Source organism: Salvelinus namaycush, chromosome 20, assembly GCF_016432855.1.
Source record: "Salvelinus namaycush isolate Seneca chromosome 20, SaNama_1.0, whole genome shotgun sequence".
In the NCBI taxonomy this organism is placed as follows: Eukaryota; Metazoa; Chordata; class Actinopteri; order Salmoniformes; family Salmonidae; genus Salvelinus; species Salvelinus namaycush.
Genome location: NC_052326.1, coordinates 3078594 through 3150682, shown reverse-complemented (window position 1 = coordinate 3150682; position 72089 = coordinate 3078594). Strand labels below are relative to the sequence as shown.

At 41.7% G+C, this 72089-nt stretch overlaps 1 protein-coding gene across 1 annotated transcript; it reads right to left on the bottom strand.

Annotated features, from left to right (window-relative positions):
• Positions 1-12374: 12374 nt before the first annotated feature.
• Positions 12375-67584, bottom strand: LOC120064966 (serine/threonine-protein kinase 4-like). The gene is made up of 11 exons (XM_039015577.1): positions 67297-67584; positions 58052-58132; positions 38808-38936; positions 38497-38611; positions 38003-38167; positions 36898-37065; positions 36568-36705; positions 35710-35838; positions 30642-30840; positions 21245-21396; positions 12375-14098 (listed from the first exon to the last, which is right to left on the bottom strand). Exons 1-11 carry the CDS (start codon positions 67338-67340, stop codon positions 13940-13942), a joined length of 1479 nt encoding a protein of 492 aa, XP_038871505.1. The 5' UTR covers positions 67341-67584; the 3' UTR covers positions 12375-13939.
• Between the last annotated feature and the right edge of the window lie 4505 nt (positions 67585-72089).

Below are 72089 nucleotides of genomic sequence, written 5' to 3'. Positions count from 1 at the left end.
GACAAACATTGGCAGTAGATTGGCCTTACTGGAACTCAGTGCTCAATGACTTTCAATGTGGCATCGTCATAGGATGCCACTTTTCCATCAAGTCAGTTCGTCAAATTTCTACCCTGCTAGAGCTGCCCTGGTCAACTGTCAGTGCTGTTATTGTGAAGTTGAAATGTCTAGGAGCAACAACGGCTCAGCCGCAAAGTGGTAGGCCACACAAGCACACACAACAGGAAATCCGAGTGCTGAAACGCGTAAAAATCGTCTGTCATCGGTTGCAACACTCTCTACAGAGTTCCAAACTGACTCTGGAAGCAACGTTAGCACAAGAACTGTTCGTCGGGAGCTTCAGCCGCACACAAGCCTAAGATCACCATGCGCAATGCCAAGCGTTGGCTGGAGTGGTGTAAAGCTCGTCGCCATTGGACTCTGGAGGAGATGGCCGACAGAGATGGCCGCCTCGCTTCGCGTTCCTAGGAAACTATGCAGTATTTTGTTTTTTTATGTGTTATTTCTTACATTGGTACCCCAGGTAATCTTAGGTTTTATTACATACAGTCAGGAGGAACTACTGAATATAAGAGCAATGTCAACTCACCATCATTACGACCAGGAATATGACTTTCCCGAAGCGGATCCTGTGTTTTGCCTTCCACCCAGGACAATGGATCTGATCCCAGCCGACGAACCTAAACAACGGGGTCGTAAAAGGGGCAGGCTCCGGGGACAGGCACATCGCACACCACTCCCTAGCATACTACTCGCCAATGTCCAGTCTCTTGACAACAAGGTTTATGAAATCTGAGCAAGGGTTGCCTTCCAGAGAGACATCAGAGACTGTAAAGTTCTTTGCTTCACGGAAACATGGCTCACTCGAGAGACGCTATCGGAGTCGGTGCAGCCAGCTGGTTTCTTCACACATCGCGCCGACAGAAACAAGCATCTTTCTGGTAAGAAGAGGGGCGGGGGGGTATGCCTTATGATTAACGAGACGTGGTGTGATCATAACAACATACAGGAACTCAAGTCCTTCTGTTCACCTGACTTAGAATTCCTCACAATCAAATGTCGACCGCATTATCTACCAAGGGAATTCTCTTCGATTATAATCACAGCCGTATATATTCCCCCCCAAGCAGACACATCGATGGCCCTGAACGAACTTTATTTGACTCTATGTAAACTGGAAACCACATATCCTGAGGCTGCATTCATTGTAGCTGGGGATTTTAACAAGGCTAATCTGAAAACAAGACTCCCTCAATTCTATCAGCATATCGATTGCGCAACCAGGGCTGGTAAAACCCTGGATCATTGTTATTCTAACTTCCGCGACGCATATAAGGCCCTTCCCCGCCCTCCTTTCGGGAAAAGCTGACCACGACTCAATTTGGTTGCTTCCAGCATACAGACAGAAAGTAAAACAAGAAGCTCCCGTGCTCAGGTCTGTTCAACGCTGGTCCGACCAATCTGATTCCACGCTTCAAGACTGCTTCGATCATGTGGATTGGGATATGTTCCGCATTGCGTCCAACAACAACATTGACGAATACGCTGATTCGGTGAGCGAGTTCATTAGAAAGTGCATCGGCGATGTCGTACCCACAGCAACTATTAAAACATTCCCAAACCAGAAACCGTGGATTGATGGCAGCATTCGCGCAAAACTGAAAGCGCGAACCACTGCTTTTAACCAGGGCAAGGTGACCGGAAACATGACCGAATACAAAAAATGTAGATATTCCCTCCGCAAGGCAATCAAACAAGCTATCAGTATAGAGACAAAGTACAGATGCAATTCAACGGCTCAGACACAAGAGGTATGTGGCAGGGTCTACAGTCAATCACGGATTACAAAAAGAAAACCAGCCCCGTCGCGGACCAGGATGTTTTGCTCCGAGACAGACTAAATAACTTCTTTGCTCGCTTTGAGGACAATACAGTGCCACTGACACGGCCCGCTACCAAAACCTGCGGACTCTCCTTCACTGCAGCCGACGTGAGTAAAACATTTAAACGTGTTAACCCTCGCAAGGCTGCAGGCCCAGACGGCATCCCCAGCCGCGTCCTCAGAGCATGCGCAGACCAGCTGGCTGGTGTGTTTACGGACATATTCAATCAATCATTATCCCAGTCTGCTGTTCCCACATGCTTCAAGAGGGCCACCATTGTTCCTGTTCCCAAGAAAGCTAAGGTAACTGAGCTAAACGACTACCGCCCCGTAGCACTCACTTCCGTCATCATGAAGTGCTTTGAGAGACTAGTCAAGGACCATATCACCTCCACCCTACCTGACATCCTAGACCCACTCCAATTTGCTTACTGCCCCAATAGGTCCACAGACGACGCAATTGCAATCGCAACCACACTGCACACTGCCCTAACCCATCTGGACAAGAGGAATACCTATGTGAGAATGCTGTTCATCGACTACAGCTCAGCATTTAACACCATAGTACCCTCCAAACTCGTCATCAAGCTGAGGTGAGGGCCCTCGGAGTGTGGTGTCAGGAAAATAACCTCACACTCAACGTCAACAAAACAAAGGAGATGATTGTGGACTTCAGGAAACAGCAGAGGGAGCACCCCCCTATCCACATCGACGGGACAGTAGTGGAGAGGGTAGTAAGTTTTAAGTTCCTCGGCGTACACATCACGGACAAACTGAATTGGTCCACCCACACAGACAGCGTTGTGAAGAAGGCGCAGCAGCGCCTCTTCACCCTCAGGAGGCTGAAGAAATTTGGCTTGTCACCAAAAGCACTCACAAACTTCTACAGATGCACAATCGAGAGCATCCTGTCGGGCTGTATCACCGCCTGGTACGGCAACTGCTCCGCCCACAACCGTAAGGCCCTCCAGAGGATAGTGAGGTCTGCACAACGCATCACTGGGGGCAAACTACCTGCCCTCCAGGACACATACACCACCCGATGTCACAGGAAGGCCATAAAGATCATTAAGGACAACAACCACCCGAGCCACTGCCTGTTCACCCCGCTATCATCCAGAAGGCGAGGTCAGTACAGGTGCATCAAAGCAGGGACCAAGGGACTGAAAAATAGCTTCTATCTCAAGGCCATCAGACTGTTAAACAGCCACCACTAACATCGAGTGGCTGCTGCCAACATACTGACTCAACTCCAGCTCACTTTAATAATGGAAATTGATGGAAATTGATCAGAAATGTTTAACTAGCCACTTTAAACAATGCTACTTAATATAATGTATATGTATATACTGTACTCTATATCATCTACTGCATCTTGCCATCTTTATGTAATACATGTATCCCTAGCCACTTTAAACTATGCACTTTTATGTTTACATACCCTACATTACTCATCTCATATGTATATACTGTACTCCATACCATCTACTGCATCTTGTCTATGCCGCTCTGTACCATCACTCATTCATATATCTTTATGTACATATTCTTTATCCCTTTACACTTGTAGATTACCCGTTGGTTATTACTGCATTGCCGGAACTAGAAGCACAAGCATTTCGCTACACTCGCATTAACATCTGCTAACCACGTGTATGTGACAAATCATATTTGATTTGATTTGATTTGAAACACGTTCTTAGAAGTGATGAATCACACTTCACGAATCTGGGTCTGGCGGATTGTGAGAGCGAAATTACAAGATTATGTTATAATACTGTTATTGCATCAAATGGTTGTTTTATGGAATAGAATAGGGTTCTTCGTACACTCTCATCTGTGCGTAGTCTTCTGAGTTGGGCCTCTGGAGCTTAATGCTGACAGTGGATTTATGATGACTTTGGTGATAAAACCTAAAGACTGCATTCCATAGCATGAGTTAATGTTTGTTTACTGGGAGGTACCAGGGTGGAGTTGGCTCAGGTATGGATAATTATGAGAGGAACCTTTTTTGGGGCCAGACCCTGGTTTCCACACAATGAGAACAGTCTTTACAGCAGATTGTGTCTGCTGTTGTCACGCCCTGACCTTAGAGAGATGTTTTATTTCTCTAGTTGGTTAGGTCAGGGTGTGATTTGGGGTGGGCATTCTATGTTGTTTGTTTCTATGTTTTGGCCGAGTATGGTGCTCAATCAGGGACAGCTGTCTCTCGTTGTCTCTGATTGGGAATCATACTTAGGCAGCCTTTTTTCCTTTTGGTAGTTGTGGGTAGTTGTCTTCGTTTGTGCAGGTATAGCCTTACGGAGCTTCACGTTCGTTTTTGTTGTATTGTTTTGCTGGCGACATTCAGAAAATAAAGAAAAAATGAACGCTCACCACGCTGCACCTTGGTCCGGTCATTTTCAAGACGACGATTGTGACAGCTGTGAATTATTAATTTCTTTCATACAAATCCTAACCTTGTGACCCATTACACACATCTGTTGTTTGTCATGAACATTCAGGAGGATGTACTTTGCTATACAATTCTGTGGCTCAAATCCGCTCGTTGGGCTCTCAACGAATCATCTAAGGATGGTTCATCACCAGCTTCATTATTGCAATAATTAATCAATGTTATTAATACATTTTGAATAAAGTAATATTGGGGATTGACCTTGTCTCTCCTCATTATTGATTAGAATCTCAAAGACAGGATGCCAGGAGAACGCTACCTGCCCAAATGCATAGTGCCGATTGTAAAGTTTGGTGAAAGGGAAATAATTGTCTGGGGCTATTTTTCATGGTTTGGGCAAGACCCCTTTATTCCATCTTAAAGCTACAGCATACAATGACATTCTGTCAATGGTGTGCGTACTGGGAGCGGAGTCAGGTGCAGGCGATCAGAGAGTTGTGAACAGGCACACACTTTATTTAGGCAGGAGAAACCAACAGACGGACGCCACTGCGTCGAAAACATCCAGCCAATATGCCAAAGTGCAAAACGCGCAAACAGTCAGAATAATATGTACAAGCAAATAAACATACCTTGTGAAATAAAACACGTAATAAAACGCACACCAGGAATTGCGCATCAAACATGACACGTAACACAAAACAATCTCACACAAAGACATGAGGGGGAACAGAGGAATAAATACATGTAGTGTGATTGGGGAATGAAAACCAGGTGTGCAGGGAACAAGACAAAACAAATGGATAAATGAAAAATGGAGCGGCGATGGCTAGAAAGCCGGTGACGTCGACCGCCGAACAAGGAGAGGAGCCGACTTCGGTGGAAGTCGTGACACATTCTAGATGATTCTGTGCTTCCAACTTTGTGGCAACAGTTTGGGGAAAACCCTTTCCTGTTTCAGCATGACAATGCCCATGTGCATAAAACGAGGTCCATACAGAAATGGTTTTTCGAGATCGGTGTGGAAGAACTTGACTGGCCTGCACAGAGCCCTTACCTCAACCCCATCTTACACTTTTGGGATGAATAGCAGCAAAGGGGGGACCAACTCCATATTAAAACCTCTTGACACTAGGGGGGCGCCATTTCGACTTTGTAAAAATTCGTTCCCAAATTAAACTGGCTCGTACTCAATTCTTGCTCGTACAATATGCATATTATTATTACTATTGGATAGAAAACACTCTCTAGTTTCTAAAACCGTTGGAATTATTTCTCTGAGTGAAACAGAACTCATTCTGCAGCACTTTTCCTGACCAGGAAGTGGAATGTCAGAAATATATGCTCTGTTCAACTTCCTGCCTATACATGGTCATGATACGTAAGAGTCTACGTACACTTCATACGCCTTCCTCTGGGTGTCAAGAGGCTGTGAGAGAAGAAATGTTGTGTTTATCTTCATCTGAATTGGAATACAAGCTCTTTGTATGACGTGACCGTCATTTCCGGTACTCTGAAGCGCACGACTTGGACAGTGGGATTGCCTTCTGTTTTGCTGCCGTTATGGACGACAACTATCTCCGGCTCGGATTTTATTTGATACATGTGACCATATCATCGTAACGTATGTTTTTTCAATATAGTTTAATCAGATTATTGAAATTTTTTCGGGAGTTTTGCCGTGTTCCGTTCTCTGACTTTGTTGACGTTGGAGTGATCCGTGCCACTTGGCAAGTGCCCATGCTAAATGAAGAGGGATATTTGCCGTTCCAGATCAAAACAACGACTATTCTGGACAAAGGACACCTTGTTCAACATTCTGACAGAAGATCACCAAAAGTAAGAAACATTTTATGATGCTATTTCTAATATCTGTCGTGCATGTGAACTGGTCGTGGGCGCCCAAGTGTTTCTGGCTATTGTGGCTACGCTAATATAGCGCTACATTTTGTTTTCGCTGTAAAACATTTAATAAATCGGAAATATTGTCTGGAATCACAAGATGCCTGTCTTTCAATTGCTGTACACTATGTATTTTTCAGAAATGTTTTATGATGAGTAATTAGGTATTTGACGTTGGTGTCTGTAAATATTATGGCTGCTTTCGGTGCAATTTCTGATTGTAGCTGAAATGTAAACTATGATTTATACCTGAAATATGCACATTTTTCGAACAAAACATATGCTATACAATAAATATGTTATCAGACTGTCATCTGATGAAGTTGTTTCTTGGTTAGTGGCTATTTATATCTTTATTTGGTCGAATTTGTGATAGCTACTGATGGAGTAAAAACTGATGGAGTAAGAATAGTGGTGTCTTTTGCTAACGTGGTTAGCTAATAGATTTACATATTGTGTCTTCCCTGTAAAACATTTTAAAAATCGGACATGTTGGCTTGATTCACAAGATGTGTACCTTTCATCTGGTGTCTTGGACTTGTTAATGTGTGAAAGTTAAATATTTAAAAAAAATATATTTTGAATTTCGCGCCCTGCACTTGAGCTGGATGTTGTCATAAGTGTACCGGTGTCGGGCTGCAGCCATAAGAAGTTAATAAGGCTGATGGAACGGATCAGAATTTTGAACATAAAATATTGATAAACTGTGATTTGTTCACATCTTAAGCGCAGCAATGTGCACACGCCTGTAGGCTTATATGCAAATATTCTAAAATGTAATTTGCAGGAAAACATCATGCTAAAATGCGCACCGCACTTGGGAGCGGTTTCATGGACAGAAGGAAGGGAGATCTAAAGATGCAACAACTGTCATGGGTTGGCTTTGGCTGCGAGACAATGAAAAAAAGTTGATTTGAAAACCAACAAAATAGAAGAGCCCATATGAGGAAGTCTTTATAAAATAATTACCTCCACGTTTCTATAGTGGAATTTTGGCTATAGGTACTTTGAAGCAAGGTAAGACATGCCTCATAATATGAAGTAAAATGTCCAGGTTTCAAATAATTAAGGAACAGGAAAAATATAGTGATGCTAATGATAGGCCTAACCATCTTCTGGTAGATGGAAAACCTTACCCAAACACCTTCTCAATTAAATGTTAACTAGCTAAAAAACTATTCTACCCTTACATGATTATTTGCATCAATCCAGTGGCCATTTGTTTTGCAAACATATCATGTGCGCCACAGAAACACTGCTAACCAAACAACAGTCCTAGGTCTCTGTGCAGTTGAATTAAAGGGTAACCACACTCAAACATCCAAAAGTGGTCTCCTGATATGTTTTTTTGTGTGCAAATGAGCTCAAGCTTACTGACAATGTCAAATGTGATATAGCGAAGCAAACGGACGATACAAACAACTGGATTCGTTATCCCTTTTGTGCCCTGCCTCCAGTTCACTTACCGATATCTGAACAAGAGAGCCTCATCGAATTGCAACAATCGGTTCTGTGACAATTGAATTTAATCAGAAGCCACTGCAAAAATTTCAGGATAAAGCTACGCACAGAGTTTCTTGCCTTGGCAAATCGCGCTTTTAAGACACTGATGCCCTTTGCAACCATGTATAACATGCAAATTAATTACTTAAAAATCATACAATGTGATTTTCTGGATTTTTGTTTTAGATTCCGTCTCTCACAGTTGACGTGTACCTATGATAAAAATTACAGACCTCTACATGCTTTGTAAGTAGGAAAACCTGCAAAATCGGCAGTGTATCAAATACTTGTTCTCCCCACTGTATGTGAGAGTGGATTCTTGGCCCTCACTAGCATGAAAACTAAATACAGGCACAGACTGTGGGTGGAAAGTTATTTTTGACTAAGACTCTCTCCAATACAGAGTTATGTGCATCATTTCAAGCACACCCTTCTCATTAACCTGTGTTGAGTAGTTCGCAATTTTTGATGAACAAATAAGGTTTTATATGTAAGATGGAGCAAAATGATTGATTATTATTATTATTATTATTATTATTTGTGCCCTGGTCCTATAAGAGCTCTTTGTCACTTCCCACGAGCCGGGTTGTGACAAGAACTCACACTCATTCTTATGTTTAATACATTTATCGCAAAAATGTTGTAAAAAAACAACATTTGAGAGTGCGCTGACCCTGGTGCTAGAGTGGGTACGCAGCTGGAGATTGAACGTTTTAAGGGGTACGGGTCTATAAATAGTTTGGGAACCACTGATTTAGAACATTCAATTGTGTTGTTTTCTATTAAAAAAGTGTGACAGAGCGGAATCCTGAAAGAAAAATAAATAACCTGTGAATTTCTGACTCACTTTACAGTCTAATGTATCTATTTCAATAATAGGCATATTATTAGCCTACACAGTACAGCTTGGGTTGGCCTGACTGTGAAAGACCAATATGGGATTTATCATTTAAGTCATTGAGTATTTGTCACTGTAATATTTTTTTCTTATATTTTTCTGAGAGTATACCCAGTTCTCCAGGCACCACTACAACACTGATGTAGACTAATTTGAATAATAGCTCAAACGTCCTGGTTTGAATGCTTCATGCCGAAATATCTGCATGCAGTCTAGGCCTGAATATGCAACCATTTGGATCAGTTATGGGTCTATTCTTGACAGTTTACAAAGTCCAGAAAGGTATAGTGCCTTCGGAAAGTATTCAGACCCCTTGACATTTTCCACATTTAGTTCAGTTAAGGCCTTATTCTAAAATCGATTTAATAGTTTTTCCCCTCATCAATCTATACACAATACCCTATAATGACTAAGCAAAAATAGTTTTTTAAGACAATTTTGCTAATTTATAACAAATAAAAAAACTGAAATATTACATTTACATAAGAATTCAGATCCTTTAGTTTAGTCAGTACTTTGTTGAAGCACCTTTGCCAGAGATTACAGCCTTGAGTCTTCTTGGGTATGAGCTACAAACTTGGCACACCTGTATTTGGGAGTTTCTCCCATTCTTCTCTGCAAATCCTCTCAAGCTCTGTCAGGTTGGATGGGGAGCGTGGGTGCACAGCTATTTTCAGGTCTCTCCAGTGATGTTCGATCAGGTTTATGTCAGGGCTCTGGCTGGGCCACTCAAGGACATTCAGAGACTTGCCCTGAAGCCCCTCCTGTGTTGTCTTGGCTGAGTGCTTAGGGTTGTTGTCCTATTGGAAGGTCAAACTTCACGCCAGTCTGAGGTCCTGAGAGCTCTGGAGCAGGTTTTCATCAAGGATCTCTCTGTACTTTGTTCCGTTCATCTTTGCCCCGATCCTGACTAGTCTCCCAGTCCCTTCCGCTGGAAAACATCCCAACAGATGGTGACAGGTTTCCTCCAGATGTGACGCTTGGCATTCAGGCCAAAGAGTTCAGTCATGGTTTCATCAGATCAGCGAATCTTGTTTCTCATGGTCTGAGAGTCTTTAGATGCCTTTTGGCAAACTCCAAGCCTTTTACTGAGGAGTGGCTTCCGTCTGGCCACTCTACCATAAAGGCCTGATTGGTGGAGTGCTGCAGAGACGGTTGTCCTTCTGGAAGGTTTTCCCATCTCCACAGAGGAACTCTAGAGCTCTGTCATTGTGACCATTGGGTTCTTGGTCACCTCCCTGACCAAGGCCCTTCTCCCTCCGATTGCTCAGTTTGGCCGGCCGGCCAGCTCTAGGAAGAGTCTTGGTGGTTCCAAACTTCTTCCTTTTAAGAATGATGGACGCCACTGTGTTCTTGAGGAACTTCAATGCTGCAGAAATGTTTTGGTACCCTTCCCCAGATCTGTGCCTCGACACAATCCTGTCTCAGAGCTCTATGGGCAATTCCTTTGACCTCATGGCTTGGTATTTGCTCTGAGATGCACTGTTGAATGTGGGACCTTATATAGGCAGGTGTGTGCCTTTCCAAATCATGTCCAAGCAATTTGATTTACTACAGGTGGACTCCAATCAAGTTGTAGAAACATCTCAAGGGTGATCAATGGAAACAGGATGCACCTGAGCTCAAATTCTAGTCTCATAAGCAAATAGTCTGAAAACGTACGTAAATAAGTTATCTGTGTTACAACTGTTTACGCTTTGTCATTACAGGGTATTGTGTGTAGATTGCTGAAGACATTTTTTTATTTAACCCATTATAGAATAAAGCTGTAATGTAACAAAATGCGGAAAAAGTCCAGGGGTCTAAATACGTTCCGAAGGCTTTGCACATTAGCAGGCTACTCATATGGTGTATATTGATCACACTATCGATGCTCTCTCTCCTTTCAAACTCCACTATTTTACATTCAGCGAGCAAGAGCAAGCTGGAATCTCTCCCTGATAAGCTAGTAGTAGTAATAAATAAAATGCTCAAATTAAGTTTATAACAAGTTAATAGTGAACAGCCTACACCAAGTGAAATATATAGTACCAGTCAAAAGTTTGTGTGTTCAGGTGTGCATTAAGTGCATGAGTTTAGACCGAATCAGCCACTTCGGAACAAATGTATTCTTCAGGTTAGTTGTCTGCATTCGATCATCCTAAATTTGTTGCACTCTTTTTCTGCATTGCCTGTATGGTAGAATTTGCTTCTTACCATCAACTACTAGAGCTGGGAAGATAAACAGAAAATTACAGAAACCTCCTACCTCTAACTGAAGCATTTTGCATAAGTCGGTAATATTCTGTGATTTTGCTACACAAGTAGGTTGTTCTAAAACCATTATGGTCAACAGTAATAGTCTATGCCTTATGTTGATTCCTGCTTTCAAAGTATTTACCTGTCCATGTTTCGCTGTTGGCTGCTGTGTGAGTGAGCCACTCTCACTCCCCACTGTGCACACGGAGGGAGAGATGCATTCAGAGAAGCACAAGCATGACCTTTGCTCAAAATGTAATTGCAGGAAAACTAGTTTTCAAATCAACTACTGTTATTCTAGTTACAGAGAGGAGCACCACAGCTTTCTGTGAGTATATAATTTATCTACCCCTTAATATTGAGTTCATGGCACCACTTTACAACCGGAGTGGGCTGTAGTATGGTTTTGATGTGCCCGTAGAGCCCTGGTTCACTAACATTTATTGCTCATATTACATTCATTCTACCTTTTGAAAATACCCCTCATCTTTTGTGACAACTGATGCGTCCTCTCCTTCAGTGTCGAACTGGATGTAACCGTGTTGACAGTCAATGATCTACAGTACAAGTAATTTAGCATGCTGAACAACCCCAGGCAATATCGGTAGACTAGTCAAACTACGCAACTACACAAACTTCACACTCTGACCAAGCTTCACACTCTGACCAACCTGCTGAACTCGGCTTACAATAGATATTATTTTGTTCTGGTTCACCATCAGCAATAGTTTTGGTTGTCTTTCTTTAAACAATTAGTCTTCTGAGTATACCAAACATTAGGAACACCTTCCTAATACTGAGTTGCAGATTCATCATTAACGCCCAAAATGTCATTTCACAGCGATAAAGACTTTTGTCCATATCTCCCAACCTCAGCAACTACCCAGCATAAATAATCTACAGCCAAGCAAGTACCCCAAAATAGTGTCCTGTGGGGAATGGGGAGCAGTGTGAAAACCCCTGACATTGGTAATTGGCCACAGCCCTTACCTTCCTTTACTTGGTGTGTTCAGAGTAGAGGAGCGTTTGGAGACAAAAACGTGGTAATTCATAATCTCTCTCGTGCATAATGCAGATAAATGCTATCCCCCAGCTGTTCTAGCACACATTCATCCTGAGTTGCAATTTAAGGTAGCAGCATGGCCACCTGTTCTACAACCATAATTTCATAAGGCAGAAAGTATTTCCATAAAGCATTCTGCCCACAGACTAAGTCTGTAGTGACATTTAGGCCAGTGTTTCCCAACCATCTCCTTGAGGTCCACCAGCCGTCAGATATTTGTTGTAGCCCTGGGCTAGCACATCAGATTCAACTAGTTAATGGCTTGATTTTCTTTTGTGTACTAGGTGAATGAGGTGTGCTTTATCAGGGTTGCAACAAATATGTTAAAAGGCTGGTGGTTTCCGAGGAGAGGGTTGGGAAACACTGATCTAGGCATACACATGTTACCTTGCCTGAAATGTCATTGCAAAGCCAAAATACTCATTGGTTCCAAAACACTGGTTCCAACATCAGGTACTTCAAATGGGGAGAGAAAACACATGGTACAAATAAACACATTCCTTAAACTGGTTTTAATAGGCACGCAACAAATACACAAATCAAACACTGATATTTAACACATGCATGACATTCATTGCATAATTTAAGGCATCAACATTTGAAAACCATTTTCTTGGAATGAATACTAAATTTAAAGGACAAGTGGAGACTTTGAGTACACACCAGTTCTTCATTCATATTACAGGGCTGAAATGCTTTCCAGTGATATCTACTTCAATGAATGCCTTTCAATATAACAGATAAAAACATAGACCGCCTTACTCAGAAACAATGGTTGTAAGTAACAATGTGAAATCTCAAATAAATATCAGATCAACAGAGGTTTAGATTGAGTGATATGTCAAAGGTTTGAGGAGTTAACCTACAGTAATTAAATACTTGTAATTCTTTAAAGAAAATTGAGTAAATTGACAGATCATTATTACAATTATAAAGCAGAAAAACAAATAAGTAGGCAGTATAAGGCAATTAAATACATTCCATTTTGGCTTGTAACAAGTAATATTTTCAGGTAACTAAATTGTGCTTATTGGTCATCAAACTGGGTTATTTCGATTAATTTCTTAATTAATGTCCTTGTATACGAACCTGAGAATATCTGACCTGAGAGGCTAGTTTGCACACGGATGCAAATTTCTGTAGCACAACAAATGCAAAATGTATCTTCCTCGTAAGGATATAACTGCCTAAACTATATATACAAAATGATTGCCCCTTACGTATACCAAAAGTTTGAATGTTAAAAAAATAAGTACAAGCTGCTCTATGGAATGTTGACAATGAGTTATGAACAAAAATAGAGAAGTAACTGTACAGTGAAAAACAATGAAGTGCATCATGGTTCAACAAAAAAAACAAGGTTTCACTTACATTTTTCAAACATCTTTTAACCAAACCTCTCATTGTAATATCTCTAAAATGACATAATTCAGAAACAAATTCCAAATATGTGCATGAAACTTGACGTTTTCTTGAAATCAACCATTAACATCAGCTATGCACGTATCTGAAGTTGGAATGTTGTTGTTTATTGAGGCACATGCATTCAACTAAGGCTGTGGTACTATCTATTGAATTTAAATTCAGGTTCTCCTGGGTCATATACCCATGAAGTAAATTGAACTTCCCTTTGGCAGGATATTGTACTGTGCTGAACATTTAATAGTATGGAGAACCTAAATACAAATTAAGGAATAAGTACCAAATTACACAAAAGTGGTAAAACACAAAATGATACAGTGTATAGTATAAAAGTAATTTCCAATTACCAATTCAACACAGTTGTTTCAAGAGTACCAACAGTGAAAGATAATACAATTGTACCACATGAGTGAAAAAAAGAATACTTGAGGTCTCAAGTACCCTAAAAAAAATAACTTAAGACAAAAAAAAACATCCATGCATGGCAGCATTAAGTGGTTTTCCTATAAAGAAAAAGACAAGAAACGCAATGAAGGAGTCCAAAGCAATGAACAGAAGTAATCTGTCCGTGTCATTGTCCAGTGTGAATGACCAAAAGTCCACTTAAGACGTTTGAGTATGGCATGCCAAAGTGCCTCAGAAGTTCTGCTGGCGTCGCTTCTTGGCCTCGATGGCGTCCAGGATGGGCTGGCGCTTGGCCAGGTAGCGCTGGCGGATCTCCTTGATCTCCTGCTCCATCTGGGGGTCCAGGGAGGCCAGCCGTGACCTCAGCTCCTCCACGCTCCATGTTCGCATCTAAAAAGAATACAATGTTCACACAAAGTCTTCAACTATTCTAAGCTTGAACTTGAGCTGAAAGACATGTAAGAATCCCACCTTCAAACCATGCCTACACCAGCAATATAATTACAAAAAACCTGGTCTAAACATTGCACATTAAACCATGGTGTCCTCAGAAGTACTTAGTGCTTTCAGATTGCATAAAGTTGAAGTTCATCCTAAGAACTCTTTACCAATAAATGTTAAGATCCTTACAAAATCCCAAAATACAGGCTCTCGATAATGATTGATAAGACACATGAGCATTAACGCTTTCGCACATTGCACCGAATGTGGATCTATTGTTCTGCTGCCGACATTTTCAAACGATTCTACATATAAAATCGGTGCGCAATCAGTTCGCAAATTACGGCCGGCACTCTATTCAGAGGTGCTAAGTATTCTCGGCCAGCAAACGCTATTGGTGTGCTATTGGCCTTTGTACTGGTTAGGCTATATGCCAGATTAGGATATCATGCCTGGTTAGCAGGTAGATTAGCAGTTAAGAGCGTTGGATCAGTAACCAAAAGGTTGCTGGTTTGAATCCCCGAGCTGATTAGATGAAATATCTGTCGATGTGCCCTTGAGGAAAGAATTTAACCCTAACTGATCCTCTAAATTGCTCTGGACAACAGCGTCTGCTGTTATTACAAATGTTATGTGGCCCCTAGGCACAGAGTCTTGAGAAGCCACTGATAACCTACTGGGCCAGAAGAGCAGGTGACAGACTCACCGTAGAGCACAGTGGGTAAGAGAGATCAAATAGACAGGTTATTAACGGAGATAAGGACACACCTTTGGCTCTTCCATATAGGCATGGATGTGTTCAATATGAGATACACCCAACAAAGAATGGGCAAAGAAACATGGGACAATAAACCAAAGAATATTTGTTTGTAACTGGTAAGGCTCATTTTTGGATGGAGACACCTACAACGTCCTTTGAGAGTTTGCTCTGACATCAAAACAGATCTTCTAGTGAGTTCGGGAAGTCAGGTGAAAGGCATGGAGAGTGGGGGTTGATTGGAACTAGCCTACACAATGGGATGAATAGAGGCTGTTCTCTTTGCTACAGTTGAAGGATGTTTACATACACCTTAGCCAAAAACATTTAAACTCAGTTTTTCACAACTCCTGACATGTAATCCTAGTGAAAATTCCCTGTCTCCTGGCAAAATGGCTTAAGGACAACGAAGTCAAGGTATTGGAATGGCCATCACAAAGCCCTGACCTCAATCCTATTGAAAATATCTGGGCAGAACTGAAAAAGTGTGTGCGAGCAAGGAGGCCTACAAACCTGACTCAGTTACACCAGCTCTGTCAGGAGGAATGCGCCAGAATTCACCCAACCTATTGTGGGAAGCTTGTGGAAGGCTAACCAAAACGTTTGACCCAAGTTAAATCATTTAAAGGCAATGCTACCAAATACTATTTGAGTGTATGTAAACTTCTGACCTACTGGGAATGTGATGAAAGATATAAAAGCTGAAATAAATAATTCTCTCTACTATTATTCTGACATTTCACATTCTTAAAATAAAGTGGTGATCCTAACAGATCTTCTAGTGAGTTCGGGAAGTCAGGTGAAAGGCATGGAGAGTGGGGGTTGATTGGAACTAGCCTACACAATGGGATGAATAGAGGCTGTTCTCTTTGCTACAGTTGAAGGATGTTTACATACACCTTAGCCAAAAACATTTAAACTCAGTTTTTCACAACTCCTGACACCTTAGCCAAAGACAGGGAATTTTCACTAGGATTACATGTCAGGAGTTGTGAAAAACTGAGTTTAAATGTTTTTGGCTAAGGTGTATGTAAACATCCTTCAACTGTAGCAAAGAGAACAGCCTCTATTCATCCCATTGTGTAGGCTAAACGTTTTGGGTAGCCTTCCACAAGCTTCCCACAATGTCAAGCAAAGAGGCACTGAGTTTGAAAGTAGGCCTTGAAATACATCCACAGGTACACCTTCAATTGACTCAAATTATGTCAATTAGCCTATCAGAAGCTTCTAAAGCCATGACATCATTTTCTGGAATTTCCCAAGCCTTTTAAAGGCACAGTCACCTTAGTGCATGTACAATTCTCACACACTGGAATTGTGATACAGTGAATTATAAGTTAAATAATCTGTCTCTAAACAATAGTTGGAAAATTTACTGGTGTCATGCACAAAGTAGATGTTAACAAACTATAGTTTTGGCAAGTCGGTTAGGACAAGAAATTTGTGGAGTGGTTAAAAAACAAGTTTTAATGACTTCAACCTAGGTATGTGTAAACTTCCGACTTCAACTGAATATAGTGAAAAAGGAGTCTCTTCATCACTGAACTTGTATCTGACTTAAGTATGCGGCATGAGTAGAGTCCGAATCAGCCACTTTGGAAGCAGCGTATTCTGACTTCAAATCTACAGGTTAGCTGTCTGCATTAGATAATCCTGAATTAGTTGCACTCTTTCTGCAATACCTACATGGTAGAATTTGCTCTTACTAGCAACTACTAGAGCTGGGATGATAAACTCGAAAATTACTGACACCGACATTGCCTTCCTCTATCCAAATCATTTTGCCGACATCGGTAACACGTTGGTTATTTTCTGTGATTTTCATAACAGAAAGTAGATTATTTCTGTTGACCAAGTAATGGTTTTAGAACAGTCTATGGCTTATGTTGATTCCTGCTATGAAAGTATCTGCCTGTCCCTGTTTCACTGTCGGCATCAGTGTGAGCGAGCCACTCACACTCACTCACCCCACTGTGCACCCTTACAAAAAAAGTGCAGTAACGGCAGTCAACTGGTATTTTGGATGCAGTAATTGCAGAATAACTGCAGTGTTTTTCAGGTCTCTCCAGATATGTTCGATCAGGTTTAAGTCTGCGATCTGGCTGGGCCACTCAAGGACATTCAGAAACTTGTCCCGAAGCTACTCCTGCGTTGTCTTGTCTGAGGTCTCGAGTGCTCTGGAGACGGTTTTCATCAAGGATCTCTCTGTACTTTGCTCTGTTCATTTTCCCCTCGATCCTGACTAGTCTCCCAGTCCTTGCCGCTGAAAAACATCCCCACTGCATGACGCTGCCACCACCATGCTTCACCGTAGGGATGGTGACAGGTTTCCTCCAGATGTGATGCTTGGCATTCAGGCCAAAGATCTCAATCTTGGTTTCATCAGACCAGAGAATCTTGTTTACTACTTACTACTTACTATGCCTGTGAAATATGGTTGTCCCACCTAGCTATCTTAAGATGAATGCACTAACTGTAAGTCGCACTGGATAAGAGAGTCTACTAAATGACAAAAATGTTAATGTAAAATTTAGCACACACATTGGGCATATTCTGGACAGATTTTGGTGAGATTGACACTTCTCGCTTTGCCTCTTCCTCTCTGTTTACACACACACCAATCACCTGGCACTCACAACAACAAAGATGAGCGTTAACTTCTTCCTCTGACAAACAGTTTGAACTCGCTATTTGCATTTGAGGTTTGGTCCAACAGAATTGGTCACATGGACAAACACAGAGACATTATTTTACTGTATAAGAGGAGAACCTTTGTAACAATACCCTTTTTATGTCTCAACTACTCAAATGTTGCAGCATTTTAGCCAAAGACTGTTATTAGCTGTCTAGTCTGTGTCTTTATAAATGGAAAATAAGCATAAAACACAAGTATATAAGGAATTGGCAACTCATTCTCATTCTGAGAAATAAGATAGGCCACTTGATTTCAACAGCTGAACAAAGTGGACAGGCTAGCATGCTGTTCAAACAGGGTGTGTTCATAACAATTCAACTGTTCTGCCTTGTTAGCTAGCAAATAGATCCAAGTTGGCTAAACTTTAAATATAAAGATTAGCTGGCTACTCACTAGCATGTGCCTTGTGCTTGAGATTGCTTATAAGACCTGTGTTCATTTTCTATAATGCCTGCTACAAGAAGTTAGTCATTATTAGTGAATGTGCATCAAGCATAGTTCTGGTTAAATTTGTAACAAAAAGGGCATTTTTATAGACAGACTTGAAAGCCAGATGTGATTATTGCGAAAAAGCAGGTTAAACTATTTTGAATAAAATATTACAATTATTAGTGGGTTTTATGGTTGTGGAAGCCTTATATTTAGCCTAGGTATAATTTCACAAACCCTGAATTCTTTAGATTATTGCTGACCATTTGAAATGCATTGTATTTTACCTTTAACTATACAACATTTTTTTTTTTTTATGTATAAAGATATATTTTGTGAATCGTCCATAAGTTTGAAAATAAATAAATTGTGATATGATTTTCAGGCTGTATTGACCAGCTCTAGGGTATGGTGACTTCAGAACCAAAATGGGGGGACAAACAACATAGGCTACATTGCTGCTGCAGGCTGCTGCTGGCCCCCCGATCGAACCTAAATACGTATTGAATCGTCTTGATAGGGAAAGATGCACATCCCTAATGGCTTTATAGCAATAATATAATATTTCGAATTTTGAGTTCCCACTTCCTCAGGTGGTGAATAATATAGCCTTTAGGCCAATATGCACAAAGACAGCCAATTATCTGAAGAGCCAACAATAAATCTGACAATTCTGGATCATATTTTGACAGGTTGCACATCAAAATATCAATAATACATTCCCTGGATATATTAGAGGAAATAGCTTACTTTTTTAACCATAAGCTACCATCTAAGTTATCTTATTGTTACTTGAAAAATATTATCTAGAGCCCTGCTGCTAATATAAAGTAACCGTCCATTTATATAAAAAAAAAAAAAAAAAAAAAAAAAAAAGGTGTTGTATTTACTGTTATCGAGCAAAATAGCTACATTTGTCACAATATTCTTATATATTTTTTTGCCCTTTTCTCCCCAATTTTGTGATATCCAATTGGTAGTTACAGTCTTGTCCTATCGCTGCAACTCCCGTACGGACTCGGGAGAGTCGAAGGTCGAGAGCCATGCATCCTCCGAAACATAACCCTGCCAAGCCGCACTGTTTCTTTACACACTGCTCGTTTAACCCGGAAGCCAGCCGCACCAATGTGTCTGAGGAAACACCGTACAACTGGCGACCGTTTCAGCGTGCATGAACCCGGTACACCACAGGAGTCGCTAGAGCGCAATGGGACAAGGACATCCCGGCCAGCCAAACCCTCCCCTAACCCGGACGATGCTAGGCCAATTGTGCGCCGCCTCATGGGTCTCCTGGTCACGGCCAGCTGCTACACAGCCTGGTATCAAACCGGGGTCTGTAGTGACGCCTCAAGCACTGAGATGCAGTGCCTTAACCCTTGCGCCACTCGGGAGGCCCCACGGTATTACTTTTTGTCCTTATGGCCCAGCTCTAGCACCTCCCCCAAAAAGTATTAATTGTCATTTAAATGCGGATTTATCGTTATCGCATAAAAATTCAATTTATCGTAATAGGGATTTTTGTCCATATCGCCCAGCCTCAGCAACTACCCAGCATAGATATTCCAAGGCCAAGCAAAATAGGCCACCCCCAAAATAGTGTCCAGTTGAGAATGGGGTGGAGTGTGAAAATCATTGTCATGGATTATTAGCCACGGCCCATACCTTCCTTTACTTGGTGTGTTCAGAGTAGGGGGGTTTGGAGACAAAAACGTTGTCATTCGTAATCTCGCTCTCATGCATAATGCAGCTAAATGTTATCCCCCAGCTGTTCTAGCACACATTCATCCATTAGTGCAACTTAAGCTAACAGCATGGCCACTCTCTGCACCTGTTCTGCTTCCTAGTGAGTTAACAACCATAATTTCATGAAGCAGACTGCCCACAGACTAAGTCTGTAGCGACATCATGGCCAGTGTTTCCCAACCATCTCCTTGAGGACCACCAGCCGTCAGATATTTGTTGTAGCCCTGATCTTCCACATCAGATTCAACTAGTTAATGGCTTGATTTCTTTGGTGGACTAGTTGAATGAAGTATATCAGGGCTGCAACAAACATTTTAAAAGGCTGGTGGTCTCGGGAAGAGAAGGTTGATATAGGCTTACACATGTTACCTTGCCTGAATTTTTATTGCAAAAGCCCTCTCTTGAACCACATGGTCCCTTAAAAGTAGTCTAGATATTCTGTCTCCCTCATGCAATGTGGAAAACACCAAAGTCCAATGTGATGTCTTACAGCTGTGTTAACCGTCAGATATTAACGTATTGAAGCCACGCAAACAAAATCAAGGCAATACAGGCAAAAATAGTTTGTATGACAGGTCTATATTAAGATCCAGCACAAATTAGGCTAGCTTCATCTAGCCTATAGTAAAGACCCCAGTCATCATGACACTTCAAAGAACAACCAAGCTGGACTCATCAAACCAAAATGCTGCATATCGCATCCTCATCTCCAAGTCTAATTTGCAGCTACTGACCCAATTCTGTTGGGTTTTGAAACAAACGTGATGTTTGTATTGTCCAATTGAAGATATTGCCGCTGCTCGTGCTGCCAGTGTAAGTGACTTCTGGAGTCACTAGACGGTCGCCTGTCAGTCTGTTTAAACATAACAAAACGAGAACAACAAATACGTCCAGCGTGACACGGCAAGAGAGCAAAACTGCTGGCTCAAGGATGCCACAACAGGTCTCATCTTTTCACTGCTGAGATGTTCCATACCCTTCATCTGTGTGGCCAGCGCACTTAAACTAAACAGAATGTGTAGGCAAGGGATGGAGTTGTAAAAAATAAGACTTACCCTGCACTACATCCTTGGTGTAGGCTTAATCCAACTGTTGATGCTAAACATTGTACATTGTACCTTTCCAAGAATGATTAAGCCTAGTACTGGAATAAAAAGCATTTAAGGAAATTCTCAGTTGAGCATGTTTTTCAGTCCAGGAATAGGCTTAATCTGTGTCTGAGAAACCAGCCCATAGGGTTTATTCTAATTCATTGGGGTGAAATCTAATTCTAGCTCATCAGGGGATTTAGTTAATTGGAAGAAATGTCAATAATACTTAGTTGACCGTTAAGCATGCCATAACTTGCATGACTCCATCACGTTGTAGTTAATTTTGAGGTACTGAGCCGCGTAGGTTAAAACAATGACAGTTCTATAGGAAGTAGAAGAATGGCTTACTAGAGGCATCGGCATCATGTCACTTAACTTACCACCTCTAGGTCCCCCTCCGCAGGCAGTTTGCGGTTGTCAGCGTTGTGTCCTGGGTCTTCTCTACTGTCGTCGTGACAGTTGGCCTCCTTCTCTTTCTGCTCAAAGTACTCCAGGAAGGACGGCTTGGCGGGCTGCATGGTCTCATCTCTCCCTAGACATGCACCGAAACAACAAGGGTGTCAGTGACTCCAACTTTCAAGAAGACGGTTCACGTTCATAGTTCATACAGTTTCATAAGGGAGAATTCTATAGATGTAAAGGGCTGTTTTCATAAACCAAACATCATATTTGCATTCAAATGGTTTGAATCCCCATGGACCTGTATTGATGAAAGGGAAGATATTGGTGATCAAAGAGACATTTTGAAGAGAGGAAAGTATTGAGTAAAATGGTGTTACTCACTCCTATAGGAATCATTATAGTGATCATCAAAACCCCCAGGACTGCAATCACACGAACCAGCTTACAGAAGAAAAATACCTTTAATTAAATGCTATGCCTAGTGTTAAGAAATGGTCTTTATCTATATGGCCATATGATGCCTGTACCCCGCTTCCACTGGCGTATCATTAATTCAGCCATTTCCTTACCGTCTCCCTGGTCTCTTATAATAGCAGATTTGGTCCATTTGTACAGGAAGAAGAGACAAGCTCCCCACCGTAGCGAAACGTTTTGCAACAAAAAGCTAAAACAAAGCATTTCTTATTGGACAGGTTGAAGATGGCCAAAACAGGAAGGGACTGTTTTCTTCTCGCTGCGTTTTCTGCCTTTTCTTGCCTACTGAACATAACCCAGCACACTACATCCAGTTTGAATAGACTACCATTGGTAGAGTATGGAATATTTTCTGACCAAACTGTGCCCCTGTGGCTCGTTTGACAGGGTTGTACTGTATGCTACATTACATCCACCCCAACATCTTTGCTATACTCTCCATGCAGGATCCCTCTCAAACCTCAGTAAAAGCTTTACATACTCGTGTTCAGTAGGCACAAAACAGAATAACATTTGGTTAAAAAAAATGGAGGGGAACTAGGCTACCTGGCCTAGAGCAATAAAAAAATGCTCATGCCCTAATCATGAATACCACCCTGATGCAGCTTACTCTGGTGCTCCCTTTCCTTACAGTAACATGAAAGATGTGCCTTCCCCAACTGACACTTAAACACATTTTAATTTTACTGAAATAACATTAAGGACACACCGGACTGTGAACCATTTCAAGACAATATGCGTAATTTTGACCCAAAATCAAAATCAAAGTCAGATGATTCCACAAAGCACTCTAGGCCAACCAAGTTGAGACCACCCCAGAGTTGACTTAACTCAGAAGTTCACTACCGGTTAAAAGTTTTAGAACACCTACTCATTCAAGGATATTTCTTTATTTTTTTAAAACTATTTTCTACATTGTAAAATAATAGTGAAGACAACAAAACTATGAAATAAAACATTTGGAATCATGCAGTAACCAAAAAAGTGTTAAACAAATCTAAATATATTTTATATTTGAGATTCTTCAAATAGCCACCCTTTGCCTTGATGACAGCTTTGCATATTCTTGGCATTCTCTCAACCAGCTTCATGAGGTAGTCACCTGGAATGCATTTCAATTAACAGGTGTGCCTTGTTAAAAGTCAATTTGTGGAATTTCTTTCCTTCTCAATGCATTTAAGCCAATCAGTTGTGTTGTGACAAGGTAGGGGTGGTATACAGAACATAGGCCTATTTGGTAAAAGACCAAGTCCATATTATGGCAAGAACAGCTCAAATAAGCAAAGAGAAATGACAGTCCATCATTACCTGAAGACATGAAAGTCAGTCAAAATGAAACATTTCAAGAACTTCTAAAATGCAGTAGCAAAAAACATCAAGAGCTATATTGAAACTGGCTCTCATGAGGACTGCCACAGGAATGGAAGACCCCGAGTTACCTCTGCTGCAGAGGATAAGTTCATTAGAGTTACCAGTCTCAGAAATTGCAGCCCAAATAAATGCTTCAGAGTTTAAGTAACAGACACATCTCAACATCAACTGTTCAGAGGAGACTGTGTGAAATCAGGCCTTCATGGTCAAATTGCAGCAAAGAAACCACTACTAAAAGAACACCAATAAGAAGAGACTTGCTTGGGCCAAGAAACATAAGCAATGGACATTAGACCAGTGGATATTTGTCCTTTGGTCTAGAGTCCAAATTGGTGATTTTTGGTTCTAACCGGCATGTCTTTGTGAGACGCGGTGTGGGTGAACGAATGTTCCCCGCATGTGTATTTCCCACCGTAAAGCATGGAGGAGGAGGTGTTATGGTGTGGGAGTGCTTTGCTGGTGACACTGTCAGTGATTTATTTAGAATTCAAGGCACACTTAACCAGCATGGCTACCACAGCATTCTGCAGCGATCATTTGTTTTTCAACAGGACAATGACCCAACACACCTCCAGGCTGTGTAAGGGCTATTTTACCAAGAAGGAGAGTGATGTAGTGCTGCATCAGATGACCTGGCCTCCACAATCTCCCAACCAAATTGAGATTGCAGTCCGACTCATCGCAAGCCGAGTGAAAGAAAAGCAGCCAACAAGTGATCAGCATATGTGGGAACTCCTTCAAGACTGTCGGAAAAGCATTCCAGGTGAAGATGGTTGAGAGAATGCCAAGAGTGTGCAAAGCTGTCATCAAGGCAGCAGGTAGGCTAGTGGTTTGAGCGTTGGACTAGTAATCGAAAGGTTGCAAGATCGAATTCCCGAGCTGACAAGGTAAAAATCTGACGTTCTGCCCCTGAACAAGGCAGTTAAACCCATTGTTCCTAGGCCGTCATTGAAAATAAGAATTTGTTCTTCACTGACTTGCCTAGTTAAATAAAGGTAAAATACATAAATAAATAAAAGGCAAAGGGTGGCTATTTGAAGAATCTCAAATATAAAATATATTTTTATTTGTTTAACACTTTTTTGGTTACTACAAATTCCATATGTGTTATTTCATAGTTTTGATGTCTTCACTATTAATTCTACAATGTAGGAAATAGTAAAAAAATAAAGAAAAACACTTGAATGAGTAGGTGTTCTAAAACTTTTGACCGGTAGTGTTGATACCAGGCACCACTAAAGTCCAGCAGTGGGACATCTTCACTGGGGATAATATAAATTCTTTAACCCATCTTAAGATAAAACAGGGAGAACTCATCCCCGGGATTTGATTCCTGGCCACACAGCATTCTGCTGAGCATCGTGGGGGAGAGAGGGAGAGCAGTGGTGAAAATGACAGACTGTTCAGATTCCAGCATCTAAGCCACCTTTGCTTATTGTTCTCCATGCACAGAAATTATATGCTACATGCACACACATATCACTACTTGAGAAGAAACATACTGGAAGTGTCATTTTGGATTCATGTATTCATCAGTAATCATAGCCAATATATAAAAATGTATGTCACTGAAGAACTTTTTTTTTTTAAGTATTGGAAAGTTAAGTTCTGAGATGAAGCAATTCGAAAGTAATTTATTTAACTGACCAAAATGTTTAAATGTAATTAATGAGAGGGAGAAAGTAGTTACTCAAACAATTACTCATATTTGACGAGTGATTTTGAATTTTGTTTGCGGCTTAATTTCTAGCTTGTGCGTCCATCGCAGGACCATGATGGTGTAAAAGGAATAGCCTTATCATTCCTACAGCCCCATTACGGAAAATCAATAGGCCTAACTTATTCTGGGCAGCTGACTCCAAGACCAAAGACTTAACTGGGGTTAAGAGATCCAGATTGGAGAGGGACTTCCATTTTGGTGGATAAAGGTCATTCTTACACATTCATTTGTTAATGTCGCCTTAACAGCTCTGAGGAGGAATCTATACTAACTGGATTCTTTTCCATTAGGGAAGAGAAGGAGAATGTGAGCAGGCCCAGGATTAGTGGATTGATCGCTTAGCTGAAACCAGAGATACCAGGCTGGTACTCCAAAGGCCATCTGTACAGGGCATTAGGTCCTGATCTGTTTTTTGGGGTACGTTACCAATTCTTTTGGGGGGGGGGGGGCAAAACTTACCAACATTCAGTACCAGTCCAAATTTTGTACACACCTACTATTTCAAGGGTTTTTCTTTATTTTTACTATTTTCTACATTGTAGAATAATAGTTAAGACATCACAGCTATGAAATCATGTAGTAACTAAAAAAAAGTGTTAAACTAAATCTACATCTATTTTATATTTGAAATTCTTCAAAGTAGCCACCCTTTGACTTGATGACAGCTTTGCACACTCTTGGCAATCTCTTAACCAGCTCCATGAGTAATGCTTTTCCAACAGTCTTGAAGGAGTTCCCACATATGCTGAGCACTTGTTGACTGCTTTTCCTGCACTCTGCGGTCCAACTCATCCCAAACCATCTCAATTGTGTTAAGGTCTGGTGATTGTGGAGGCCTGGTCATCTGATGCAGCACTACATCACTCTCCTAGGTCAAATAGCCTTACACAGGCTGGAGGTGTGTTTTGGGTCATTGTCCTGTTGAAAAACAAATAATAGTGGGACTAAGCGCAAACCAGATGGGATGGCGTATCGCTGCAGAATGCTGTGGTAGCCATGCTGGTTAAGTGTGCCTTGAATTCTAAATAAAATCACTAACAGTGTCAACAGCATAGCACCCACACACCATCACACCTCTTCCTCCATGCTTCATGAGAATGGCCGCAAGTGTTCAGATAAGCATGAGATTCTGTTTTTTCATCCTATTTATTGAATATCGTTATCTGTGGAGTTATCGGCCGATACCGACATAGCTGTTGAAAAGGCCAATATCGGTGAAACGATATAACGGTCGGGCTCTACAGGGCATGTAGGCATAGGCCATGAATGCATGTATAGTACTCTGTGCTCCTGCTTCCTGTTTACAAGCAGAACCTCAAAACAGGAAGCACCCGTGACTCGCTCCATTGAGAAACTAAAGGACAGGGCTACCACACACACAGCTACCGCTGACAATTCTGAGGCTACGGCGGAGGACAGGAATAAGTACAAGAAGTCCCGCTATGACCTCTGCAGAGTCATCAAACGAGCAAAAGGACAATATAGAAATAAGGTGGAATCATATTAGACAGGTTCCGCCGCCCGCCGCATGGGGTAGGGGCTACAGTACATTACGGATTACAAAGAAAGACCCAACCGTGATCTGCCCAACGATGACACTACCAGACGAACTCAATCCATTTTATGCACACTTTGAGAATATTGTGACGGGTGTGAGGACCATCACCGACCCAGAGGATTGGGTGATCTCGCTCTCAGAACGGTAATTTTCAACGTCTCCTTGTCCCAGTCTGTAATCGCCACATGTTTTAAGATGACCACCATCATTCCTGTCCAAGAACTCTAAGGCTTCATGCCACAATGACTACCGCCCTGTAGCACTCACTTCTGCAATCGTGAAGTGCTTTGAGAGGCTGGTTATGGCACACATTAACTCCCCCATCCCAGACCCACTACAATTTGCATACCACCCCAACAGATTCATAGATGGCGCTCTCTCACCCACCTAGACAAGAAGAATACCTATGTGAGAACGCTGTTCATTGACTACAGCTCAGCGTTCAACACCATTGTCCCCTCCAAGCTCGTCACTAAGCTTAGGACTCTGGGTCTGAACAGCTCCCTCTGGAATTGGATCCTGATGAGCCAACAACATCACCTCCGCCACACTGACCCTCAACACAGGGGTGTGTGCTTAGTTCCCTCCTGTACTTCCTGTTCACCCACGAATGCGTGGCCACGCACAACTCCAACACCATCATCAAGTATGCTGACGACACGATGGTGGTAGGCCTGATCACCGGTGACGATGAGTCAGCCTACAGGGAGTGCCAGACAAACAACCTCTCCCTCAACGTCATTAAGACCAAGGAGCTGATCGTGGACTACATAAAACGGGGGGGGGGGCGAGCAGTTCAACAGCTTCAAGTTCCTCAGTGTACAAATCACTAGACTTAAAGTGATCCAAACACGCACACAGTCGTGAAGGCGGTGCGACAGCACCTCTTCCCCCCTCAGGAGGTTGAAAAAGTTTGGCATAGGCCCTCAAATCCTCAAAAAGTTCTACATCTGTACCAATGAGATCATCTTGACTGGCTGCATCACTGCCTGGTATGGCAATAGCACCGCCATCGATCTCATGGCGCAACCGAGGGTGGTGCGGACAGCCCAGTAAATCCCTGGGGCCGACCTCCCTGACATCCAGGACATCTATATCAGGCGGTGTGGTTGGAACGCCTTGAAAATTGTTAAAGACGCCAACCACCTAAGCCATAGACTATTCCCTCTGATTCCGCACAGCAAGCAGTACCAGTGCATCAAGTCTGGCACAGACAGGCTCTTTAACAAATCTTCTATCACCAAGCAATACAACTGCTTAATAGCTTACAAAATAGCTACACGGCCTCTCTTTATTGACCTTTTATTTACCCCTATACATATCTATCTCCGTCACTCCAGTATCACTGCACATTGTAAATATGGTATTGGAACTGACCATATATATAGTATGCTTACTTATTGTGTTCTTCATATTCCTTGTGGATTTTTTTTCTAGTATTACATTGTTATTGATTATTGCATTGTTGGGTTTTGAGTTTGCAAGAAATGCATGTCACTGTACTTATGCATGTGACATTAAAACTAGAAACTATAGAAAGTTACTGAGTAATACACCATAATACATAAACATTTAGAAGACATAGACAAACAAACAGGCAACACCCAAAGGAAAATAGTCCCTTCCTCCCCAAAACCTTTTTCTGCCTGAGCCCCATAGAAAAAAAAACCCGGTGACGGGAGCTGAGCCCCGTCACGGCCACTTTCCTGTCTGTGCCCCTCTACTTGTGACTACCTCCCTCTCCACCTTCCCACTGCTCTTTCAATAAAACATTAAATACTGTAGTTAGAATACAACTCTGATCTCTTTTTTTAAAGAAGAAAAGGAAAACGCCAGGTCAGGGTCTTACACCATCCTGTTGGTCAAGAAACTAGCTTTTTTCTATGGGTTTCTGTATTTATATCATGCCAGTACAAATAAAAACTGTTGAATGTTTTAGTGTTCATCTGGTCTCTGAATAAAACCTGATATTTTACACTCCCATCTAGTGGAAACTGATATCTTACACCATTAATCTGAAACATAATATAATTTACTTAAAATGATCATGTTACATGTCTGTGCATAACTACTGTGTGCGGTAGAATGGAATGGCACAGTAGAGAGAAAGACAAACATTCATTATTTAAGTCCCCACACACTTCAACCAGTCTTTATACCCAAGGGGAAAACTGACAGGAAGGTTAAAGATAGTCTGTTAAACACATCCAAAGAGTGACATACATTACGTGTCTTTGATTGGCATCAGGAGTAGGATTGAAAAATAACAAATCACTCAGAACTCACCATTGTCCAATCACCAGACATTTGGACAAAAACATATTTCACATATCATATTATAACCCATGAGATGTTTTCTTTGGGAACTCTACATTCCCATTCATTCACCCCCAATTCCACCCGCTTGGCATTCTCCAGATGACAACTAATGGCAAAATGTCAGATGACAAACCTTCTCGTAAACAAAGGCTGGGTAATATGGCCTAAAAGTCATATCTCGAATTTTGTTCAATTTTTTCCTCTCTAAATAAGAGTTGTTGTACAGTTAAAAGGTCACAAGCATTTTGCTACACTCGCATTAACACCTGCTAACCATGTGTATGTGACAAATAAAACTTGATTTGATTTAATGAACAGTCCGCAAAAAATTTATTAATTCAGTGCTTACAAAATTATACGTAGGCTAAATAAGCCTTCCACAACCATAACAACCACAAAAAATTACATTTGATGAAAATAGTTTATCCTGCCATTTTGCAATAATCACTGATCTGACTTAAGTCTAAGAAAATGACCCCTTTGTTACAAATATAACAAGAACCATGCACAACTGCACACCCACTAATAATTACTTCTTGTAGCAGGTGAATGCATTATAGAAAAAAAGGCTAGCTAGCGAGGTAGAACAGTTAAACTGTTATGAACACACCCTCCTGTCTGTCTCCACCTGTTTTAAGAGCATGTAGCCTTATTTCTTAGAATGAGAACGAGTTGCCACTTCCTTATAAATTAGTATTTGTAAATGTATTTAAAAAAACAGACTAGCCACAGCTTGTTATGTGTTAGCTGTCTAAAATGCTGCTAGCGGTACATGGTACGGCAATGCCATGTACCGAAACCGGATTTGTTCAGGATTAACATTCATTGATACTCCCGTTTCAGTAGGGTCTGCTCTGAGGTCAATTTTAGGCGCTTTCGTTAGAAAGATTAAATTCACCTGTTACAGTAAAATAATGTCTCACTGTGTTTTGGTGTCCACATGACTGATTCTGTTGGACCAAACTTAAAATACAAACAGCGAGTTGGTACTGCTTACTGTCCGAGAGGAAGAAGCGATCTCTAATCTTTGTCGCCGTGAGTGACGGGGAAGGCTCCGTGTGTGAGTGGGAAAGTGCTGCACACAGCAGTCAAAAGGAGCGAGGGAGACGAGACAAAAAGGCAACATTAGAACAAGTAGACATAAATGCTCATAAAGAAGAAAAGAAAGAGATACTGCGATACGGGCATTTTGAATTCCGCGCAGTCTTTTTTTTTATTTGAATGAACTCGATAGATCACCCAGCCCTACCTCTTAATTCTCTGGAACGTCCCACCTCTGGTATTGGTCTGAGGAGCCATCAGCACTATGCGGCAAGGGAAACACTCTACCCTTCAGCCCAGTGAAATATCCATGCCATCTAGTGGGCCTTGAAGAAAAATCAGCTAAAGCTGGCAGTCCTATATACCATGGAAAGCCACTCTAGGGTCACATGGTCCACTGGTTCAATGTGTGTCTCCAAGCATAATGAAGTAACCACAATCTCACTGTATGCAGGACAGTGGTTTTAAATGGAAGCATTCTAGCAACAACAAAAAATTGGACGGATTACATCTGGACTTGCGTACAGCACTTTTAATTATAGAGACTAACTTTGTTGAATTGTATTTGTTAATTTATGTAAATTTAGTTTCACATTTACTTAAACTTATTTAACCAGGTAACTTGACTGGGAACACTGTCATTTACAACAAGTTGCAGGTGAGATGAAAGGGTTTGAATGAGCCAATTTGATGCTGGGGGTGATGAATGCATCACACCGTGATAGAATCGTGTGACATCGTTTTGTGTAATGCTTTGACAACTCATTATCTTTTGACACCAAAAGTCTCCAGTGATCACGTAACGGCTAGAAATGACATTCACAGTGCATTGCAATGTAACTCCAACAGGGAATTATAAATCTACTATGACATTGTGACATCGGTCTCTTACGTTTCATGGTGCCGGCCTCCTCGTCCTCATCATCGTCTGAGTTGATCACCATGGTGCCCAGCTGAGACTCCATGGTGCCCATGTCGCTCTGCTCGATCATGGTCCTTGCCGTGCCCCCTAGCGAACCGGCCTCCCGGATGGTGCCCATGTCGCTCGTGCCCGCCCTCACCATCGTTCCCTGGTCTACCTCGTCCTCGTCCTGATTGAGCAAAACATCTCCAGTCAAGACTGTGCAAATGCACCACACAGTCACTCAAACAAAGTTACATGGAAATACATTTGACACAGTGATTTTGAAAAATCATGTGACATATCATCCAGTTGGTAAGCTTTTTTTGTAAAGAAGCAGTTCGATGTTTCAAGTGTATAATATCAGGGCAGAGCAATAGCAGTATGCCAACGAAGCACAAGCTACAACTTTGACGGTCATTTCAAACACTAGCTATGTTTCCATTAACTTGTCCAGTGATTTTTGGCTGAAATTTAGAAAGTTTGCAAAGGAAATATATTTAAATAAATATATTTACTAAATAAACATATTTATATAAATATATTTACTGAATAAACGAAAGTAAAAAATAAAATTAAAAGTAACAATAACGAGGCAATATACAGGGGGTACCAGTACCGAGTCAATGTGCGGGGGTACAGGTTAGTCGAGGTAATTTGTACATGTAGGTGGGGTAAAGTGACTATGCATAGATAATAAACAGTGAGTAGCAGCAGTGTAAATAGTGTAAATATTGTACGGCCAATACAGACGATAGATCGACCATGCAGCGCCTTTAAGTAGCGTTACTTAGCTAAGTTTTAATGGGCGTCCTAGTAGAGCTCACGTGAAACTCACCATCTAATAAAATAAATAAAGTCGCATACTCTGTGATGCTAGCTCGATATTTCATGCACTGGCTAAACTCAGGACTGAATCACATTGTAATTTGGATCACATTGTGGACAGTCAAGAATGAATAATAAATCAACAACTCCAATCTGAACTGATAATAAAGCTAGAATGAATCATCTTAATAAACTCCTGTTCATGCCCAAACTATTATGTGTATGAAGTTACAAATTTAGTCAGTCACAGTCACTGAATAAAATGTAGTTCCAAGGGAACATCGCAGCAAAGCATTGGAGAAAAAATGAGTCACTTGCTTTTCAGCACATGCAACAGGTGATGGGATATGCCAATGAACGCAAAGAGCAAGTGGTGTGCATTGAAGATCCATGGCTGGCAGCAAGCCCTGACGGCATTTTAGACAAAACAGCAATGCTAAACTGTCCAGTAACCCCCCCATGTGCCTTAGGCATGCTGCAAGGAGGCATGAGGACTGCAGATGTGGCCAGGGCAATAAATTGCAATGTCCATACATTTACATTTAAGTCATTTAGCAGACGCTCTTATCCAGAGCGACTTACAAGTACATACATTCATACTTTTTTGTACTGGCCCCCCGTGGGAATCGAACCCACAACCCTGGCGTTGCAAGCGCCATGCTCTACCAACTGAGCTACACGGGACTACTCCATACTGTGAGACGCCTAAGACAGCACTACAGGGAGACAGGACGGACAGCTGATCGTCCTCGCAATGGCAGACCATGTGTAATACCTGCACAGGATTGGTACATCTGAACATCACACCTGTGGGACAGGTTCAGGATGGCAACAACAACTGCCCGAGTTACACCAGGAACACAGAATCCCTCCATCAGTGCTCAGAATGTCTGCAATAGGCTCAGAGGTTGAACTGAAGGCTTGTAGGCCTGTTGTAAGGCAGGTCCTCACCAGACATCACCGGCAACAACGTCGCCTATGGGCACAAACCCACCGTCGCTGGACCAGACAGGACTGGCAAAAAGTGCTCTTCACTGACGAGTCGCGGTTTAGTCTCACCAGGGGTGATTGTCGAAGGAATGAGCGTTACACTGAGGTCTGTACTCTGGAGCGGGATCGATTTGGAGGTGGAGGGTCCGTCATGGTCTGGGGCGGTGTGTCACAGCATCATCGGACTGAGCTTGTTGTCATTGCAGGCAATCTCAACGCCGTGCATTACAGGGAAGACATCCTCCTCCCTCATGTGGTACCCTTCCTGCAGTCTCATCCTGACATGACCCTCCAGCATGACAATGCCACCAGCCATACTGCTCATTCTGTGTGTGATTTCCTGCAAGACAGGAATGTCAGTGTTCTGCAATTGCCAGCGAAGAGCCCGGATCTCAATCCCATTGTGCACATCTGGGACCTGTTGGATCGGAGGGTGAGGGCTAGGGCCATTCCCCCCAGAAATGTCTGGGAACTTGCAGGTGCCTTGGTGGAAGAGTGGGGTAACATCTCACAGCAAGAACTGCCAAATCTGGTGCAGTCCATGAGGAAATACACCAGATACCGACTGTTACTTTTGACCCCCCCTTTGTTCAGGGACACATTATTCCATTTCTGTTAGTCACAGGTCTGTGGAACTCGTTCAGTTTATGTCTCAGTTGTTGAATCTTGGTATGTTCATACAAATATTTACACGTTAAATAAACACAGTTGACGGTGAGAGGACATTTCTTTATTTGCAGAGTTTACTTCCAACATATGCTGCCAAAGTTGGTACATGACTTTATGAAGTGAAGGCTGCAGGTATGCAACGGACACCTGGACATTGCTCACAGGCGTTAGATAGAACTGCAATGAATAGAAGCCGAGGCGATTCCTTACTGTAGATGTCAGAGAGGAATGTGCGTACTATGTTATATTTCAGTGATCTGCATGGTTTTCTCCAACACACACTTAAGAGCAGTACTCATAAAATCATGTCTCAATGCACGTAAAGATTCAGTCAAATATTCAAACAATTTATTTCAAATGTATCTCTAACTTCTAAAAACATTCTGTACAGTAATTGAAGTCCTGACTGATTAATATTTACAGTCTCCCTCTCTCTCTCTCAGCATGGGAGCATGAGCCCATGCTGTTGTAAGGTATGTCACAAGGGTAAAAAAAAAACTGACAGAGGGAAGACTGGCGTAGAATCTGGTGGTATTTTCATTGTTCAAAACACGTTCTGATTGCCATCTTATTTTCTTCCTCTTGTACCTTTCTTTTGAGCACCATCAGTGGTCTGTCGATGGCTCACCTAAAACAGAATAATGAAAGAATAGAAGAAAAAAATCTTTGAATATGCCTAACTCCAATAAGTTGTAGTCATTTAAAATTGCAGATGAATTTACTGTCTTTACTTTGTGGATCTGCTTGACTCCTCATTGATAGTGCAAGTTCCTATATACAGTGGGGAGAACAAGTATTTAATACACTGCCGATTTTGCAGGTTTTCCTACTTACAAAGCATGTAGAGGTCTGTAATTCTTTATCATAGGTACACTTCAACTGTGAGAGACGGAATCTAAAACAAAAATCCAGAAAATCACATTGTATGATTTTTAAGTAATTAATTTGCATGTTATACTTGTTCTCCCCACTGTACATTGAATCTACAGATAGCTGCTATACACTGTTGCCAAAGATTTAAAAAAATCTAAACAAACAATATACACAAACATTACAAATAGTAATGGCACAGAGTTTTCATACTAAACCATCTTTGGTAATGGGGTAAAATAGGTTAAGTGCTTCATATGCAAAACCCTGCTTAGTTACTACAAGCTAGTTAATCTAGCTAACTAATGTTGGATGCTAAAAAGTACGTTAGCTTGTCTAGCTAAGTTAGCTAGCAAACTGTATTGAATAGATTTGTCGTATTTCAGACGTTGCTAATAACGCTCGTCTTACAAGCTAGGTAGATTTTACATGAATTGTGTACTAGTGAGCTTACCTGAAATGAAGTGAGTGCTGCAGACATGCTATGATTTTTGGGCTCCCAAGCCTCCATTCAGACTGCAGTGACCCAAGGTCATCGCCGTTCCTCGTTTTTTGGAAATCTGAACATTTGAATCTTTGATAAGGCATTTTTGCCTGACATCACAACACAACTTAACAGAACAGCAACTACCAAAGTTGGTCTGATCATTTTACTTGTTTGGTTGTGATGGATACTGACTTATAAACTTGAAATATCCTTAATCAAGTCACTAAGCAAGAGGGGGGAATGCAGAACATTTACATTCTGTCAGAACATGTTATTGTTAGACATCAGGTGTCCTATGGAAAGGAGAAGGGCCACAGTCTGGTACAAGTCAACAGGTCAGATGAAGTGAGAAAGAACAGACATCACTAAAGTCCTGTCTAGCAACAGAGATGTATTGGCTGTTCAGATGTGTAAGAAGGAGACTCAGCATAGGAGGAAGGTTTAAATACCAGTGCTTTTGTGAACATGTTTTTGTCTCTTCAGCTGTTTGACCCATTGGGTGAATAAACTTGTTTTGTTACAATAAACCTAGTTGTCCGATAGTTTTTACTCGGGTTCTAAATAAACAAACAGTTGGAAGCGTAGCAGGCTAGTAATAAGTAGAACAACAAGTTTCCGGAGAGGAAGTCATCAGGGGTCCCACAATTATTTAGAACGTAAGTGCGCATTCCATTATAACGGTATATAGCTGCCGTTTCCATGACACGTTGCAATGTTTTTTTTTGCGACGTTCATTTGTTGAATAAACCTGAGTCAGTGGAAACCTGCCTAATGATATTCAATTGCATTTGTTATTGAATATAAGTTATACATGCCTTATGAGCTTAATCCCGAATCTAAGGCTGTGTTACTCCATTGTTTATGTTTTTTGTTGTAATTTGTAAACAATTGTAAAGCTCCAAAATGTGTTTAAAAAATATGATGTATGTCGATCTCATTGATTTTCAGTCCTGCATCCATAGCCCCGTCTATGAATAGGTCTACAGTGTTTGAGAGTGGTTACATTTCCCCAGCCCCATTAGTCAGCTTACAAAATAAAGTGGTTGAGTAATGCTGTTCATATTCTGCTGTCCATTGTGACGTAGGCATGCGTGCTGATTAAAAAAAAAAATCAATGAGGCTCATAAATAGCTTATAAAATGGGCCGGCGGACTGTCACGGCCATGCAGCCTAAGCTTTAGTGAGGTTCGTGCGTGTGGGTCTGTGTGTGTGTACCGAGTTGTCTTCGTCCTCTTGGTCCTGTTCTCTCTGCTCAGCCTCCACTTTCTTCAGTTTAATTTCCATGGCATCTGTGATCAGAGCTCTGAGGATGCTGCTGGGCTTAGCAGCCTTAATGAACCGATGCTGCAGGAGGACAAACACACAATGTACAAACACACAATTGAGCCAACATCCAGTGTTTACCCCAAAAGTTTAGCATTGTCGGTAGTGCAGTGCGCAGCAAAACGTCTTTGAATTAATCTCACCCTGAAATCGCCTAGAGAAAAAAATAAAAATAATAATAGAATAATCGAGACCATCCAGGTGATCTATCGTAACAAAGACGTGTTTACAAGAACAGGGGCAAGAATGTTGCTCTTGCAAAAAAGAAAAAGTTTGAGGGAGCAAACTAGCCATTACATTTTTCAAAAGACAGGATTGAGTGATTTGTTTCATTTTTTTATGTCCATGGAAAAGAGGCATTTATAATCTTTTTAACCAGAGTTTAAAGCAATGCAACCGCGAGTTTCAGTTTTACTCAGTAATGGCCTCAGATAATGTGCTATCCCATCTAAAATATTAATGGTTAGTTTTCTCATGAAAAATGTAATCCAGAGAGAAATTATGGAAGGACAAATAGGAAATTAACAGACAGAAAGAGAGAAAAAGAGGAAGAGAGAGATAGAGAGGGGAAAGAAACTGACGTAGTAGGCTGAGTAAGGTAGTTTTGGTATGGGTGCCAGAGGGGACAGTGGCTTCGCCCCCTATTCTCTACATTGTGCACTACTTTTGGCTGTCAAAAGTAGTGCACTATATAGGGAAAAGGGAGGCATTTTGAGATGCAGACCGTGTCGGTGAGATGGGGTCTTCTACCTGTAGAAGCTGTGTGGCAGTGGCTCTGTTCTCTGGGTTCTTCACCAGACACTGGGAGACAAATTCTTGGAACAGCTCCGACCACAAGTCTGGGTTTCGGAACGTCGGTGGAGGATTGGTAGGAATCATAAATATGGCCTATAAACAAAGCAATGTAACAGACAGAACAGAAACAAAGTCACATACGGGAACAAAATCACATTTCAAGTCATCTGTTTTCACCACTATACTCAGATTGGTTTGAGAGAGGTTGAAGCCTGAGACTGAGAAGTCTTTGACAAGTTCAATCACTAACAAAACCAGATCTGTACACATTAACAATAGGCTCACCCTCATAGGGTGGATGTCTGCATAGGGAGGCTTTCCCTCTGCCATTTCTATGGCTGTGATGCCCAGGGACCAAATGTCTGCCACACAGTTATAACCAATCTCCTGGATCACTTCAGGGGCCATCCAGAATGGAGTGCCAATCACTGTGTTCCGCTTGGCCATGGTATCCTGAAAAACAGACAAGTAGTAGACATGATTTACTAATTATATTTGTACATGATATATAGAGAACATTATGCAAAATATATACCTCATGTCATCCTGGTCAGTCCTGGATTGCTTGACCATGATTTTCCTTCTATCCACAAACAATTTAGCTATATTAACTAAAACGCAGGATGTTAAAAGGGACTACAGTATGGCACAAAACTCCTATTTTAAAGGTAAATAAAAAAGTTAGTTGAAGAGTAGCATCTTTTGGTTGGGCCCAGTCCAGATCAAAAAGGCTTCAACTGATGAGACTACTAAACAAGACTCGCCAGCTTTCAGCACGTTCAAGCAAGATGACGAATAAATGTAAAACTATTTCCATTGGTTGAGCAAATGCGTCTTGTTTCTGAACCTCTCCCCAAGATTTGACATAGTGAATCTTGGGAGACAAAAACAGTCAATGTTGCAGGTGTAATTTGATAGATCAGATCAATCAAACCAAGGAGTTAAATCAACATTCTTGATCAGAGGTATCAAACATAATTCCTGGAGAGCCCTGGGTCTGCTGGTTTTTGATATTTCCTTTTAATTAACCTCCAATTAAGACCTAGACAACCAGGTGAAGGGAGTTCCTAACTAATTAATTAACTTAATTGATCAATCATGTACAAGGGAGGAGCAAAACCCACGGACACTCAGCCCTCCAGAAATTGAGTTTGACACCCCTGTCCTAGATCAAACATTCATCTCATTAACTTATGGCTCAATGGCTGCGTTTAGACATGCTGACAAGTTCTGATATTTTTTTCACTAATTGGTGTTTTAACCAATCAGATCAGTTCTGAAAAAGATGTGATTGGTCAAAACACCACAGTGGAAAAAAAGATCGGAATTGGGTTGCTTGTGTAAACGCAGCCCATGATCTGCACCAGCTATCAGCTGATGAATTCCTTACGGTCAGCTGTCCCGCCACTCCAAAGTCAGCCAGCTTGGCCTGGCCCTCTGCGTTTAGCAGGATATTCCCTGCTTTGATGTCTCTGTGGATCTTCCTCATAAAGTGCAGGTACTCCAGTCCCTTCAGTGTGGACTGCACTATGGTGGCGATCTCATCCTCTGTTAGCTACAACAGACACGTGAGGCAAGAGACACAATTCTACTTATTTTAGGGCAACGATTTCCACTACTGATTGCATATGCTCAGCACTCAAAATAACCATTTTAAAATGTACAGCAAGCAGAAATTAATCCAAAACAATTAATACATTTTTGTAATGTTAACATAAAATCTGTATAAATAATGATGACATTGTTAAAATAGTCAGGTCTAAAATAATTGGCACCATCAATAAAGATCAGCAAAAAAAGACTACACATAATTTTTTGCAAAAACAGAGATATATCGCCCCTTACTATTCAGTCAGATTGGACATGTAGGATGTAGCATGTTACCGTTTTGTTGCGCAGGCGAATGATGTCAGAGACAGAGCCAGCTCCGCAGTACTCCATTACGATCCACAGGTCACTGTTCTTAAAGTAACTTCCGTAGTACCTCACAACATGGGGACTGAGGATGCAAAAGAGCCTAATTAGTTTTTTGCCTATTTCTGGTACCTTGTCTATATTACACTAATCATATAAACAATATGTTCTACTCTTCTTCTGTTCACAAATAATGTTACCAACACAGCAACAGTTTATTCGATCTGACGACACAGAGGCAAGTCAGGCAAGCAGAGGAGGTAGAGTGGAGGGTGCCTCACCTGTTACACTGCTGCATGATGGAGATCTCTTTGATGATCTCCTGCAGGTCAGACTCCACAGGGACCTGCTTGATGGCCACAATCTCCCCAGTCTCTTTATAGTTGGCCTTAAATACACTGCCATAGGACCTGCATGTAAAACAGGTGTGAAAACATTTAATATTTTTTATCTTGGCTACTTCTGAATGAGTCAACTCGTGACATGCTCCTCAAATAGTATACCTTCAGTGAGAAGGCTGTGTGGTCATAGGGCCGACATGGTAAGTGGTTTGTTTGAGAGGTAAATAGATTCATGAATGTGGTCTTATACTAGCACAGTGGGTTCATTTTATAAATTCTTCTTCTCAGTGTTGGGTTCTGAGAATATGAAATATACTTATTCATGTCACTGAGGGAGGTCTTAGGTATAGAGGGTCTACACCATAAGTTAATGGTTATCTGTAGGAGGAAGGTATATAGTGGGTGCAACTAAGCTTGGAATGTGCTGAGTGCAGGGAAGCGATCACGTGGCAGGCATTGGGCAGAGAGCCATGGATTAGTGATGAAGGGGTCGAGGTCAGGTCACTTTAACCTCTCTTGGGTACGTGAGACGTTAGCATCCCACCTCTTCAACAGCCAGTGAAACTGCTGGGCGCCAAATTCAAATACAGAAATACTCATAAAAATTCAGAAAACAAAACATATTTTACATAGGTTTAAAGATGAACTTCTTGTGAATCCAACCACGGTGTCAGATTTAAAAAATGCTTTACGGCGAAAGCATACCTTACGATTATTTGAGAACATAGCCCAGCAGACAAATCATTACAAACAGTAACCAGCCAAGTAGAAGAGTTACACAAGTCAGGAATAGAGATACAATTAATCCCTTACCTTTGATGATCTTCATATGGTTCCACTCAGCAGACATTAATTTACTCAATAAATGTTCCTTTTGTTCGATAAAGTCTCTTTATATCCAAAAAGCTCAGTTTTGTTCACGCGTTTTCTTCAGCAATCCACAGGCTCAAACGCAGCCAAATTGTATCCGTAAAGTTCATAGAAACACGTCAAACGATGTTTATATTCAATCCTCAGGTTGTTTTTAGCCTAAATAATCGATAATATTTCAACTGGACAATAACATCGTCAATATAAAAGGTAAACAAGAAAGGCACTCTCTCGGTCGCACGCATGAAAAAGCTCTGACACTTTAGGGTCCACTCATTCAGACTGCTCTTACTTCCTCATTTTTCAGAATACAAGCCTGAAACAATTTCTAAAGACTGTTAACATCTAGTGGAAGGCATAGGAACTGCAATTTGAGTCCTAAGTCAATGGATACTGTAATGGCATTGAATAGAAAACTACAAAACAAAAATAATACTTCCCGAATGGATTTTTCTCAGGTTTTCACCTGCCAAATCAGTTCTGTTATACTCACAGACACTGTTTTGGAAACTTTAGTGTGTTTTCTATCCAAATCTACCAGTTATATGCACATCATATCTTCTGGGCCCGAGAAGCAGGCAGTTTAATTTGGGCATGCTTTTCATCCAAAATTCCGAATGCTGCCCTAGAGAAGTTAAGGGCGAAAGAAAAGTTTATGGCCGTATTACTTAGTTTCATGCCTAGCAGTAAAGATAATGTTTGTTCAGATGGGTAGGAGGAGACTCAGCCTAGGAGAAATGGTTAAATATCAGTGCTTGTGTGAAAATGTTTGTCTAATGCAGCTGTATTGATCCTCTTGGAAGAATAAACTTGGGTGAGCTGTCATAGTGTCCGTAGAGTTTTTATTCTGAAAATTAGAACCTAACAGTTGGCGCTACGAGCAGGGTTCACCACGAATTGTAATCAAACCAGAGAGTCCAGATCAGTGGAGCTGGAGCTGGCAACAAACAAGGTAGACACAGTTCCTACACCCGTTTCCACTTATTTTGACATCTTGGGGAGATGAGAATCGTAGGCTGAACAATTATAGGATACGGACTTAGAAAGCCTGAGTTTATTCAGTAGGCCCATTGTGTAACGACCGGTCGTAAATATCTGGTGTAGGGTAGGTTCCATAAGGATAGGTCCCGAGTGGAGGTTTTCCTCTGCGAGATCCCGGTAAAAATCAGGTGTAGGGTGGGTTCCTTTAAGGATAGGTCCCAAGTGGAGGTTTTCCTCTGCGAGATCCAGGAGTGACAATACAGTGTAGGGTAGTTTCCGTATAGGATAGGTTCCTAGTGGGGGTATTCCCCTGCGAGATCTGTAAAAGGGACAAAAGTCCCTTTTAGACGAGAGTTCTAGCAGCTAGTGAATATTTTTTTTAAATAATAAATAAGATATTCGAACACTGTTTGAGTTAAGTGTAGTAGCAATACGGAGAGAGGTTGGTTTATGCCCTATGGGGAGGGGGAACCATGAAAGATAATGTGGAAAATAGGAAGACAAGTGTGAATAATTTTGGTAATGTGGGTTATCAACAACAGTGATATTTGAGGCGCAATACTGGAATAAGACATGAAGTAATCCGTATTCTCCAGTAATAAATTTGCAGACGCTATAGTATTGGTTCTAATACAAGGTATTAAGTGCCGTGACCAATTAATAGGCACAAATACCATAACTACTCTCCGGGGAAGTGGGTAGAGCTACCTTGGAAAATAGTTAATAGAAGGTAGACGGGAGTGAAGAAATCTAAAACACCCTAGACACTGTCGGGAGAGGTTTGGGAGTAATTACTATTGATATGGCGACAGACAGCCCCGATTTTCCCTGTAAAGAGAGCTAGAGGATTTTAATAAGCCATGGAGGCGCTGAAAGAAGCGCACAAGCATTCTACCAATTGGGCTCAAACATGGGAAAAATTTTGCAAACTGGATAAGATTGGTCAGCATTTCCCAACTGACGGAAAATTTCAATCTGATAGAAAATTCAGGGAGGCAATTATGACTTGGCATAATGACATAAAAACAGAATCAAAAGCTCAATAAAATACAAACCGATAAACCCGGAATAAGTAGAAGTACTCAGCCACAGAAAGACTGGGTATGTGAGTACGTCGATTGAAACCTGTGATCAAAATGGCATTTGCGGGGGTTGTGGATGAAATAGAGCAAGATGCTTTCAGAGTGGAGTATAACTTCGCAGACGTGTGAGGGGTTAATACGGCCACAGGGAAACTGTACTATAGTCACTAACTATAGTTTCAATGGCCAAGGTAAGACAAAGAAAAGTAGCGGGATGTGGAAACAGAGTCCTGTTTTAGGTGTACATACTCAGTTGGTCATTGGAAAAGGTAGTGTAAAGTGGGAATGGAGCCTGCTGCATTCAGAGGAAATGCTGCCATGCAAGTGTTTGGATCTTTTTCAAAAGAGCAACAACGAATCCTCCAGAAAGTAGCAGGACAGGAACTTTAGTGTATGTGTATAGTGTATGGCTCGGTTCGATCGATCGTGGTTCATAGAGATTCCAGTTTCTATGTAAAGGAAGACGTATGAGATCCCATCTTACCCAACTTTTTAATAGATGTCAGGGAACAAATATTGCGGATTCCTTAGGATGAGAAATTGACTAAATTTGCCGCAGGAAAAAGTATTTTGGGTTGAAGAATCTAGGCGAAATACCAGGGGAATGGATTCTAAAGAGGAAACAAATGTATCATACATGTAAGAGTTCTAAACTTCCTTAATAAGCATGTCTTGAGCAAAAGCCAAATTGGATTTATACCAAAACATCGCACAACTGATCATATTTACACCCTACACACCCTGATAGATAAACATGTCCACCAACATAATATCAAAATATACGCTTGCTTTATCGACTTCCAAAAAGCATTTGATTCTATTTGGCATACAGGACTGTTCTACAAAGTTATTGAAAGTGGTGTAGGGGGTAAAACATGTGACATAATTAAATAAAATGTATACTGGCAATATGTGCAGCATTAGAAGTTAAATGCCTACTCTTCGCAGATAACCTATGCCTGCTGTCACCCCACAGCACATGGCCTACAGCAGAGCCTGGACCTGCTAGAGCAGTACTGCCAGACCTGGGCCCTGGCAGTAAACCCCAAAAATACTAAAATAATGATTTTCCAGATTAGATCCAGATCTCAGGGAATTAGACCAAAGTTCTCAATTGGTACAAAATATATAGAGTACTGCACATACTACAATTACTTAGGTTTAAAATAAGCTCAACTGGACACCTTAATAAGGCAGTGAATGAACTGAGAGAGAAAGCACGCAGGGCATTCTACGCCATTAAAAAGCTAATTCAAATTGAAATACCTATTAAAACTTGGCTAAAACTAATTGAATATGTCATTTAACCAATTGCACTTTATGGCAGCGAGGTGTGGGGTCCACTTGCAAAACAAGATTTCATCAAAATGGGACAAACATCCCATTGAAACCCTGCATGCAGAGTTCTGTAAGATTCTCCTAAATGTCCAGAGGAAAACTACAAACAATGCATGCAGGGCAGAATTAGGCCAATATCCACTAATAATAAAAACTCAAAAAAGAGCAATTAAGTTTTGGAATCATCTAAAATACAGTGACCCCCTCCCATATCATTACCAAGCCCTGCAATGCAGGGCTACTAACACACTGCTAACATACTGAAGCCTCAGGACCAGAACATCCAATCAATCAGAATAAACCAAATTACAACACAGTCAAAACAAAACTACATTCCTTATTGGGAAACACAAGAACAAAGCAAAATGCAGTGCTATCTTGCCCTAAATCAACAGTACCCCGTGGCTAAATATTTGACCATGGTTACTGATCAAAACCTTAGAAAAACCTTGACAAAGTACAGGCTCAGTGAGCACAGCCTTGCCATTGAGAAGGGTAGACACAGGAAAACCTGGCTCCCTGTAGAGGAAAGGCTGTGCAACTACTGCACAACAGCAGAACCTGAGATGGAGCTGCATTTCCTGACAAAATGTAAAAAATGTAAAACAATTAGAGAGTGTCATTTCCCCAAATTTGAAACCCTTATTCAAGGTTTCAAAGACCTCTCTGATGAGAGTAGGCTACCCGTCCTGTTGGGGGAGGATGCAGAGAGCTGTGGGTTGGCAGCGCACTACATTGCTGCCTGCCATAAGTTAAGGGACAGTGTCTGACAGACCAATCAACCTGCACATGTACTCTACTGTATGCTTATTGTTATTGTTGAATGTATGGTTATTTTGACCCTTGGTTATTGTTGTTACTGTTGTCCCGTTGACAATTTTGATTCTCATTTCTGTATTTTTATATTGTAAATATCCAAAATAAGCTTTGGCAATATGTATATTGTTACAATTCAATTCGCATTATTGGCATGACTTATCTGGCAAACACTCCTTACAGACTCAGAAACCTTATTTTTTTGATCTCATGAGACAGTTTGTGGTTTTATTCTGAAATAGATTTCTAGAACAAAAGGGTGGCGGGGCAACGAGGAATTAGCAAAGGGGTTACTAAACTGTGCATATTTGTAAACAACAGCTGGTGCACGAAATCTAAGGAAGTCTCTAGCTTTTGCTCGCCTGAAGAAGAGAATCTTATGATAAACTGCAGACTACACTATTTACCAAGAGAGTTTTCATCTATACCTTTCGTGGCTGTTTATTTACTAGCACCAGACGGATGCTAGCACTAAGACCGCACTCAGTCAGCTGTACAAGGAAATAAGCAAACAGGAAACCGCTCACCCAGGAGGTGGCGCTCCTGGTGGCCGGAGACTACCTAATTTATATCAACATGTTAAATGTGAAACCAGGGGGGAAACAATTCTAGATCACCTGTACTCCATACAAAGAGACGAGTACAAAGCTCTCCCTCGCTCTCCATTTGGTAAATCTTACCAAAATTCTATCCTCCTGATGCCTGCTTGCAAGCAAAAATTAAAGCAGGAAGCACCAGTGACTCGGTCTATAAAAAAGTGGTCAGATGAAGCAGATGCTAAAATACAGGACTAAAATACAGATGCTAAAATACAGACTGGAACATGCTCCGGGATTCTTCCAATGGCATTGAGGAGTACACCACATCAGTCACTGGCTTTATCAATAAGTGCATTGAGGACGTCGTCCCCACAGTGAATGTACGTACATACCCCAATCAGAAGTAATGGATTACAGGCAACATTCGCACTAAGCTAAAGGGTAGAGCTGCCGCTTTCAAGGTGCGGGACTCTAACCCAGAAGCTTATAAGAAATCCTGCTATGCTCTCTGACGAACCATCAAACGGGCAAAGTGTCAATACAGGGCTAAGATTGAATCGTACTACACCAGCTCCGACACTCGTCTTATGTGGCAGTGCTTTCAAACTATTACAAACTACAAAGGGAAGCAAAGCCGCGAACTGCCCAGTGACACGAGCCTACCAGACGAGCTAAATCACTTCTATGCTCGCTTCAAGGCAAGCAACACTGAGGCATACATGAGAGCATCAGCTGTTCCCGGACGACTGTGTGATCAACACCATTAAGTTTGCTGACGACACAACAGTGGTAGGCCTGATCACCGACAATGACGAGACAGCCTATAGGGAGGTCAGAGACCTGGCCAGGTGGTGCCAGAATAACAGCCTATTCCTCAAAAGGTTCTACAGCGGCAACATTGAGAGCTTCCTGACTGGTTGCATCACTGCCTGGTACGGCAACTTCTCATCCTCCAACCGCAAGGCACTACAGAGGGTACTGCATACCGCCCAGTACATCACTGGGGCTAAGCTGCCTGACATCCAGGACCTCTACACCAGGCGGTGTCAGAGAAAGGCCTTAAATTGTCAAAGACCCCAGCCACACCAATCATAGACTGTTCTCTCTACTACCGCATGGCAAGCAGTACCGGAGCGCCAAGTCTAGGTCCAAAAGGCTTCTCAACAGTTTTTACCCCAGGCCATAAGACTCCTGAACAGGTAATCAAATGGCTACCTGGACTATTTGCATTGTGTGCGTCCCCCCAACCCTCCCCCAACCCCGCTTTATGCTGCTGCTACTCTGTTTATCATATATGCATAGTCACTTTAACTATACATTCATGTACATACTACCTCAATTAGCCCGTCTAACCGGTGCCTCTGCCCATTGGCTACCCAGACTATCTGCATTGTGTCCCGCCACCCACAAACCACTCTTTTACGCTACTGCTACTCTGTGTTTATCATATATGCAAAGTCACTTTAACCATACCTACATGTACATGCTACCTCAATCAGCCCGACTAACCGGTGTCTGTATATAGCCTCGCTACTATTATAGCCTCGCTACTGTTATTTTTCACTGTCTCTTTTACTGTTGTTTTTATTTCTCTACTTATCCATTGTTCACCTAATACCTTTTTTTTTTTTTTACTTAAAGATTGCATTGTTGGTAAGTAAGCATTTCAATAAGGTCTACAGTCGCGGCCAAAAGTTTTGAGAAAAAATATGAATTTTCACAAAGTCTGTTGCCTCAGTTTGTATGATGGCAATTTGCATATACTCCAGAATGTTATGAAGAGTGATCAGATGAATTGCAAAGTCCCTCTTTGCCATGCAAATGAACTGAATCACAACAAAAACATTTCCACTGCATTTCAGCCCTGCCACAAAAGGACCAGCTGACATGTCAGTGATTCTCTCGTTAACACAGTGGTGAGTGTTGATGAGGACAAGGCTGGAGATCACTCTGTCATGCTGATTGAGTTTGAATAACAGGCTGGAAGCTTCAAAAGGAGGGTGGTGCTTGGAATCATTGTTCTTCCTCTGTCAACCATGGTTACCTGCAAGGAAACGCGTGCCGTCATTATTTGTTTGCACAAAAAGGGCTTCACAGGCAAGGATATTGCTGCCAGTAAGATTGCACCTAAATCAACCATTTATTGGATCATCAAGAACTTCAAGAAGAGTGGTTCAATTGTTGTGAAGAAGGCTTCAGGGCGCCCAAGAAAGTCCAGCAAGCGCCAGGACCGTCTCCTAAAGTTGATTCAGCTGTGGGATCGGGGCACCACCAGCACAGAGCTTGCTCAGGAATGGCAGCAGGCAGGTGTGAGTGCATCTGCACGCACAGTGAGGCAAAGACTTTTGGGGGATGGCCTGGTGTCAAGAAGGGCAGCAAAGAAGCCACTTCTCTCCAGGAAAAACATCAGGGACAGACTGATATTCTGCAAAAGGTACAGGGATTGGACTGCTGAGGACTGGGGTAAAGTCATTTTCTCTGATGAATCCCCTTTCTGATTGTTTGGGGCATCCGGAAAAAAGCTTGTCCGGAGAAGACAAGGTGAGCGCTACCATCAGTCCTGTGTCATGCCAACAGTAAAGCATCCTGAGACCATTCATGTGAAGGGGTTGCTTCTCCGCCAAGGGAGTGGGCTCACTCAAAATGTTGCCTAAGAACACAGCCATAAATAAAGAATGGTACCAACACATCCTCCGAGAGCAACTTCTCCCAACCATCCAGGAACAGTTTGGTGGTGAACAACGCCTTTCCCAGCATGATGGAGCACCTTGCCATAAGGCAAAAGTGCTAACTAAGTGGCTCGGGGAACAAAACTTCGACATTTTGGGTCCATGGCCAGGAAACTCCCCAGACCTTAATCACATTGAGAACTTGTGGTCAATCCTCAAGAGGCCGGTGGACAAACAAAAACCCACAAATTCTGACAAACTCCAAGTATTGATTATGCAAGAATGGGCTGCCATCAGTCAGGATGTGGCCCAGAAGTTAATTGACAACATGCCAGGGTGGATTGCAGAGGTCTTGAAAAAGAAGGGTCAACACTGCAAATATTGACTATTTGCATCAACTTCATGTAATTGTCAATGAAAGCCTTTGACACTTATGAAATGCTTGTAATTATACTTCAGTATTCCATAGTAACATCTGACAAAAATATCTAAAGACACTGAAGCAGCAAACTTTGTGGAAATTCATATTTGTGTCATTCTCAACTTTTGGCCACGACTGTAGACCTGTTGTATTCGGCGCACGTGACAACTTTGATTTGATACCTAAAATGAACTTTTAATTGTATTTGTTAGTTCATGAACATTGTGGTGCGGTGGTTATGGAGAATAGTACATGTGTAACAGGGTTGATTATGTTTCCACTTGCCTCTAAAGAAATGTGTATTTGATGTTCAAGCATTCTTATTGGTTAGTTCAACTCTGATGACAATAAGGGGTGTTGTGATTGGCCCCACTTGCAGATAGGGGGAGATCGCGAACGTCAGGTCTTCCCAGTATGAAAATGTGATGCAAGGGATTTTGTCATCGACAGCCATCAACACTGTTAAGCCCTGCACAACTAACGTGCTGTTTCCCATTTAACAACAGCAGCAGAAATAAATGATGCTCAACTGGGACCACTGGCCGAAGTGATTTATTATGAGAAAACACAACGCATGGAGAGTACACTATACATCTGTTACACATGCATAATAAAGGATACATAGACGATGGGGGGGATTAAAACAAACGTTTGATGATTGGAGTAAGGAAAGTAGATTTACCATTATCATGTTTGGTTTATAATTAATACTTGTGGATTGCTGATTAAAATGTAGCATAGTGAATGTTAACGAAATTTACACTTTTCCAGGAGAGGGGGTTTCATTATCTCTCGTTGGAATGTCCCCGGAGACTGTGGTCTAGGGGAGAGCAGTTAGTGATATTTGGCCGTTTTAAGTATGAAAGTATCTGGATTAGAGTTCCCAGATTAGTAAAGCCTGTTCATGTGTTTTTGACCTACGGTTTACCACACACACACGTGTGAATATGCGTTAAGTGGTGTTGATAACGTGGGATTTATTTAGTGGGGTCTTTCCAATTTGGTTTTAAAATTGGGTATGCAGAAGGATGGAAATGTTTAAAAGGTTTCTGAAGGACAGGGAAAGAAAAGGGAGAGGAAATATTTAATGGTGTCGAATGCCCTTCATCCTGACTTTCTGGTGAGGCCTGATCAATCTCACTAGAAATGATTGAAACAGGTGGGATTTAATTATAAAATTAATGAGAAACACCAGTCTCTATTCTACCATTACTTAAATGAGACAACTTTTGATAACTCCATAAGGAAATATTAGTTTATTTTTTAATGTTATTTATTGTTTTTGAATCACGATGTGAATCATGGGTTCAAAGCGGAAATTGCTAGTTTCCAGGGCCCTGGTCCTTGGGTAAATATACAAATGTATTTTGTTCAGTCTGCATATAGAAGGCAAAATATATGTTAATAAGGGATGACAATTACTCCAAATGGATTGTGATATGTGTATTGCTGATTTCATTTTTGTTTTTGTTTCGATACAAATTTCATCAGATTGGGTCTACTGGAGTGTGGGATTCCCAGATGGGTTACGGTGCTAACTTCCTGATCTGGTAACTCTTCCGAGAGGTCGCCAGTAAAATAAGGGAGTATGACCTAATTTTGAAAGTGGTTTCAAACAGTAACAGTATGTTATGGTCTTTGACGTTTGTCATAGAGATAATGTTACTAAGAAATTGGGAATGTAATAATTTGTCATATAGTCTATGCTTGTCTGGATTTCCTGAAACAGAAATGAATTGAACTAAAGTGCTGTTTTGATCATGGAAGGTGACGTCAGATGGTGTCTGAATTAGAGGTCGACCGATTAATCGGAACGGCCGATTAATTAGGGCCAATTTCAAGATTTCATAACAATCCGAAATCGGTATTTTTGGACACCGATTTAGATTTTTTTTTACACCTTTATTTAACTAAGCAAGTCAGTTAAGAACACATTCTTATGTTCAATGACGGCCTAGGAACGGTGGGTTAACTGCCTTGTTCAGGGGCAGAACGACAGATTTTTACCTTGTCAGCTCGGGGATTCAATCTTGCAACGTTACGGTTAACTAGTCCAACGCTCTAACCACCTGCCTCTCATTGCACTCCACGAGGAGCCTGCCTGTTACGCGAATGCAGTAAGAAGCCAAGGTAAGTTGCTAGCTAGCATTAAACTTATCTTATAACAAACAATCAATCATAATCACTAGTTAACTACACATAGTTGATGATGTTACTAGTTTATCTAGCGTGTCCTGCGTTGCATATAATCGATGCGGTGCGCATTTGCGAAAAAAGACTGTTGTTGCTCCAACGTGTACCTAACCATAAACATCAATGCCTTTCTTAAAATTAATACACAAGTATATATTTTTAAACCTGCATATTTAGTTAATATTGCATGCTAACATGAATTTCTTTGTGTCACTTCTCTTGCAACAGAGTCAGGGTATATGCAGCAGTTTGGGCAGCCTGGCTCGTTGCGAACTGTGTGAAGACTATTTCTTCCTAACAAAGATAGCTAACTTCGTCAAACGGGGGATGATTTAACAGAAGCACATTTGTGAAAAAAGCACAATCGTTGCACGACTGTACCTAACCATAAACATCAATGCCTTTCTTAAAATCAATACACAGAAGTATATATTTTTAAACTGCATATTTAGCTAAAAGAAATCCAGGTTAGCAGGCAATATTAACCAGGTGAAATTGTGTCACTTCTCTTGCGTTCATTGCACGCAGAGTCAGGGTATATGCAACAGTTTGGGCCGCCTGGCTCGTTGCGAACTAATTTGCCAGAATTTTACGTAATTATGACATAACATTGAAGGTTGTGCAATGTAACAGGAATATTTAGACTTATAGATGCCACACGTTAGATAAAATATGTAACGTTCCGTATTTCACTGAAAGAATAAATGTTTTGTTTTCGAGATGATAGTTTCCGGATTCGACCATATTAATGACCATATTAATTTCTGTGTGTTATGTTATAATTAAGTCTATGATTTGATAGAGCAGTCTGACTGAGCGATGGTATGCACCAGCAGGCTCGTAAGCATTCATTCAAACAGCAATTTTGTGCGTTTTGCCAGCAGCTCTTCGCTGTGCTTCAAGCATTGCGCTGTTTATGACTTCAAGCCTATCAACTCCCGAGATTAGGCTGGTGTAACCAATGTGAAATGGCTAGCTAGTTAGCGGGGTGCGCGCTAATAGCGTTTCAAATGTCACTCGCTCTGAGACTTGGAGTAGTTATTCCCCTTGCTCTGCATGGGTAACGCTGCTTCGAGGGTGGATGTTGTCGATGTGTTCCAGGTTCGAGCCCAGGTAGGAGCGAGGAGAGGGATGGAATCTATACTGTTACACTGGCAATACTAAAGTGCTCCAATAGTTAAAGGTATATGAAATACAAATCGTATAGAGAGAAATAGTCCTATAATTCCTATAATAACTACAACCTAAAACTTCTTACCTGGGAATATTGAAGACTCATGTTAAAGGAACCACCAGCTTTCATATGTTCTCATGTTCTGAGCAAGGAACTTAAACGTTAGCTTCCTTACATGGCACATATTGAACTTTTACTTTCTTCTCCAACACTTTGTTTTTCCATAATTTAAACCAATTTGAACATGTTTCGTTATTTATTTGAGGCTAAATTGATTTTATTGATGTATTATATTAACTTCTTATGGCTGCAGGGGCAGTATTGAGTAGCCGGATAAAAAGGTGCCCATTTCAAACGGCCTCGTACTCAATTCTTGCTCGTACAATATCCATATTATTATTACTATTGGATAGAAAACACTCTAGTTTCTAAAACCGTTTGAATTATATCTGTGAGTAAAACAGAACTCCTTTTGCAGCAAACTTCCTGTCAGAAAGTGAAAAATCTGAAATCGATGCTCTGTTCTAGGATCTGCCTATAAATGTGCTTGATATGTATGAGTATACATGCACTTCATACGCCTTCCACTAGATGTCCCATAGGCTGTGAGAGGTGAAATGGGGTTTCTAGGTGTTTCTATGGTGAAAAGAGAGCTCTTGGAATGACATGACCCCAGAATTCCTCTGTCCAGGAAGCGCATAGAGGTCACCGGTAATGGCTTCTGAAAAGCAATCGTTTTAGAAGTGTTATATCTCCGGCTTTGATTTTATTTGATAAATGTGATCATATCATCGTAAAGTATGTTTTTTCAATATAGTTTCATCAGATTATTGAAATATTTTCGGGAGTTTAGGCATCTTGCGTTCTCTGGGTATGGTGAAGATGGAGAGCTACGCGCCACTTGGCTAGTTAGCTTGCTAATTCGAGAGGGAAGAAGGCCGTTCTAAAACCAAACAACGATTGTTCTGGACAAAGGAGACCCTTGTACAACATTCTGATGGAAGATCATCAAAAGTAGGACCCATTTTATGATGATATTTCATATATCTGTCGGAATATGTTGACAATTATTTTGCCCCCAGATTTGGGCTCTCTCTCGTTATAACGTAAGCTGGATGTGGTAATGAAGTTATTTTTAGAATTCTAACACGGCGATTTCATTAAGAACTAATGTATCTATCATTTCCTATACAACATGCATTTTTTAGTAACGTTTATGTATAGTTATTTGGTCAGAATAGTTGTGTCATAAAAATATCCGGACATTCTAGGAAAAAGATGCTACGTTAGCACAATGTATAACCACGTATTTCAGCTCTAAATATGCACATTTTCAAACAAAAAATAAGTGTATTGTATAACCTGATGTTATAGGACTGTCATCTGATGAAGCTTATCAAGGTTAGTCAAAAATTATATATCTTTTGCTGGTTTGTTACAATCGCTAACTTTTGCTGCGGGTAAATGGCTTGTGTTTCTGGCTATTGTGGTAAGCTAATATAACGCTATATTGTGTTTTCGCTGTAAAACACTTAAAAAAATCGGAAATATTGGCTGGATTCACAAGATGCTTGTCTTTCATTTGCTGTACACTATGTATTTTTCAGAAATGTTTTATGATGAGTATTTAGGTATTTGACGTTGGTGTCTGTAATTATTCTGGCTGCTTTCGGTGCAATTTCTGATTGTAGCTGCAATGTAAACTATGATTTATACCTGAACTATGCACATTTTTCGAACAAAACATAGATTTATTGAATAACATGTTATAAGACTGTCATCTGATGAAGTTGTTTGTTGGTTAGTTTGGTTGGTTCTTGGTTAGTTTGGTTGGTTTTGTGCATGCTACCTGTGCTGTGAAAAATGTTAGTGCTTTTTTGTATTTGGTGGTGAGCTAACATAAATATACGTGCTGTTTTCGCTGTAAAACATTTTAAAAATCGGACATGTTGGCTGGATTCACAAGATGTGTACCTTTCATTTGCTGTATTGGACTTGTTAATGTGTGAAAGTTAAATATTTCTAAAAAATATCTTTTGAATTTCGCGCCCTGCACTTGAGCTGGCTGTTGTCATAAGTGTACCGACACCGGGCTGCAGCCAGAAGAAGTTAAGTTAAAATAAGTGTTCATTCAGTATTGTTGTAGTTGTCATTATTACAAATATTTTATTTATTTTTTTAAATACAAAAAAATAAAATAATAATAATTAAAAAAAATATATATATATAAAAAAAATATTTTAAAAAATATAAATAAATAAATAATAAATAAAAATCGGCTGATTAATCGGTATTGGCTTTTTTTGGTCCTCCAATAATCGGTATCGGCGTTGAAAAATCATAATCGGTCGACCTCTAGTCTGAATGCATGTAGGAATAATTTGGCCACAAACAGTGTGTGTTTGTGGCCAAATGGGGACAAAGGCATTCAATGCGACAGTGATTTTTTACACTTCTATCTGAGTCCGAGCCATTAACCTGGGTACCGGCAGCAGGATTGCACCAGAGTCCTGAGACCACACTTGTGGAGTGAGCGTGGAGAGAAATATCATTCACATTTCTCTCATGTTCCTGGGTGCTGGTGGGAGAAATGGACCAGAGAGGATGGTGATAGCGGCTCAGGTGAGAGACTCGTGTACGTGGGAAAAATGGATGTATCTATTTGGATATTGAAATCGTGACAATATCAACTTCTCTAGGGTAGGGGGCAGCATTGGGAATTTTGGATGAAAAGCGTGCCCAAATTAAACTGCCTGCTACTCAGCCATAAAAGCTAGAATATGCATAGTATTAGTAGATTTGGATAGAAAACACTCTGAAGTTTCTAAAACTGGTTGAATGATGTCTGTGAGTATAACAGAACACATATGGCAGGCAAAAACCTGAGAAAAAATCCAACCAGGAAGTGGGAAATCTGAGGTTTGTAGGTTTTCAACTCTTGGCCTGTCGAATACACAGTGTCTATGTGGTCAAGTTGCACTTCCTAAGGCTTCTACTAGATGTCAACAGTCTTTAGAACCTTGTTTGATGCTTCTACTGTGAGGTGGGGAATGAGTCAGAGGTCTGTCAGAGAGCCACGAGCTCAGTCTAGCGCATTCACGTGAGAGCGAGCTCTGTTCCATTGCAATTCTAAAGACAAAGGAATTCTCCGGTTGGAACATTATTGAAGATTTATGTTAAAAACATCCTAAAGATTGATTCTATACTTGGTTTGACATGTTTCTACGGACTGTAATATAACTTTTTGTCCGTACTTTCCGCTGGACTTGCACACGCGTCGTGAGTTTGGATTGTGTACTGAACACGCGAACAACAAGGAGGTATTTGGACATAAATGATGGACATTATCGAACAAAACAAACATTTATTGTGGAACTGGGATTCCTGGGAGTGCATTCTGATGAAGATCAAAGGTAAGTGAATATTTATAATGCTATTTCTGACATCTTGACTCCAACATTGCGGATATCTGTTTGGCCTGATTTTTCGTCTGAGCGCCGTACTCAGATTATTGCATGGTTTGCTTTTTCCGTAAAGTTTTTTTGAAATCTGACACAGCGGTTGCATTAAGGAGAAGTGGATCTAAAATTCCATGCATAACAGTTGTATCTTTTATCAATGTTTATTATGAGAATTTCTGTAAATTGATGTGGCTCTCTGCAAAATCACCGGATGTTTTGGAACTACTGAACATAACGCGCCAATGTAAACTCTGATTTTTGGATATAAATATGAACTTTACCGAACAAAACATACATGTATTCTGTAACATTAAGTCCTATGAGTGTCATCTGATGAAGATCATCAAAGGTTAGTGAATAATTTGATCTATATTTCTGATTTTTGTGACTCCTCTCTTTGGCTGGAAAAATGGCTGTGTTTTTCTGTGACTTGGCTGTGACCTAACATAATCGTTTGGTTTACTTTCGTCGTAAAGCCTTTTTGAGATCGGACACTGTGGCTGGATTTACAACAAGTGAATCTTTAAAATTGTGTAAAATACATGTATGTTTGAGGAATTTTAATTATGGGATTTCTGTTTTGAATTTGGCGCCCTGCAGTTTCACTGGCTGTTAACGAGGTGGGACGCTACCGTCCCACATACCCTAGTGAGGTTAACTGACCGACTTGCCTAGTTAAACAAAGGTAAAATAAAAAATAAAAAAAAGTCTATACAGTGCTGAGTTACCTCAAGAGGATGTATCGTTGATTAGAGATAAGCACTTGTCTCAGCTAAGGTGCCTATCAGGTGGCAAAGAAGGAGATGGGGAGCAAAGTGAGAATGGCATGGCTTGGGAACACCTCTTGGATCCAGTGGTCTAACGGGGAAGACTGGGCCAAAGCATAAGGTGGCTTTTTAGGGCTTTCATTTTTGCCGAACCTAGCAGAAAAGTATTCTGAAGGCATAGTCAGGTGAATAGAGAATGAGAATTGTCATGTTATTAAACTTTGGGTTTGCATGCATATATAATTATGCATAGCTTACCACATTGTTAATACCGTTATGTTTTGTGTTTCTCGTTGCGTTGCAAGTCTTGTGCTATAACTCTCTTAGGAACCAGAAGGAGAATGTTGAACTGGGAGAAGTCAACGGATCCAGTGGACACGTTATTATCAGTGTTCTATGAGAGATGGAAATAAGATTGTTTGATCATAGAACAGAGGCCATAAGTCTCCGAGTTCGTAAACCTCACTGTGAATGTTATGTTTATTTTGTGTTCATGTTTTATTATCATTGTTTGTTCATTTATATAAGTAATTTCCAAGTTTATGTACAGTTGAAGTCAGAAGTTTAGATACACCTTAGCCAAATACATTTAAACTCAGTTTTTCATAATTCCTGACATTTAATCCTAGTAAGAATTCCCTGTCTTTGGTCAGTTAGAATCACCACCTTATTTTAAGAATGTGAAATGTCAGAATCATAGTACAGAGAATAATTTATTTCAGCTTTTTTTTTTTTTTCATCACATTTCCAGTGGGTCAGAAGTTTACATACACTCAATTAGTATTTGGTAGCATTGCCTTTAAATTGTTTAACTTGGGTCAAACATTTCAGGTAGCCTTCCACAAGCTTCCCACAATAAGTTGGGTGAATTCTGGCCCATTCCTCCTGACAGAGCTGGTGTAGCTGAGTAAGGGTTGTAAAAGGCCTCCTTGCTTGCACACGCTTTTTCAGTTCTGCCCACAATTTTTTTTATAGGATTGAGGTCTGGGCTTTGTGATGGCCACTCCAATACCTTGACTTTGTTGTCCTTAAGCCATTTTGCCACAACAATGGAAGTATGCTTGGGGTCATTGTCCATTTGGAAGACCCATTTGCAACCAAGCTTTAACTTCCTGACTGTTGTCTTGAGATAATGCTTCAATATATCCACATAATTTTCCTCCCTCATGATGCCATCTATTTTGTGAAGTGCACCAGTCCCTCCTGCAGCAAAGCACCCCCACAACATGATGCTGCCACCCCCGTGCTTCACGGTTGGGATGGTGTTCTTCAGCTTGCAAGCCTCCCCCCTATTCCTCCAAACATAACGATGGTCATTATGGCCAAACAGTTCTATTTTAGTTTCATCACACCAGAGGACATTTCTCCAAAAAGTATGATCTTTGTCCCCATGTGCAGTTGCAAACCGTAGTCTGGCTTTTTTATGGCGGTTTTGGAGCAGTGGCTTCTTCCTTGCTGATATAGGACTCGTTTTACTGTGGATATAGATACTTTTGTACCCGTTTCCTCCAGCATCTATACAAGGTTCTGGGATTGATTTGCACTATTCGCAACAAAGAACGCGTCTCCTTCCTGAGCGGTGTGACGGCTGCGTGGTCCCATGGTGTTTATCCTTGCGTACTATTGTTTGTACAGATGAACGTGGTACCTTCAGGCATTTGGAAATTGCTCCCAAGGAAGAACCAGACTTGTGGAGGTCTAAAATGTTTTTTCTGACGTCTTGGCTGATTTCTTTTGATTTCCCATGATGTCAAATAAAGAGGCACTGAGTTTGAAGGTAGGCCTTGAAATACATCCACAGATACACCTCTAATTGACTCAAATGATGTCAATTAGCCTATCAGAAGCTTCTAAAGCCATGACATCATTTTATGGAATTTTCCAACCTGTTTAAAGGCACAGTCAACTTTGTGTATGTAAACTTCTGACCCACTGGAATTGTGATACAGTGAATTATAAGTGAAATAATCTGTCTGTAAACATTTGTTGGAAAAATTACTTGTCATGCACAAAGTAGATGTCCTAACTGACTTGCCAAAACTATAGTTTGTTAACAAGAAATTTGTGGAGTGGTTGAAAAACTAGTTTTAATAACTCCAACCTAAGTGTATGTAAACTTCTGACTTCAACTGTAAGTTGAACAGTAGGAAGGTATTGTTCAAGAGGAGGGACTGTTGGGTTCTGAGAATATGAAATATACGTATTCATGTCACTGAGGGAGAGCTTAGGTTTAGAGGGTCTACACCAGAAGTTAATGGTTATCTGTAGGAGGAAGGTATATAGTGTGTGCAATTAAACGTGGAATGTACTGAGTGCAGGGAAGCGATCACGTGGCAGGCATTGACAAGGGCAGAGAGCCATGGATTAGTGAAGAAGGGGGTCGAGGTCAGGTCACGTTAAGGGAGAAAGAAAAGTTTATGGCCGTATTACTTCGTTTCATGCCTAGCAGTAAAGATACAATATTTGTTCAGATGGGTAGGAGGAGACTCAGCCTAGGAGAAGGGGTTAAATATTAATGCTTGTGTGAAAATGTTTGTCTAATGCAGCTGTTTTGATCCTTTTGGAATAATAAACTTGGTTGAGCTTTCATAGTGTCCGTAGAGTTTTTAGAACCTAACATCAGTGACTCGTGCAGCACAACTTACTCATACATCGATCAGCTGTCATTCATGACGCAACACAAGAGGGCATGTTAATCACAGACACTAACAGAAAGTTGAGTAACAGGAAACGAGTGACACGTATGTCGTGGTGTTATGTTGCTCTTCTTCCTTGAGTCTAATGTAAGTCAGAGAGGGATAGCGGTGCTTCTCAGAACTGAAACATGGCAATTCAGCTCCAACTGTCCATAACAAAACACATCCAGGACTCACCCTTCGCCAATTTTCTCTAGCACATCAAAGACTTCCTCTGGCTGCTTGGTTAAACTGTCTTCACTGAGCTTCTTTAGCTGCCTGTAGGGTGGAGAAAGTTTCAAATTGTTATTAGTCATATGTACAGGATACACATGGTGTTCCAATGAAATGCTTACTTGCAGGTTCCTCCTCGACAATGCAACAACAAGAAATAAAAGATAAAGATACAAACAAAGTAAATGGCTCAGTAGAATAGATTAAACATTTTATCATAAGTATAATACAGGAAGGAACCATTCATTTACATGTGTTTTGGGCAAGGGGGGATTGGGGGGAAAGTGTTAAAATGCTGCAATCATAAACAGAGTCCGGTAGCAGCAGCTGTGATGGGTGTGTTGCATGAATGTATGTGTGTGTATTTGTGTGTGTGCGCGCATGTAAACTCAACAAAAAAAAGAAACATCCCGTGTAACAACACCTGCACAGGATCGGTACATCCCAACATCACACCTGTGGGACAGGTACAGGATGGCAACAATAACTGCCTGAGTAACACAAGGAACGCACAATCCCTCCATCAGTGCTCAGACTGTCCGCAATAGGCTGAGAGAGGCTGGACTGAGGGCTTGTAGGCCTGTTGTAAGGCAGGTCCTCAACATACATCACCGACAACAACGTCGCCTACGGGCACAAACCCACCGTCACTGGACCAGACAGGACTGGCAAAAAGAGCTCTTCACTGACGAGTCGCGGTTTAGTCTCACCGTGGTGCGTTACAGGGAAGACATCCTCCTCCCTCATGTGGTACCCTTCCTACAGGCTCATCCTGACATGACCCTCCAGCATGACAATGCCACCAGCCATACTGCTCATTCTGTGCCTGATTTCCTGCAAAACAGGAATGTCAGTGTTCTGCCATGGCCAGCGAAGAGCCCGGATCTCAATCCCATTTAGCACATCTGGGACCTGTTGGATCCGAGGGTGAGGGCTAGGGCCATTCCCCCCAGAAATGTCCGGGAACTTGCAAGTGCCTTGGTAGAAGAGTGGGGTAACATCTCACAGCAAGAACTGGAAAATCTGGTGCAGTCCAAGAGGAGGAGATGTACTGCTGTACTTAACTTCATGAGGGTAGGGGGCAGCATTCGGAATTTCGGATGAAAAGCGTGCCCAAATTAAACTGCCTGCTACTCAGGCCCAGAAGATAGGATATGCATATAATTAGTAGATTTGGATAGAAAACACTCTATCGTTTCCAAAACTGTTAAAATAATGTCTGTGAGTATAACAGAACTGATATGACAGGCGAAAACCTGAGGAAAATCCAACCAGGAAGTACTATTATTTTGAAAGGCTGTTTTTCCATTGAAAGCCTATCCACCATACAAAGACTTAGAACTCAGTTCACGAATCTCCCATTCCTCTCAAAAAAAATTGAAAAAGCTGTTGCACAGCAACTCACTGCCTTCCTGAAGACAAACAATGTATATGAAACGCTTCAGTCTGGTTTTAGACCCCATCATAGCACTGAGACTGCACTTGTGAAGGTGGTAAATGACCTTTTAATGGCGTCAGACCAAGGCTCTGCATCTGTCCTCGTGCTCCTAGACCTTAGTGCTGCTTTTGATACCATCGATCACCACATTCTTTTGGAGAGATTGGAAACCCAAATTGGTCTACACGGACAAGTTCTGGCCTGGTTTAGATCTTATCTGTCGGAAAGATATCAGTTTGTGGATGGTTTTTCCTCTGACAAATCAACTGTAAATTCCGGTGTTCCTCAAGGTTCCGTTTTAGGACCACTATTGTTTTCACTATATATTTTACCTCTTGGGGATGTCATTCTGAAACATAATGTTAACTTTCACTGCTATGCGGATGACACACAGCTGTACATTTCGATGAAACATGGTGAAGCCCCAAAATTGCCCTCGCCGGAAGCCTGTGTTTGAGACATAAGGATGGCTGCAAATGTTCTACTTTTAAACTCGGACAAAACAGAGATGCAAGTTCTAGGTCCCAAGAAACAAAGATCTAGGCGTTATTCTGGACCCTGATCTCTCTTTTGACGAACATATCAAGACTGTTTCAAGGACAGCTTTTTCCATCTACGTAACATTGCAAAAATCAGAAACTTTCTGTCCAAAAAGGATGCAGAAAAAATAATCCATGCTTTTGTCACTTCTAGGTTGGACTACTGAAATGCTCTACTTTCCGGCTACCCGGATAAAGCACTAAATAAAATTCAGTTAGTGCTAAACACGGCTGCTAGAATCTTGACTAGAACCAAATATTTGATCATATTACTCCAGTGCTAGCCTCTCTACACTGGCTTTCTGTTGAGGCAAGGGCTGATTTCAAGGTTTTACTGCTAACCTACAAAGCATTACATGGGCTTGCTCCTACCTATCTTTACGATTTGGTCCTGCCGTACATACCTACACGTATGCTACGGTCACAAGACGCAGGCCTCATAACTGTCCCTAGAATTTCTAAGCAAACAGCTGGAAGCAGGGCTTTCTCCTATAGAGCTCCATTTTTATGGAATGGTCTGCCTACCCATGTGAGAGACGTAGACTTGGTCTCAACCTTTAAGTCTTTATTGAAGACTCATCTCTTCAGTAGGTCCTATGATTGAGTGTAGTCTGGCCCAGGAGTGTGACGGTGAACGGAAAGGCACTGGAGCAACGAACCGCCCTTGCTGTCTCTGCCTGGCCGGTTCCCCTCTCTCCACTGGGATTCTCTGCCTCTAACCTTATTCCAGTGGCTGAGTCACTGGCTTACTGGTGTTCTTACCATGCCGTCCCTAGGAGGGGTGCGTCACTTGAGTGGGTTGAGACACTGACGTGATCTTCCTGTCTGGGTTGGCACCCCCCTTGTGTTGTGCCGTGGAGGAGATTTTTGTGGGCTGTACTCTGCCTGGTCTCAGGATGGTAAGTTGGTGGTTGAAGATATCCCTTTAGTGGTGTGGAGGCTGTGCTTTGGCAAAGTGGGTGGGGTTATATCCTGCCTGTTTGGTCCTGTCTGGGGGTATCGTCGGATGGGGCCACAGTGTCTCCCGACCCCTCCTGTCTCAGCCTCCAGTATTTATGCTGCAGTAGTTTGTGTCGGGGGGCTAGGGCCAGTCTGTTATATTTGGAGCATTTCTCCTGTCTTATCCTGTGGCCTGTGTGAATTTAAGTATGCTCTCTCTAATTCTCTCTCTTTCTCTCTCTCTCGAAGGACCATGCCTCAGGACTACCTGGCCTGACTCCTTGCTGTCCCCAGTCCACCTGGCCGTGCTGCTGCTCCAGTTTCAACTGTTCTGCCTGCGGCTATGGAACCCTGACCTGTTCACCGGACGTGCTACCTATCCCAGACCTGCTGTTTTCAACTCTCTAGACAGCAGGAGCGGTAGAGATACTCTGAATGATCGGCTATGAAAAGCCAACTTACATTTACTCCTGAGGTGCTGACCTGTTGCACCCTCAACAACCACTGTGATTATTATTATTTGACCCTGCTGGTCATCTATGAACATTTGAACATCTATCTTGGCCATGTTCTGTTATAATCTCCACCCGGCACAGCCAGAAGAGGACTGGCCACCCCTCGTAGCCTGGTTCCTCTCTAGGTTTCTTCCTAGGTTCTGGCCTTTCCAGGGGAGTTTTTCCTAACCACCGTGCTTCTACACCTGCATTGCTTGCTGTTTGGGGTTTTAGGCTGGGTTTCTGTACAGCACTTTGTGATATCAGCTGATGTAAGGACTTTATAAAAAACATTTATTGAATTTATCTTCTGTCTCGAATCGAGCATAGAATGTGTTGAGCTCGTCTGGGAGGGAGGTGTCGGTAGGCACCAGACAGCTGTATTTGCCTTTGCCCATGATAATCTGTAGTCCTTGCCACATGCAGAGTCAGTTGTCGAACATCAACTCAAGTTTGAGTCTGAGGTCTTTTTGCATCCCTAATGGATTTGCGGAGCTCGTTCCTGCTTGCCTTGTACACATCGTGCGCTACTGAGTTCTTTCTGATGACATTGAATGCTACAGTACGGGCTCTCAGCATGGTAAGGATATCTCCTCTTATCCCATAGACATTAAAACTAGTAGATAGTGATAGGAATACGTGGATGACGTGAGCGCTGTCTAAAACTCCAGATGGTGCAAGTATTTGAATTTGAAGCAGGCCATATTACTGAATGGGGCTGAATGGCACCAACAATTTTTTGCTAAGGATCATGGTGAAAGTGGCCGTAACTAGCAAAGGATCACGGTCGATGGAGTCATTTTCATTCTGCCTGAGAAAGGCAACCTTGTTTTAATGTCTATGAACCAGATGCTAGCCTACTGTTAAGCTTTTGCAGCAGAAGGTTCATTTGAAAGCTCAGCCTTACCAGGTCAACATTGTAATACAACACGGACTGTAAATATTAAGTATGACAATCAGAATTACAACCAACTTGCCAGAAAAAATAAAGATTAGACTTTGAGTGACGATTAGTACAGTTAAATACAGAACATGCCGGCATGGTGACTCTTTGTAAAATCTAACTCAAATTGGTGCAGAGTTAAGTATGTGCGAGTACCCTATCTATCTATCCTAGACATATGACCGTGATCCTTCCACCTGAAAATAAAAAGTTAATGGGCTACTATCCCAACAACCGATCACAACTCAGTTAGGCTAGATTGAATTACCTCAGAATAAAGTGGACTAATATATATATAAATAACAATTATTTCATCTCAATTCTGTATTTTCTTATGATTTTAGTCTATCATTTGTGAAACTGCATCGTCATCATAAATAAATTGAATTCTAAATGTATTCAATTATAATTGCATACTAAATAGATATTTCAAAACAGTGAGAGCGAACTCCATCGCCATTCTCCACTCTGTCATCCTCTGTCAGCCCATAGACATTAAAACCGTGTCAGCCCCATAGACATTGGTTCAGCCCCTCAATCTCCACTTGACAGGCTCGTTTACGCAGCACTTGACAAGCTCGTTGATAGCACACCACACCCCCTTAGGTGCACGTGCAAAGAGCGTGCACGAGGGTGAGCCTCCTTGTAGCCTGCCGGCCCGTGATCGGTCTGTGTGACGACAATTGTAGTAGTCAAAATGGATCACTATAATTATAAGTCTCGATTTGTAGCAAACTTTAAAATAATAACTCACCGAGGGCATTGAACTTGATTATAAACACATTTTGGGTGGGGGGGACCGGCAAGATCTTACAAAGTGTGTACTGTTTAAGAAATCTTGTGTGTAAGTGATTGAGGCCTACTTATAGCACCTTTGAATTTAAATAGGTTTAGGACCCAAAAATAAGCAGTGTTGAGTAAAATGTACTCTGAACTCACTGACACTGTAGAGGTTTTCAAACTTTTCTTAACCTGGGACCCCCGCCCAGAAAAACCAGCGACCCAGGGAGACCCATCATACACTATATAAAATGCCTTCCGAAAGTATTCAGACCACTCAACTTTTTCCAAAATGTGTTATGTTACTGCCTTACTCTAAAATGGATTTTAAAAATTCTGAGCAATCTGTCCTCGAGAGACCCAGCCAGAGCCCGGACTTGAACCCGATCAAACACCTCTGGAGAGACCTGAAAATAGCTGTGCAGCAAAGCACCCCATCCAACCTGACAAAGCCCGAGAGTTTCTGCAGAGAAGAATGGGAGAAACTCCCCAAATACATTTGTGCCAAGCTTGTAGCGTCATACCCAAGAAGACTCGAGGCTGTAATCAATGCCAAAGGTTCTTCAACAAAGTAACTGAGTAAAGGGTCTGAATGCTTATGTAAATATGAGATCAGTTTTTTTTTTTTTATACATTTGCAAAAATGTATAAAAACCTGTTTTTGCTTTGTCATTATGGGGTATCGTGCGTAGATTCATGAGGGGGGAAAAACGATTTAATACATTTTTGAATAAGGCTGTAACGTAACAAAATATGGAAAAAGGGAAGGGGTCTGAATACTATCCGAATGCACTGTATATAAACCCTGGATAGCTGACTATGGGTGGGTTGCACCAACATGGATTAACTCTTAAAATGGGTTAAATCAATCTTGTTGCACCAAACTTTAAAACCTAGTTTTAAATTAATCCTACTTACATGTAATCCTTCTTCTAAAATAAAGTTCAATTTTATTTTAAAAAGAGTTTAATTTATTAATCTTGACTACTGCAATTTCTTTTTACTGGCTTCATAGGGGAATAACTTTACATCAGATTGATCTTAAATTGGTCAGCAATATTGAAAACATTACGGGATCATGCATTAACTTCTCAAGCTTTACACGATAAGAATCGCCATTGTGTTGCAATGCTGCTTTCATTGTAGTTTAGAGAGGTGAACTACATGTTTTCATTTCAACTTCAAATTCCCAAAGGAGAAGGAAATGCGCAAGACATGGACAATTGCACTCAAAAGAGTGCTACCAGCCATCAGACGAGACAGTACTATGCTCTGACCATTGAGGACAAGTGGTTTGACAGGACAGCAACATCAGAATCCATTACCTTGCAAAGAAGAACAGAGAAGGAGTAATGGAGTCAGAGGAGACGGCTGCCGTTTTACAATCCCATAACCAATTGTGCTATTGTGTGTGTTTGAGTTATTTGTAACTTATTTTGTACATAATGTTTCTGCCACCATGTTTTACGACCGAAAAGAGCTTCTAGATATCAGGACAGCGATTACTCACCCCGTACTGGAGGAATACTTTTTCTTTAACGAGTCTGACGGGTGGCGGTATATGTACCCGCAAAACACCAGTCTCGCTGTCAACAGTGAAGAGGTGACTCTGGGATGCTGACCTTCTAGACAGAGTTGCAAAGAAAAAGCCACATCTCAGACTGGCTAATAAAAAGAAAAGATTAAGATGGGCAAAAGAACAGACACTGGACAGAGAAACTCTGCCTAGAAGGGCAGCATCCCGAAGTCGCTTCTTCACTGTTGACGTTGAGATTGGTGTTTTGCGGGTACCATTTAATGAAGCTGGCAGTTTAGGACTTGTGAGGGGTCTGTTTCTCAAACTAGACACTAATGTACTTGTCCTCTTGCTCAGTTGTGCACCGGGGCCTCCCACTTCTCTTTCTATTATGGTTAGACAGTTTGCGCTGTTCTGTGAAGGGAGTAGTACACAGCGTTGTACAAGATCTTCAGTTTCTTGACAATTTCTCACATGGAATAGCCTTCATTTCTCAGAACAAGAATAGACTGATGAGTTTCAGAAGAAAGTTCTTTGTTTCTGGCCATTTTGAACCTGTAATCAAACCCACAAATGCTGATGATCCAGATACTCAACTTGTCTAAAGGCCAGTTTTATTGCTTCTTTAATCAGGACAACAGTTTTCAGCTGTGCTAACAATTGCAAGAGGGTTTTCTAATGATCAATTAGCCTTTTAAAATGATAAACTTGGATTAGCTAACACAACGTGCCATTGGAACACAGGAGTGATGGTTGCTGATAAAGGGCCTCTGTACACCTATGTAGATATTCCATTACAAAACTGCAGTTTCCAGCTACAATAGTCATTTACAACATTTACAATGTCTACACTGTATTTCTGATCAATTTGATGTCATTTTCATTTAAAAAACAAGGACATTTCTAAGTGACCCCAAACATTTGAACGGTAGTGTACATATGAGATGAGTAATGTAAGATATTAAAGTGACTAGTGATTTATTTATTAAGTGGCCAATGATTCGAGTCTGTATGTAGGCAGCAGCCTCTCTGTTTTAGTAATGGCCGTGAGATAGACTGAAAAACAGCTTCTCTCGGTCCCATCTTTGATGCACCTGTACTGACCTCGCCTTCTGGATGGTAGCGGGGTGAACAGGCAGTGGCTCGGGTGGTTGTCCTTGATGACCTTTTTGGCCTTCTTGTGACATCGGATGCTGTAGGTGTCCTGGAGGGCAGGTAGTTTGCGGTACCAGGCGGTGATACAGCCCGACAGGATGCTCTCAATTGTGATTCTAACATGTACTGACTCAGGGGCGTGAATAGTTATATATATATATTTTTTAACTAGGCAAGTCAGATAAGAACAAATTTTTATTTACAATGACGGCCTACCCTGGCCAAACCCGACCGACGCTGGCCCAATTGTGTGCAGCCCTATCCCAATCACGACCGGATGTGATACAGCCTGGATTCGAACCAGGGACTGTAGTGACACCTCTTGCACTGAGATGCAGTGCCTTAGACTGCTGCGCCACTCTGGAGCCCCATATATAAATTACATTTCTGTATTTAATTTTCAGTAAATTTGCTAACATTTGTTTCACTTTGTCATTATGGGGTATTGTGCGTAGACGAGTGAGAGAGAAAAAAATCGATTTAATCCATTTTGAATTCAGGCTGTAACGCAAATTTATTTTGGAATAAGTCAAGGGGTATGAATACTTTCTGAAGGCACTGTATATCGTCAGTTATGTGTCCAATAATGTTGGCCTATGTGGTTGTGTCCCTTGTCATTACTGCTACATTACAGCAGTGATCCACTAAATGGATAGCCACGCTAGCTTCGCCCTCATGTCGGTACTAGCAAGCACGCTAGGTAGTGCTAGGTATCAACAGTCAATCCAGTAGGTGCTGAAAACTATAGTGAGCTTCCATTGGTCAATAGCAACGCGATGTAGCGGAGAACAACTTTGGTCCAGTCTTTCGCCCATGCTTGCATCGCTCAATGGTCTTCCGCCCACGTCCCTTCTTTTAATTTAAAATGAATCGGGCTCAGTTGTTTCATAGCCCCCAGCGTGCTAAATCAAACCAAATGCTAGATGCATTTCTGCTGTTAGGTTAGTCGCTTGTCAACATTGTATAGTTATTAGCTAGCTACGTACAGTAGCTAGTTAACAGCAGGCATCAGGGAAGAGCAACTGTTGACCCAGTGTCCCCCAGTCCTGTCTTACCATCTCCAACCATAGGTGCGGAATGATAGGAGTTGGCAAAACGACACAAACAGATCCGGAGCCAGTCAATGTTGTGCCATTTCAAACTATCTTCCTACAAATATATCTATGTGGTGCAATAACAGGTATGTTACACTAGCAATAACAGCTAACTAGCAAGCATGTAGACAGTTAGTTGATAACGTTGGATCTTGGTAGTGTCTCTCCGCTGTATGATGCTAGCTAGCTAAGTTACCCTTAGCTAGCTACCCTTAGCTAGCTTATATTAACCCCAACACGATCAGGCTAATATTCAAACTGGAGAAACAAACTTCTGCAGACAATTTAACTAGGTTGTACTGATTCATTACCTGCGTGGGTGTGTCCTCATTTGTACTTTGTCCTTGTTCTCCATTGTTTTCTTCAAGATAGTTCACTTCTGTAGCCAGCGGTTCTTGCTGCGATGATACGCTTTTCTGAATGTTTTACAGTTGTCTCTCAACTTCTCATTCGTGTTTCATTGTGTAAAGCCAAGTTTCCAAAATCTGAAATTTTCCTTAAACTACTTTAATCTCATTCGTTGCTCCATCCTCCTCTGACTAGGCTGCTTTTGACTTTTTTGACAATTTGTAGCCAAGTGTCTTGACATTCAGTTCAAACCAGGAAGAGCGTTTTGAGACTGGGCGCGGAATGAGGGGGGCCAAAGAGAATAGCCTACCACAGCGTGAGTCATAATACCTACCGTTCAAACACGGAAATGGTTACAATCGTTTTTCCACCATTCATTTTATCCCGGCATTGTGGATTTTAGAAACACTTCAAATAAGTGTTTCGCGTAGGCTTACCCTGACGTGACGTTTTGATAACCGTGTAAATGTCTATCGGAAAAGGTGACTTTTATCAATATATTCGCCTGTATTTAGCCCCCCAAAAATGAAAGGCTAATTAGCTGCTAATGTGGCTATCATACAGAACTACAAATGCCTGTCTCAAGCTTCATGTCACTCATCAGGGCCATGATAATCTGGACATGTCTGCCGAATATAGGCAAAAAGTAAGAATCTCTGGATTAACTATCTAATGTTAGCTAAATTGGCTAAAGTTATTTAAATTGACAATTATGTGAATTAAATGTCTTATATAGCTAGCTAACATTAGCTTTCTATTTGTCTAGCCATTTAAATGAATAAGAAATTCATAAAAACAAGTTAAGTTTTATTTGGCATTTATAAACCACCAAATCAAATTTTATTTGTCACATACACATGGTTAGCAGATGTTAATGCGAGTGTAGCGAAATGCTTGTGCTTCTAGTTCCGACAATGCAGTAATAACCAACAAGTAATCTAACCTAACAATTCCACAACTACTACCTTATACACACAAGTGTAAAGGGATAAAGAATATGTACATAAAGATATATGAATGAGTGATGGTACAGAACGGCATAGGCAAGATGCAGTAGATGGTATAGAGTACAGTATATACATATGAGATGAGTAATGTAGGGTATGTAAACATAAAGTGGCATAGTTTAAAGTGGCTAGTGATACATGTATTACATAAAGATGGCAAGATGCAGTAGATGATATAGAGTACAGTATATACATATACATATGAGATGAGTAATGTAGGGTATGTAAACATTATATTAAGTGGCATTGTTTAAAGTGGCTAGTGGTACATTTTTACATAATTTCCATCAATTCCCATTATTAAAGTGGCTGGAGTTGAGTCAGTATGTTGGCAGCGGCCACTAAATGTTAGTGGTGGCTGTTTAACAGTCTGATGGCCTTGAGATAGAAGCTGTTTTTCAGTCTCTCGGTCCCTGCTTTGATGCACCTGTACTGTACTGTACTGTACTGATCTCGCCTTCTGGATGATAGCGGGGTGAACAGGCAGTGGCTTGGGTGGTTGTTGTCCTTGATGATCTTTATGGCCTTCCTGTGACATCGGGTGGTGTAGGTGTCCTGGAGGGCAAGTAGTTTGCCCCCGGTGATGCGTTGTGCAGACCTCACTACCCTCTGGAGAGCCTTACGGTTGTGGGTGGAGCAGTTGCCGTACCAGGCGGTGATACAGCCCGACAGGATGCTCTCGATTGTGCATCTGTAGAAGTTTGTGAGTGCTTTTGGTGACAAGCCGAATTTCTTCAGCCTCCTGAGGTTGAAGAGGCGCTGCTGCGCCTTCTTCACAACGCTGTCTGTGTGGGTGGACCAATTCAGTTTGTCCGTGATGTGTACACCGAGGAACTTAAAACTTTCCACCTTCTCCACTACTGTCCCGTCGATGTGGATAGGGGGGTGCTCCCTCTGCTGTTTCCTGAAGTCCACAATCATCTCCTTTGTTTTGTTGACGTTGAGTGTGAGGTTATTTTCCTGACACCACACTCCGAGGGCCCTCACCTCCTCCCTGTAGGCCGTCTCGTCGTTGTTGGTAATCAAGCCTACCACTGTAGTGTCGTCCGCAAACTTGATGATTGAGTTGGAGGAGTGCATGGCCACGCAGTCGTGGGTGAACAGGGAGTACAGGAGAGGGCTCAGAACGCACCCTTGTGGGGCCCCAGTGTTGAGGATCAGCGGGGTGGAGATGTTGTTACCTACCCCCACCACCTGGGGGCGGCCCGTCAGGAAGTCCAGGACCCAGTTGCACAGGGCGGGGTCGAGACCCAGGGTCTCGAGCTTGATGATGAGTTTGCAGGGTACTATGGTGTTAAATGCTGAGCTGTAGTCGATGAACAGCATTCTCACATAGGTATTTCTCTTGTCCAGATGGGTTAGGGCAGTGTGCAGTGTGGTTGCGATTGCGTCGTCTGTGGACCTATTGGGTCGGTAAGCAAATTGGAGTGGGTCTAGGGTGTCAGGTAGGGTGGAGGTGATATGGGCCTTGACTAGTCTCTCAAAGCACTTCATGATGACGGAAGTGAGTGCTACGGGGCGGTAGTCGTTTAGCTCAGTTACCTTAGCTTTCTTGGGAACAGGAACAATGGTGGCCCTCTTGAAGCATGTGGGAACAGCAGACTGGGATAAGGATTGATTGAATATGTCCTTAAACACACCAGCCAGCTGGTCTGCGCATGCTCTGAGGACGCGGCTGGGAATGCCGTCTGGGCCTGCAGCCTTGCGAGGGTTAACACGTTTAAATGTTTTACTCACCTCGGCTGCAGTGAAGGAGAGCCCGCAGGTTTTGGTAGCGGGCCGTGTCAGTGGCACTGTATTGTCCTCAAAGCGAGCAAAAAAGTTATTTAGCCTGTCTGGGAGCAAGACATCCTGGTCCGCGACGGGGCTGGTTTTCTTTTTGTAATCCGTGATTGACTGTAGACCCTGCCACATACCTCTTGTGTCTGAGCTGTTGAATTGCGACTCTACTTTGTCTCTATACTGGGACTTAGCTTGTTTTATTGCCTTGCGGAGAGAATAGCTACACTGTTTGTATTCGGTCATGTTTCCGGTCATCTTGCCCTGGTTAAAAGCAGTGGTTCGCGCTTTGAATAATGTGTCTCTGAACAAAGGGGGGGTCAAAATCAAAAGTAACAGTCAGGATCTGGTGTGGCCACCAGCTGCATTAAGTACTGCAGTGCATCTCCTCCTCATGGACTGAACCAGATTTACAAGTTCTTGCTGTGAGATGTTACCCCACTCTTCCACCAAGGCACCTGCAAGTTCCCGGACATTTCTGGGGAGAATGGCCCTGGCCCTCACCCTCTGATCCAACAGGTCCCAGACGTGCTCAAAGGAAATGAGATCCGGGCTCTTCGCTGGCCATGGCAGAACACTGACATTCCTGTCTTGCAGGAAATCACACACAGAATGAGCAGTATGGCTGGTGGCATTGTCATGCTGGAGGGTCATGTCAGGATGAGACTGCAGGAAGGGTACCACATGAGGGAGGATGTCTTCCCTGTAATGCACAGCATTGAGATTGCCTGCAATGACAACAACCTCAGTCCGATGATGCTGTGACACACCGCCCCAGACCATGACGGATCCTCCACCTCCAAATCGATCCCGCTCCAGAGTACAGGCCTCGGTGTAATGCTCATTCCTTAAAACGATAAACGTGAATCCGACCATCACCCTTGGTGAGAAAAAAACGTGACTCTTCAGTGAAGAGCACTTAATGCCAGTCCTGTCTGGTCCAGCAACAGTGGGTTTGTGCCCATAGGCGATGTTGTTGCCCGTGATGTCTGGTGAGGACCTGCCTTACAACAGGCCTACAAGCCCTCAGTCCAGCCTCTCTCAGCCTATTGCGGACAGTCTGAGCACTGATGGAGGGATTGTTCGTTCCTGGTGTAACTCGGGCAGTTGTTGTTGCCATCCTGTACCTGTCCCGCAGGTGTGATGTTTGGATGTACCGATCCTGTGCAGGTTTTGTTACACGTGGTTTGCCACTGCGAGGACGATCAGCTGTCTGTCCTGTCTCCCTGTAGCGCTGTCTCAGGCGTCTCACGGTACGGACATTGCAACTTAATGCCCTGGCCACATCTGCAGTCCTCATGCCTCCTTGCAGCATGCCTAAGGCACGTTCACGCAGATGAGCAGGGACCCTGAGCATCTTTCTTTTGGTGTTTTTCAGAGTCAGCAGAAAGGCGGCTTTAGTGTCTTAAGTTTTCATAACTGTGACCTTAATTGCCTACTGTCCGTTTACATTAATTTCACTCGTCTGATAGAACATGATTCCACCATCTTTACCGTACCATACTTCCACCCAGTTCCAGAAATAAGCTGATGAGGTAGCAATTTAATGTACACATAAACTAGCAATGAAACTCCCCCCCAGAGCAAGCAACAGAATTGTTAACGGGATATGTAATGCTCCATACCAGTTACTCTTTCGCTAATGGAAAAGTTTGCAAGGAATATTCTTTTACTAACAAGTTCGTAATACTTTCTTCATTCTCGATTCAGTCAAAAGTGAATCTTATAAAACATGTCCAATTGCAGGTGGTTCTCCAAAAACCAGAGAATATTCATCAAGATATTAAATCCACGTTTTGTATTGAGAAATGCCTCACGTGAGCAGATCTTTGTTTTGGTCGAATCTGTGATGCGCTGTCATCTACTTCCACACTTCGCAGTGTTGCATAGAAACGACTAGGTCCTGCAAAGATGTCGGAAAATGCAAGATGTCTGGCAGCTAAAATGGTGAAGGAACTCATCACTTGGTG

Coding starts and splice junctions, on each gene's coding strand:
- LOC120064966 (XM_039015577.1), bottom strand. CDS start 67,340: ATGGAGAACAAGGACAAAGTACAAATGAGGACACACCCACGCAG. Junction 58,133..67,296: donor ATGAGGACACACCCACGCAG/GTAATGAATCAG, acceptor TCCACCCTACAG/GCAGCTAAAGAAGCTCAGTG. Junction 30,841..35,709: donor AAGAGGACGAAGACAACTCG/GTACACACACAC, acceptor TTGCTCAATCAG/GACGAGGACGAGGTAGACCA.